Source organism: Aythya ferina, assembly GCF_964211825.1.
Source record: "Aythya ferina genome assembly, chromosome: 2".
Lineage (NCBI taxonomy): Eukaryota > Metazoa > Chordata > Aves > Anseriformes > Anatidae > Aythya > Aythya ferina.
In genome coordinates this window covers 3,495,996-3,554,283 of record NC_140297.1, presented here as the reverse complement: position 1 = coordinate 3,554,283, position 58,288 = coordinate 3,495,996, and the positions used below count along the sequence as shown (strand labels likewise).

Here is a 58,288-nt window from a genome sequence, read left to right as displayed (position 1 = left end):
GGCTCAAAGTGAGCAGGGGATTTATGGACTTAGCAAGGAGGCTGGCACCTCTAACCTGAACAACTTGACAGTTCAGTAGTTAGTAAAGAGCTTTGTTTCCAGGTCCTGGGATGGTCTAAGATCGCAAATTTAACATATATATCGGTCTTGCAGATAACTAAAAGTAGGATAAGAGGGAATGGCCTCAAGTTGCACCAGGGGAGGTTCAGATTGGAAACAAGGTGACGTTTCTGCTCAGAAAGAGCAGTCAGGCGTTGGGATGGGTTGCCCAGGGAGGTGGTGGCGTCCCCATCCCTGGGGGTGTTCAAGGAGAGGTTGGATGTGGTGCTTGGGGACATGGCTTAGTGGTGACATTGGTGGTAGGAGATGTGGGACCTGATGATCTTGGAGGGCTTTTCCAGCCCAAAAGGGTATTTCTCTATATGACACCAACAATACCTATAGGTATTTCTCTATATGAGACCAACACCAAACGGCAGAACCACAGCGCGGGGCTTAAACCCAACGAAACACCCCTTAAAAATTAAAAAAAAAAATAAAAAAAAAAAATCCCCCCCTCAGCCCGGGGCACGCAACATGGCCGCGCCCCGCGGGGGGCTCCATCCCCTCAGGGAGCGGCGCGAAACCGCTGAGGGGGGGGGGTTGTGGAAAGGAGGAGGAGGGGGGCGGAGCGCGCATGCGCGCGGCGGGGGCTGAGGCGGGGCCGTGCCGAGCCGAGCCGGGCCAAGGGGCGGGGCCGGGCCAAAGGGGGGGGGGGGGGCAGGGGCTGGGAGGGGGCGGGGCCTGCGCGCGGCCGGTTGATGGCGCCCGGGCCGGGGGGGGGAGGGCTGAGGGGGCGCGGAGCGGGGACAAAGCGCAGGGGCCGCCAGGTAAAAAAAAGGGGAGGGGGGCGCCCCGTTTTATCCCTTTTTTTCCCGTTTTTTTCTCCTCCCCCTTTCCTCAAGGTGTTAAGGGGAGAGGGTGCTGCTCGCTGGGGCCGGGCCCGGCTGGTTTCGGCTCGGCTCGGCTCAGCCCCCGGCTTTTTTCTCTCTCCGTGTGGGCAGGTGGTGAGGGGGCAGCCATGGGGGTGCAGGACCGGCCCCAGTGCTTCTTCGACATCGAGATCAACCGGGACCCAGGTACGGGGGTTTATTGGGAGCAGGGGGGATTTAGGGGGCTGAGGGGGCAGGGATTTGGGCGTGTGGGGCTGTGGGAAGGGGTCTGGAGGCTGTTGGGAGCGTGCTAATTACCCCTAATTAACAAGGGGCTGCTCCCCTCCTGCACCAGGGTGGGGATAAGGGGCCGGTAGCTCTAAAACAACAAAAAGAAACGGCTCACAACTCCTCTTTTCCACACAGAAAGCGTGGCCGGTGTGGCTAGCTGGCTGCTGGCCCTGCCTGTGGGGGTCTGAGCCCTGCTGCTCTCTCCGAGCAGCCTCTCGTAGCCTCCTTCTGCTTTTGCTTTCATTTTCCGCCTCTGTCTTTCCCCCCCCCAAGGACTTAGAAAATGGAGATTTAAAAACTCCGGTTGCGGGAGAGTTTGCGAATTTCCGTCTCTGGCTGGGATTTTCCATGGGGCTCCTCAGCTGGGGAGCCTCTCCTTGCTGTCTGCATGCTCGCAGCCCCTCTCCCTCTTGGTTCTCCCTCCTCTTTGCTACCTTCTTGTCCCTCCTCAGCCTCCTGAACCCTGAAGGCAGCAAGTTGCCCCGTTTTCCCTCATATCTGCTAGGATTTGGTGGCTGGTGCCGGCGAGGAATCACGCTGTTATGTTCCTGGTGGTGCAGAGCTTAAGTTACCTGCTGTAGGCACGGGGCTCGGCTCTGTTGCTGCCAGTATTTATTTTCCCTTTAAAGCAGGCTGAACATCAAATGCAGAGCCCTGCTGGTTTTATTGCACCCGATTAATCGCTCGTATTTTTGCAGGGAAGCATGTCAACGAATAAAACACCAGTGCAGGACTCGTGTGTGAGGTGCCTGTGCTACTGTATGCGAGCGTCTCTTTATTAATTTCCTATGCAACTCTATCTCAGGATGTGAAGTTGCATTTGAGAAACTTAAACATCACTCTTTGGCTGTGAGGTGACCTTCAGAAGCCGAATGAAGTGTGAATGATAGAGCAGTGCTTCCAGATGACACCAAGCGTTAACTCTGCGAGATGGAGTGTCCCGCCGGTCCTAGCGTGGTACTAATTTTAACTTCCAAACTGCCAGCAGTTTGCCAAATTAACATTTTGCTTGTCTGGCCTTAATACGATCGGCTGAGCTGCTCGTTTATTTTTATTGAGTGTAGGGAGAAAGACCTGGAGGAAAGAACAGCGCTGCATTTTCTTGTTAGCCAGGAAGTGAAGCATTGCCCCTTGCCCTGTATGCTCTAAGAAATCGAAGTAACATCTTCCCAGAAAACACAGAGAACCAGGACGTGCCTCTCTCTACAGGAGACATCTCGCCTGCAGGACAAGGAAACTGTGTCATTTTTAAGTGTTGATTGCTTGGAGACCAGCAGCGTTCCCCCAACTCTCAGCTTTGCCTTCCCCGATTATATTTACCCCGTGGCTGTGCAGATACCCACAGCAATTAAAAATAGGAGCTCAGTGCACAGATCAGGTTAGGAGGAGCCGCAAAAGGCGGTGTGTGTGTGCGTATGTGAGAGGGAAGAGGAGTGCAGAGTGTGAATTAGTTCTGCTGTTTAACTGGATCTCTTACAAAACAGGGAGGTGAATGGTGTGGCTTTGGTCGTGCTTTCAGAAGCCGTGTTCCAGCTGTTGTGCCTCCGTGTCTGTTTGCTAACTTCAGCTGCAGAATCTCGAGATGAAACTTGTGTGCCTGCCGGTGTGGGCTTCTTGCTCGGGGCAAACTTTGTAGGCTTGGTTTCGGTGTATTCAGTATAACTCGAAATTCAGATGACTTAAAAATTAAGAGGTAATTTATTTCATGAATGCCCATTGTGATATCTTTCTAAAAAGCAAAAGGAGATGAAAGCAGGAATAAGGATGTGTTGTGGTAGTTGCACAGGCAGCACTTGTCCCTCATTTTGGGTCCCTCCCAGCTCAGACACCCGGAGCGTGCCCAAGTAAACTCCTTGCAGCAAGCCAAGAATCTGGGGATGGCAGCAGATGCCTCTCTAAATAATATTGGCTTTGCTCTGTGGTGCAAAACCTGTGTGGATCCGCTGTTCTAACCACGATACCCGAGCCTGGTGCCTGGCTAGGGTGTCATGTATGGAGCCTGCTGCTGTAGCAGCTCGTGTGGCCCTGCCAATTTTTTTTCTTCCCCATTCGTGCTGCTGGCTGGCTTTGTCCATCAGACAACACGTTACACTCAGGTTTGCTTTGTTTCATTGCCATTCACAGTAGACTTTTCCTTATTCTCATCACTTTTTTCTCGTGCCTTCTATTATTGCTTGACCCCTTGTTCATTTTTCCTTTCACTTTAGTTTCTTTTCGTCCCATCAGTCCCTTTGTCGGGACTTTGTTCCTTCGTTATTTCTCTCCTTCTAGTTTCCAGTCTGAATTTACATTAAATAAGCTCCACTGCAAAAGTCATCGTAGTCCTGTCTGCAATAGCATGTCCAGGAAGTCCTCATGGGGTCTTCCTGAGGAAATGAATTGTTCCCAGCTGGCTTCCCTTTAACATCCAGCACTTGGAAGGCAGAAAGGTGCCAATGGGCAGGAAATAGATTTGTGAACAGTTTGGCAATCCACTTGAGTGCTGTATGTGAATCAAAAGGACGTACAGTTTGGGGAACCCTAATTGCAGAGCGTGAGGGCTGTAAGGTATGGCTGGAGTCTGCGGGGAGCTGCTTTAACAAATCTGAAATCCATTTTTTATGTAGAAGTGTTGTTCCCAGTACAGGATGGAATCCCCCAAAGAATTTTCTGGAGGTCTAGGACAAGTTCGGTCAGTGAACGGGAGACCAAAGGGATCAGCTCATGCCTCTAGGGGAACCCAGAATGTATTTTCTCCTTTAGGTTTTGCTGCAAAACCGAAGCCAGTAAGTTGGTGTGAGCCAGCTCGGGTGGGGAGGCACTACCGATGTTGATGTGTCAAGACCTCTGCAGATTTGGGCTCAGAGGATGTGCACCAGTTGTTTTAGCTGGTGTTTTGAATGAAATCCGCTCTTTTCCTACAGGCAGCTCTCATTTTCTATCAAATCTGGAGCCACGCTCCCTCTTTAAAGCAATCTTTTAGGGTGTATATAACTTAGAATTCCCAAATTCAGAGAGAAATAAACTCAGAAGATTCAAACGAGTTCCTTTTAGTGGGGTGCTGTTGAAATTGTTAGGCAAACATAACCCGAGCCCTTTGGCCTGGGGTAAACTTCCTGCTCCCAGCCTGCAGGGGCTGTAACCTCATTTTCTCCTCCAGCAGGGCCTTCCCCCCATATCCAGGGGAAATGCTGCAGCGTCTCCTTACCTGGCGTGCTCTGAGAAACTGGGAAAAGACAAGCATATTTAAATGTACTTTAAATAACTAAGTTTATTCCGGGAGTGTCTGAGATTGACACCTCCGTGGCCTGAACCTAACAGGGGCGAGGGAAACAGCTTGTGTTCCCTGGGAAATGCGCTCGGCAATATGTGGCTGTCTCCAGAGCCTGCTTCCAAAAAGAAGCAAAGCGTCGAAACGAGGGGAAATGGCTGGATAACCACTTGAAATCAGTGATGGTTTTAACAAACCGTGCTACCAGGAGTGCTTATTACGGTGTGGCAGGGATATTCCTAACCTGGATGCTTACGGCTTCATTTGAATCCAGAGCGAGCGTTTCCACGGCTGAAGGATTGATGAGGGGTTCAAAAACAAAAAAGTTTTCATCTTTCAATCTGAAAACAAAGCTTTGAAATAGGCTTATTTCTGGTCATTACGCTGTCTGGTCTCTCTAATTGGCGGAGCTCATTAGCTCCAGATAACGCTTTATGAAGTCAGACTTCAAACCAGCCTAGAATTTATCTCTGCATCACTCGCTGTAGTTAATTACAGTAACTTAAACACTGCTTTTACCACTTCCTCTAATGTCTACCCCAAAATATCTTTAAGGCAAAAGCCTCCAGCAAATTAGAGCACTTATCAAAGTACAGGTTTGTGATTAAGCAGCAGATGTTGAGTTACAACTGGCTAAACCTCTGTGGTGTGGCTAGCACGAAAAGCAAAGCGCTGTCAGAGCTGATGCACGTCTTTGGAGCCGTGAGCTGGTGAGAATCGTTTTATTGAGAGCACGGTTCAGATAAAAATGACAAATATCCTGCCTGCTTATCCCGTCTTACTCTAAAATGAGATTTTAATAGTTTTTGGAACTTCCTTGCGGTGCTGGAAGTCTTGTGGCTGAAGCTAGGTGAGTTTCATCATCAGAAAACACAATTAATGCCAGTGTTTTTGCTTTGGTCTAGGAGCAAGCGACTTCTGTGGGCTCCTTGCTTGGCTACAGCCAACAGCGCTGGTGTAGGTTTGTGAGCAGACGTCCCCAGTGGGGCAGCTCTCACCAGCAGGTTTTTTATTTCATTTAATTTTCAGACGAACAGTTGTTCCAGACGTACAGTTGGTCGCAGTGACCTCATTCCCCGTTCAGCTACTTCAGCCTGGCACCAGGGACATAAAGCTGAAGGAACCACTGGAAATCCTCTGTACACAGTGACAGCAAGTACTTCAGAGCAGAGGTGTCTAAATTAGAGTCAATTAGCAACACAGATGTTTTTTTTACCCATGTTATGCCAGCAAGAGCCTCGGCTCCAGGTTTAAAACCAGCTGTTTCCTTTTTCCAGGGCACAAGCTGAAGATGTCTGTAGGTTCGAAGCAGCCTTAGAACAGATTTTTGTGTGTTAACAGTGGTAGCTCACGAGGTATCCGTCTGATCAAGGTGTCAAAACGTGTTGGATCTCTTTGGCACATTTTATTAACTGTTTACCCAGGGAAAATGCAGCCTTTCTGTGGCGGTGCTGTTGGTGCAGCTCAGGTAAGGGACGGGCAGCAGCCCACCAGATGGGCGCACAGCGTGGGGCTGCTGTGGGTGTGAGCACACCGCACCGTTTCCTACAGTGGGAAATAAGAGGGTGAGAGCACTGCAGGTGATGGGGAGAAGAGATTTCCTTAATTTTCAAACGGCTTCTTTATTTTTTAAAGTTTTTTTTAGGCTTTTGGTGCTGTGCAGTGTAGTTTGTAGGAGATGAAGGTCATGATGCAGTGCAGATGCCAAAGCACTAGAAGTCCTGAAGTCTTGGTAACTTCATTATGGACATCTCTAGTTCTTGAAGATGTCAAGGAAGAACTTTACAACAAGTTCTTCCACCAGAAGAGAGAGGGGGTGAGCTGCTTAGGGTGCTTGTTGCGGTGCCCTCGTGTGTAGGATGGAGCCTGCTTCACACGGTGGATGCAGGAGGGGGACACGTGCGTGGCTCTCGGAAGCAATCTCACCACTCAGTTCAGTGCTTCTGCAAACAGGAATGGGGTTTCTGTTGCCCTGAATTGCTGGGCTCACAATGAAAATGGAAAACTTTTGGTACTTAACTGCCTTCTCTTTGTGTTCTTTTGTGGATCTTCAATGCACATCGCTTACAATGCATCCTTCACGTCCAAATAGCTGTCCTTTCACGGTGGCAGTTACAGCTACCGCTGTTTAATCTGGAGTCATTGAATATTTGCTATTTCTTCCTGCTTTGAATACTGTCCCTACCCATTTCCTTCAGTCTCTCCTTGCTGTAGCAACTCCTCGGAGAATATTCCTGCTGCAGCTAATGAAACGCAGGCATTTCAACAGCTGAAGGCATCTTGAATTTTTATCGAAGCGTTCAAAATAAAGGTGATCTCTGTGGGATTTCTCACTTATCCCCTAGCTTTTTGAACCAAAAATTCTCCTCGTTGTCAATCGTATATATTTGGACAAGGCTTTAAAATTAAATGCAGTGTCTTAGGACATTCCTCTCAGAATGGATCTTGGTGCAGAAGTGTTGAATAACATAAGCCTGAATTTTTATTTTTCTTTAAGGGAGGGCAAAGAGAAATAATTCTTGGAGCAGTTATATTTTAAATAAGTATGTTGAAGTCTTACCAGTGTGTGCCACTAGAGGGTAGTGCTCATTTAGAAATTATTCCTGGTTGTCTTGTAATGCTGGCCAGCAATGTGGTATTGATGGCTGATTTCACAGCCTATAGGGAGAACAATAACTTTGCTAATTACACATTTCTATAAGATTTTCTGTCTGGGAGTAGTTAGGGTTTTTCTTTAGAGATGTAAGTCCCAGTATCTTGGAAAATAATATAGAAAATGAGAAACAGTTCTATTAAAACACTACAGAGTAGAGGGAAAACTCATTTAGATTTCTGAGGTGCCTAGCGTAAGTACTACCAGTAGTGTGGGAGTAGCTGTACTGAGAGTGGGAATCCCTCTGCTCACTTGGTGTAGAGAGGAAAGAGTGTCTGTATTTGGCAACTGGAGCATTTGTTAGTCCTGAACCAGCTAGTGCTCTTCCACCTGTATTTGTTTTCTCTTTTCCTGCTCAATTCTTCTATCGCACTGTTTTAACCAAAGGGTTTGAGGCCATGGGTTTGATGTATTTAAAGTCCTTAACGTAATGTGGGAGTAAGTTGGGCTTTTAAAGTAATGATCACATGGAAAACTGCAGAGGCATAATCATTATACCTTTATATATTCACATAAACTTAGTGAACTTAAAAAAGAGGACCTCTGAGAGCCTGTACTGGAAAATTAGTGAACTGACACAATAGAGTTTTAGCAAGTTGGTTTGGCTTCCAGGGCTCAAATCAAAATGAAATCATTGGGATTTTTGATATTGCTTAATCTTCATTTCTAGCAGTTGTTATCTCCTGCCACATGGTTAAATGTTTACATATTTGAGGTGTCTTCATATTCTGTGTGATAAAATAACTTTTTCCCAGGAAACTAATGTCAAAATATGCTGACTTGTTTATATGCAGTTTTTTATATCATCGTAAAGCATTATAAAACTTTTAATTTTTTTTTAATCTTCTAGTTGGTCGAATTATGTTTCAGCTCTTCTCAGACATATGTCCAAAGACTTGCAAAAACTTCCTTTGCTTGTGCTCGGGTAAGTAGCATGCTTATATTTGAGAATTTTAATGTTTCTTACGATTATTGTTTGTCTTAACAAGCATAAACCATAGCTTAATAACAGTGCAAATGTTTTATGTTGTCTTTTTTTCCTGGTAAGAGCAAAGCTGGGACTTGTTAGTGCAGAGGATGACTTGAAGAACACTGATACTCTGTTACTGAGTTAGAGTAGTGGAGATGCTGCCTAATTCCAGAGTGCAAAGTTGAGTTTGTGGAGCAAAAAGGTATTTCCTGACCCTAATGTGGGGCTTCTTTGGGTATAAGTGATTGGTAAGTGTGAGACTGTGCTGGGATTGTTGATCACTCAAGCTGCACATGTGCAAAAGATGACCAGGACTTGACAATTCCTCAGGACAGACACTAAATGTTAGTGTCACTACACTGGTGACACATGACTTGATACCATGTAAAATTTTGCTTACTTTTATACAAAGAAAGTGTATTGTAGGTTCAGAGAGGTGCTATGCAGGGATCAGAAGAAAGGAGCATCTATTAAATGTGAAGAGAATGATGAAACGTGATGATCCCTTACAAATCCTGGGGTTGTTTGAGAGAAAAGAAAGAATAGATCTGGGAAATCAAAGGACAGCATTAGTGAAATAACGACTGCGTCTAATCTTTGACCCATCTTTTTAAGAAGGAATTAACTTTTTTGAAAGGCTTCTAACGATTGGAAGAGTTAAGGGTAGGAAGGGCTTGGTGGTTTTTTGATCCGCGCTGCTCCCTGGTGAATTTGCAACCAGAAGTTAAAGATCAGCCCTGATGAGGTTATTACAGGAACTGCCGTGTGGTATTTATGTGAAGGATGCATTATGTGGGTTGTTGGTCTCATGTACAGGAATGCTCAAGTGCTTGTAATATACCTTAAATCAACTGCACCACTGAAGCCTCTTGTGTGTAACTCATCTCCAGGTGATTCAGACTTTCCTGCGAGACCTTCCAGACAGCATTTTAGTGCCTGGCTTTAGTGACCAGCTTTCAGCTAACTGGTTATAGGGGAACATTTATTTACTGATATCCTTGTGCATTAACTTCTTGAAGCCTGTCCTGTCAGGGCTCAAATCCCAGAATGTGATGCATTCTAGATAACATCTGACAAGATTTCAGGGTCTATGAACTTGTGGAGGGGACAGTAGATAACTTTTTTTTGGGGGTTATGTGTAGTGATGTCTCATCTTTTTTGGTCATTGAAGAGACAGCTGGGGATAGACTGAGAAGTGGGAAGAAAGTTAAGACTACAGTAGAAAACTGGGCAGCTCTCTTGTAGTTTTTCTTAATCAGAATAGGTAACAGAAGGTGAGAAATAAGATGTAATAGCAGACTGAGTAGCATAGTATCTGCGCCTCAAGTATGTCATCTTGTTTTTGTTCAAACCCTTACAGCAGTTTTGCTAGAGAAAGTTAGATGGAAATAAAAGACAACGGAAGGAAAGGAAAAGGTGTTGGAGATCACAAGCAATGAAACAAACGAGTACTTAGCAGAATAATTAAAGTTTCACAGCTTTATGTTGTATCCCCGTTTGTACAGCCAGCTGTAGAACAACTTGGGTTTCATTGAAGTCTTCAGCTAGAACCTGTTTTAGTTGGCAAAACATTTCAAAGATAGCCCAAAGTCCTGAGATCTAATGTAGGGATCAGACTCAGACTTAAAAGCTACCTGAAACACTGGTTTCATTCCTGCAGATGTTTGCTGTTGTGTGCTCACAGGGTGGAGTTATATTTGCTAGGTGTCTTTAAGAACTTGGTAATGCATTTTTTTCCCCCTCATAATTTTAGTTATGTACGTAGAGAAGCCTGGAGTAATATTTTTTTAACTTTTGGTGTAATTAACAGTGAAGAGAATTAAATTGCATTCATTGCTTTTGCCGGTAGAAGCCACCTCTCTGCTGCCATGCTACTTCTTGAGTTTGAACTTGTGATTTTTGGGTTCAGAGCAGCAGATCAGTGGTGGGAAATGAAGGTGAGATCACACAGACCTCTCTGGCAACTAGAGCTGAAGTGAGGGCTGCTTTAACTTCTTGGGCTTTTAAGCTGCTGTGCCATCCTCAGAGATGAAGTAAGTCACTTGCTTCCAGGAGTTGGCCTTCCCTGACTCCTTTCACTTTTCACACCTGGATCTGTACAGTCATTATGAGAGCTTGGGCTCCTGTCAGGTGTATCTTTTATTCTTTTCTTTGGTCTCTCCAAGAAAACTTTGAACTATTGGAGTTTTACCAATACAGGGTCATTTCCTGGTGCTGACATCCTGCTGCAGTCATACACAAGAAGTGCTTATTTAAGGAAGTAGATAATAGAGAGGGGGTAATATTCTATTATTCTGGGCCATATAATCAAGGTAATAGAGAATCCTAGAAGCAGACTGAGCATTGCGTGTTTGCATAATACTTAAATGCTTCATGCTGGGTGGATCTAGCATGTTTTTTTTGCTTCAAGACACCTGCACTGTAGCTGATGAAGGCATCATAGCTGCTTGGTGCCATGTATCTTTGTCTTCCCTGCTGGGGACCTCACAGACACTTAGTTGGGACTGTTCACAATGAGGCAATAAAAGTGCAGAGAGCAATGTGGGGTGTCCCAAGAGAGACTGGAGGTGATTGTTTCAAAAGCTGTGCCTATCACCATGCCCCTGCTGCACCCTATGTAATTTGTGAAGCAAACCAGGAGGTCAGAAACAGGTGGTGGAGGAGGACAGGGTGATTCTGGCTGCCTTCCTGCAGCCTGATGTTGTCACAAGGCTTGGCTCCTGAGAAATAATTCTGTCTGCCTTGGTAGTAAAACTCTCCTTGCATTTAAATTAAACATCTGGACTTGCAAACTGGCATTTGCAGGTCTTTCAGTCCCCTCCCGGATAAACAAAAATCTGCTTTTTGGAGCTTTGTTAGGAGCTTGCCTTCATATAATCTGCACAAGAGAGTGCTATTGGGCACCTGGAGCGGAATATCTGGGATTAGGTTGGCAGTGCAGGGTGTTGAGAGGGCCTGAAACTGGAGTTTACCTGCCAGAGGTAGAAGGGAACTTTTGGTGAAGGTCCTTGTGTTGTATTCTCATCAGATGATGCATTATCGCTTACAGTCTCGGTGTAACGATTTCTCATCCATCCCATGTCCAAGTGATTTGCAGCACGTGGCAAGAACTCCTTCGGCAGGGAAGGAGCAGGTAGATAGGGCTGTAGGAGCTCTTAGTGGACCAAAAAACAAAGACTGGTGTTAACGCAGGTTGAGGTGCTGGGATGCCTTTCTCAAAAGTCAGTAGGCTTGAATTACAGCTGCTCCATGTATGTGTCCACTGAGTTCCCCTTCATAGGAAATTTCATGCTCAAATTTTATTGAAGAAGTCTAGTTTTTGCTTGTGCCTGCTCAAGTCACCTTGTAAAGACTACGCTGTTAATGGGAGGTGAAGAGGCAACAGGTAGGGCTGCTTTATCTTTTACAGCTGTGCTTTTTTATGGCTCTTTTATATTCATTAGCATTAGAGGGGTAAAATCCTTGAATTTGTTCGGTGACAATCTGTGGATTCTCTTTGTTTAAACTTCTTGCAGGTGAGAAAGGAATTGGCAAAACAACTGGCAAGAAGCTGTGTTACAAAGGCACTACGTTCCATCGCGTGGTTAAAAACTTCATGATTCAGGGTGGGGACTTCAGCGAAGGTAAAATACACCTTTAAAACTGAGATGTTGTAAATGGAAATGAGATAATGTATGTGGTTATAACATAACTTTAGAATAAATCATGGAAGTATTAAAAATGCCATGAAAATACTTCATTTGCTGAGAAGTACAGCACAGATCCCCAGTTTCTTTGATAATATCTGAAGTTCTAAAATGTTTCACCCGAAGTGAATTGCAGTAGCAATGCTTGTTACTGCTTTATTGATGTAAGGACCTACCTGAATAAGTTAAAAAGTGGGGAAAAAAGGAGTAAATGAGCTAGAAATGCTTAATGGATAAATCTTCTTTTAAAAGCAGGTTTTCCAAGATTTTTTTTTCTTTCCCCACAGTACGTGCACAGTGTAATGTTTCAACTGGTTGTCCTTCTGTGAAGTACCTGTCAAAGTGCCTGTTATCCTCTGTCTCAAAGTCCTTTAATGGATAAAAATGGGTGGTGGGAGAATATATTGTGTTGAGAGTAAAGTAGAAGTGAAGATGCCTTTAAAGAAAACCCTTTTCTCATCTGTTCTAGTGGTCTCAGCTGCTCTGGGCAGGAAAAGATCGTTGGTCATGCCCACTGCTGTCTTTTTTTGGTTGTCATTGTATTTTCTGTTGCTGCTGCTCTAGCAAATGGCAGTGGAGCCTCACTTCAGGTTTTCTAGTGTTCAGAGGCACAAAAGCAGTCTTCGTTTTCAGTATTCTGAGTGTCAGCAGGACAATGAACTGCATAATGAGGAGCCTTGCCTTTTAATTAAGGGGCATATGCTTATGTATTAGTAACTGGTTAGCGTGTCTGGTGTCTTATAACTTGGTGGAATGTTACATACAGCATTTTTTATAAACCGAACAAAAGGTTTAATCCATGCTTTTTAATGCACAGGTAATGGAAAAGGAGGTGAATCTATTTATGGTGGCTATTTTAAAGGTAAGAGCCAGTATATTTTTCCATATTCTCAGCTCAGTTGTGAGATAAGCCTCGATTCCCAAGATACTTAATGAGAAGAGTTCTACTTATACATCACCTTTTGCATGAAACTAATGTTGCATGAGAATTATTTTTATATGCATGACTTTCAGAGTTTTTTTTTTTTTTGGTAATATTTAACTTTAACTGACAATTAATTAAGGCTAACATTATTGATTAAACATGACTTTCAGCATGGAGGTTAGGCAACTTTATTCATGAATAAACTCCTATCTTCCTGCCTAAAACTGTCAACATATTCTTTTGTTTATAGAGAATGTGGTCTTTTGCAAAATGAAAAGGTAAGAGACAAAAGCTCAGTAACACAAATTCAAACTCTTTTTTTTTTCCCCTGTACCTTCCCTAGTAAATATATAGACAACTGATACGTCCCTTTGTAGATGGATATCTGTGTTGCTTGGAGAAACGAAGAGTTCTGTGTCTAACCTTTGTGAGGGTTAATGACTTATTCTGGGAAAGAATTACTGGCATAATTTTCAGTTCTAAACAATTATTTCTTCTTTTAACGTCCCTTTTCTCCCCTTCCCTATTCAAGGTTTGTATGCCTAGTGCTCATTTCCAAGTGTTTGGCTTTGTTTATATGCTACATGAGTTATTTTACTAGTAATTTTTAATGTGCATTTACTTCTTTTAAATCTGTTGGAAAGAAAATGGTGATTTTCTTATAAAGCATTCATTTAAGGACAAAATTCTTTCTTGCAGGAAAAAAAACAGGTAGTTACTATGGTATTGAAGCCTTAATAAAGGCACGATGTGTATATAACAGCCCACTGGTTCTGAGTGTTTTGCAAGCAGGTCTGCGTGGCTAAGTGCATGCAGTTAAGTTTGAAAGACAGATGAGTATTAAGAGTATTGCAGTCTCTAGTCAAAAGAAGCTCTTGAATAAAACAATTTGCTAAGATGTTATTAGCCTTAGCTTCTGAAGAGTGTACTAAAGGTGGTAAGTGCTGAGCATGCAGTATCGTGTTTTGGTATGTAAAATAACAGCTGTGTATGCTCAAACTATTTTTAGCTTTGAAAACAAATTTTCAAAAATTACCTGCTTTTATATTATGCTGTAAAAACAGAAGTCCCCTTTAATTCACTGGAATATGAAATACATGTTTAGTTTTAATTGGATTTACGTTTAGGCTGAAGGAAGAATGTATTATTTGGTCTCTATTTCAGATATCTAGGGCTTTGGGGTATTTTTTTTTTTTTTTTCCTTGTGTTCTGATGCATCCAGCTTGGGATTGATAGGTGGCTGTCTTTTACCTCGCCATTCCAGGGATATGGCTATTTCAGTAGATCATTCTACCTGAGGTGCCTGCTGTGTAAATGACAGTATCATTTATGTTTTGAGAAAATGCTGGATTTAAATTTAAGTCTGAGGATCTCGTGCTTACTGAAAACACTAATAACGAGTTGAATTTTTTCCATTAGAGAAGTTCTCGCTATTTCTGAGACTTTCTTAAAGAAATAATGTTTTCTGTATTGAATTTTTCTACTGTAACTGTTGAGAGTCTTCATTAGATTTACGTTTTTTCCACCCTGTTCAAGTTTCTTTAGCAGCGGAAGAATTTCTCCTTGTAGCACCCATAAGTTGCTAAGAAAAATTAGCCTTGTATCCCTTGTCAGGGAAAATCTGACAAACATATTTTTTCTTCAAACAGATGAAAACTTTATTCTCAAACATGACAGAGCGTTCCTTTTGTCAATGGCAAACCGAGGGAAACATACCAATGGTTCCCAATTTTTCATGTGAGTAGATGTAATGTGATAGTTGAGCTTTTGTTAAACAGAGGAGCGCTGTTCATGAGAAAGATGGTATTGCTAAATTATCTATAATGATGTTATCCACCTTATTTTGAGTAGGGTTGAGTGGGTGCCTCCCGTGTGATCTATAATAGGAAACATCAGTTATCACAACTTGCTTGTGGCATTCATTTAGGGTAGAAGCAGGTGCTACGTGATTGCTCTTTGTTCATTGCTCTTTTACCCTGAAAGTATGGCTATGCTATTGTGTGCTCTTAGTGTCCAGAAAATAATAGATTCTTTGGTTTTGTCTGTACCAACCACATTTTAATAGATTATCTGCAATTACAATGCTGAGCATTGTGTGCAGAAGGGAGTGAGATCTGTGATAGAGATGGTTTGTATGGTTTTGCGTGTGCCCTTCAAAATCCTATGATTTATTTTGGAGGGGGAGGAGGGAGGAAGGGGAATGTCACTTTATTTGGAGTGAGCACTTTATTTTTTTCCTTTGGAGTATTTGTTCCAGACATGATTTTCTTCTGCATTGCTGAATAGTGCTGTTCATACACATACACTATTTACTTTGGTCCCATCACTACGGAAAATAATGTGTTAAAAATTAAGTTCTCCTGTGTATCTTAAGAAAAAAAAATCAATCCATTCCAGTATATAGCCACATTCTGTTACTTTGCAGAAAATGCATGACTCTGTAATGAATAAATGGTCAAGTCTGATGTAAATTGGAGTCTGTTGATTAAAGTAGTTATATTCTAGGTCCAACAGTGGTATTTAGGGTTGCTGATGTTTGTCAATATTCATCCTGTTAACTCCCTTCTAAAAATGTTGCCCAGTCTGATGTAAATTGGAGTCTTTTTGATTAAAGTAGGTTGTATTCTAGGTCCAATATTAGTATTTAAGGCTGCTAATGTTTATGTCAATATTCATTCTGTTAATTCCCTTCTAAAAATGGCCTTCTGTTAATGTTTAACAATTTCTGTTTGGAAAGATGTAGTTTATAACTTTGGGCTTGTGCTGAGAACTTTCATTGTGAAATAACCATGGTGTTTTCAAAATTAAACTTCACTGTAGTTGCTTAGCTCTAAAAACTTTTTCTTTGCCATCTTTCTTGGGGGATAAGAGTGAATGGCGCTTCACTGTCCTCAGTAAAAGAGTAAATTCTCCTGAAGAATATTCCTTTTTTTCCTTTGCCTGAAAAAGAGCTTCAGTATGACACAGTGAAGTTCAGATAAGAGACATTTTTAGGTCTCTTCCTAAAGAATGCCCTAAAAATGGAAAATTAATGAGAAGCCTAAGAATGATTTTTTTTTCACAGTTACTACTGTTCTGACTTTCTGTAGAGAGATAACTGTGTCAAAAGCTTATTTTCTGTTGACCTTTAAACCAACTTCTAAGTGATGTGCTTTTAGATTTATCCATTCAGATTTACTGTATATACTACTACGAAAATCTCTAGACAAAAAAAAAAGTCATTTTAAAAGCTCTCTACAAAGACACAGGTTTGCTATTTATTACTTGGTGATATCTGATTCTACTGTCACAATTTTCCATTTTTAAGCTTATCTGAACAATACACATCAACACTTAATGATGCTACATCAATCAAGAAGCTATCATTTGAGGGCTCTAAAGTTTCTTTTCATTCCTGTATTTAATCCAGATGTCTTCCTCTTTCAGTTATGATAGTCTCAACTTACTTGTTCAATTTTAATGGAGTTAAATGCTCTGCCTCTCACAGTGCAGAGGAACAACCTAAGCTTGTGTCAGATGCTAAATTATAATTTATGTACGGAGACAAAATTAATAGTGTTTGAGAGTACTTTTACCAAATACGGAAGTATTTTAAAAGATGTTAATGTTTCTCAAAGAACTCCTTTTCTTAATCATTGTAGTGAGAAAGCTGTATGGCTTGGGAATTCAGGCAGAGGAAGGCATAATCATCTCCCCTAGACTGACCTCAGCTGCCTGTAGTAATCTAAAGCCATTTTTAGTGTCCTCGGTGTCTTACCAGGGCTTCAGCTGCTGGGCAAGAAGGCTGTGGATGTTCTGAATGTCATATCTTGCCTTCCCGCCCCATGTATTTTTCTTGGATATCCTGTAGTGTATTTAAATGGCACCAGCTTACCTTGGGGTCAGGCAGGTGAATCAGCCTTGGGAGTAAGCTCCTGAGCTCATGATGAGGTTTAGGTGGGCTGCTGTGGAAGTCTTTAAAGTATGGTGTAATGCGTTAGACCCTTTTGACCAGGACTTTTTCTTTTTACAACATGCAGACATCAATGTTGTTTGAGATACCACTGGGTACCCTGCGAAATAGGGTGTGCCATCCACAAGACACCCAGTACTCCTGGAGTAGCAGCTGGAAGCCAGACAGGATCCCACAGGGCACTCACAATGTCTGTATTGGCCATTGTTTTCCCTACATCTGACCAGCAGCTGAGGTGCCTGGTGTGCTTGCTGTGGTGGCTTCACCCTGCTTGGCAGCTGAATTCCACCACAACTGCTCTTACTCCTCCTCAAGAGAACTGAGGAGGAAAATACAACAAAAATGGCTCATGGGTTGAGATAAGGTCAGGGAGTTCCTTCACCACTTACTGTCATGAGCAAAACACTCAGCATAAGGGAATTAATGTATTTTATTGCCTATTGCCAACAGACCAGAGCAATGAGAACTAAAGGCAAACCAAAAACACCTTCCCCCATCCACCCTCTTCTACCTCCTCCCCTTGAGCAGTGCAAGGGAAGGAAGAAGGGTGGCTGGGGTCGATCTATGGCAGCTTGTCTCTGTTATTCCTTCACTGTCACTCTCTTAGAATCACAGAATATCTCGAGTTGGAAGGGACCCACAAGGATTGTTGTGTCCAACTCTTGGCTTCACACAAGACCACCCAAGAACCAGTCCCGATGTCTGAGAGCATTGGGCCATGCCCCCTGCCCTGGGCAGCCTGTCTCAGCACCTGACCACCTCCTGGTGCAGAACCTTTCCCTAAGCCCCAGCCTGACCCTCCCCTGTCCCAGCTCCATGCCATCCCCTCAGGTCCTGTCACAGTCCCCAGAGAGCAGAGCTCAGCGCCTGCCCCTCCGCTCCCCTCATGAGGGAGCTGCAGGCCACCATGAGGCCTCCCCTCAGCCTGCTCTGCTCTGGGCTGAGCAAACCAAGGGTCCTCAGCCATTCCTCATGTCTTGCCCTCTAGACCCTTCACTATCTTTCTGGCCTTCCTTTAGATGCTATTACTTTTTACACTCTTTTTGTTTTAGTGCCCAAAACTGCACACAGTGCTTGAGCTGATGTCAAAAGCCCTCTTGGCTGCCAGGGCACTCTGACTGCTCACATTCACCTGGCCACTGAGCAGAACCCCCAGATCCCTTTCAGTGGGACTGTTCTCCAGTCTCCTGCCCCTCAATCTGTCCATACAGCCAGGGCTTACCCTGTCCTGTGTGCAGAATCCCACACTTGTTAAACTTCATATTGTTGGTGACTGCCCAGCCTTTGAGTCTGCCAAGATCTCTGCAAGGCCTCTCCACACCCAAGGGAGCGAGCAGCTCTTTCTCATTTAGTGTTGTCTGCAGACTTAGTATGCATTCAAGTGCAGTGTCCAAGTCATTTATGAAAACTTTAAAGAGAACTGGCCCTAAAATGGAGCCCTGGGGAACCCCACTAGTGACTGGCTGCCAGCCTGCTGTAATCCCATTTACTCTTAACACTTTGAGCCCCAGCCCATCAGCAAACTGTTCACACATATTATGTATTGTGCTCTGCCCCTGCTCCACGTGGGGTCCCTCCCATGGGATGCTATCCTTCTCCAACTGATCCTGTGTGGGTTTTCCATGAAATTCAAGCACTGCTCCCACGTGTCTCTGTCCCACGGGGTCCATCCCCCAGGAGCAAACTCTTCCAGCATGGGTCCCCCACAGGCAGCAGCTCCCCCCAGACCCTCTGCTCCTGTGTGGGCTCCTCTCCACGGGCTGCAGTGTGGAGATCTGCTCCATGTGGGACCCATGGGCTGCAGGGGGACAGCCTGCTCCACCAGGGGCCTCTCCACAGGCCGCAGGGGAGCTGCTGCTGCGTGCCTGGAGCACCTCCTGCCCTCCTGCTGCACTCACTTTGGGGTCTGCAGGGCTGCTTCTCTCCCATTTCTCACTCCTCTCTCCCAGCTACTGTAGCACAGCAGGTTTTTCCCCTTAATTCTGCTCTCCCAGAGGCCCAACCAGCATCACTCATGACCTGGCTGTGGAGCTGTTTCTGCTCTGCCATGGGGCAGCTACAGGGCTGTACTCTCAGAGGTCACCCTGCAGCCCCTCTGCCACCACAACCCAGCTGTTAAGCTGAATAAACTCGCAGATGCCTTTTTTAAAGTATTCAAGTTTTGGCATTTAAGCTGAATCCCTTACTTGGTCTCCAGTGCTGCAGCTCATCATGGGAATAGGTGCAATTACAGAATCCATAGGAAGCCTCTGAGGCTGCTCATAAAGGCAGATGTGCTTGTATACGGTCAATTTGAAGTCAGATTTGTGTCCAGGAACTTGATTTACAAATAGGCAAGGATGGATGGTGAAACACTAAGTCAGCAATCTCTAGTTTTTTTCAAAGTGAAACTTGGCTCCTCCTTCATAATAGAGTTTGAATTTGCAGTTTCAAAGTAGAAAACAGCTAAAGATTACAGCTAGACAGTTTCTGACTTTTAACTTTAAAATGCATTATTTTTAAGCAATAAGTCTTGTTTGACATTTGTATGAGTACTTTAGGGAATATACATTGCATCTGTACAGCTTTTCTTTTACTTCCTTTAGTGATGTGCTTTAAGTTGAAATTAAATTGTCCTTCTACTCAAAGAAGTAGCTCAATTATTCATTAGTTTATCATTAGGAAAAATATTCTTCAAACGCATAACCTGAGAATTGTGTGAAAGGCAGTCTTAAGTGGAAAGCTTCAGTCCTTAGATTTTTAAATCTGAATATGTTTAATTTACTGATTCTATTTATAGAAAAGGAAATAGCTCATCTCAGTCAAGCTTTTTTAAACGTTTACATTTTTTATAGTGCATAAATAACTTCAGGGATTAGAATTCTGAATTTCTCTATCATACCATTTCCCAAAGTAGCAAATAAGTTATTTTTTATGTAAGGATTTGTTTGGTTGGGGCTAAAATAACAGTAAGAATCCTGAATGTAATATTTCTATTTGCTCATCAAAAGTACTTTCCCCATGTGCAACGGGGGAGCATCATTTGGAATAACTAGTCTTTATAGTAAGAAATCAGGCAGCAACTGTCTCTTTGACAGACTGCACTAGCAAACTGGTCACAAGTCATTAAAAGTTGAGCTACAGTGGTCAGTTTACTCGAAATGAAAGCTCCAGACTAGTCAACTGAAGCATCTGACCAATTCTAAACTATCACCAGTTTTCTTTGATTCATCAGGAATTCCTCTGGTGTGCATGAATGTGTCGAAACGTTCATAAGCAACAGCTGAGAACTGGAAAAAAAAATGGTGTAAGTGAAGTTGGGAAACTTCAGTGATGCCAATTGAAGAATGGATGTAAAGCGTTGGTAGAAATCAGTAAGATGCAAAACTAGAATCCAGAGTAGGTGTATGTCAGAAGTGTTATGTTTAATGCTTATTGACTTTTTTTCTCCTACTTGAATATGGGGTAGCAGTTGGGTTGAAAGGAGAATATTTGGCTACAGCAGGATTAAGGTTTTCATGTGTATGCACTTTACATATACCAAGGCATTCACACGTGTATCTTAACCTAGTCAGATGAGAAGCATCTCACTGAAATCCAGCAGAAAGGAGACAGGCTGTCTGGCTTTGTGAAATGCTGGAATTTCAACTTTCTGTACCCAGAGAGGTTTGTTACAGCATTTTATTGCAGATTTGTATTAAAGACAGTTGTAAGACACTAGTTTATAAATTAGCTATTAATATTTTCAGATAGCTCCACTATTAATTTCCTTCTTTTCTGTGAATAAATTCTTTAATTTTTTTTTAAAGCCAGTTAACAAGTGTTCTAAGCACAACCCGAGTGTGTTCATTTTTTTTTTTAATTGTCCTGTTTCCATGTTTATATTAAGATCCAGAATTTCTTGGAGATGGGGTGGAGGTTGACAGGAACCACTCTAGAAACATTTTCCTTTTTCTGTATACTCCAGCACCTGTTTTGGACTATTGTTGAATATTGTTGAAAGATGGATTTTAAGTTATATGCTTTTAATACTGGGAGTAAAGGAATGCATCTAGAGTATTACAGAAATGCAGTTAAGGTCTTTAGGTCACAGATTGAGAGCCGGAGGGATATTAAGCCTGTTCTTGGATTCTCCAGCTCAGTGACTATATTACTTGCTGGGTGATGTTCTTTTGGAGCAGTGTATTCTGCTTCTCAGACGAGCTGATCTTATGAAGCTATCTTGTCTCTTTGAGCAGCTCCCTTGTGCCTGTGGCCCTGCCCAGCCTGCTAGTAAGTTGTACTACAAAATAAGTGCCACTCTTACAGAAATTAATATATAAAGCACTACAAAATTTGTGAATTTACTGATTCTACAAGTGCTAACGAGTAACTTTGCTTCTAGTAAGTCATCCAAAATCCACGGAGCTGTATTTACTACAGAAGTAGAAATGTGAATGTGCAGAATGCAGCATAAAGAGAACAACAGGAGGCAAAATTGTAACCGACTTCTTTGTTGTAATTTGGAAGCTTTGTTTAATTGACTTACCATCTTGCTATTGAGTCTTGCATTCCTCTAAACTACTGAGGCTGATACCTTCTTATTGCAACTTAGAGGAGTGCTAGGTTTTGTTCCTTATCAGCTCAAACAGTTATTAGTTCTCGCCTTTGTGTTAAAAGCTATTTAAAATTTGAGGCTGTTTTGCTATTCATTAATTTATTTTTCCCCATACTGAGGGTATTGTCAGTTAACATGGCTCTCAGACTTTTTTCTTGCTCCAAGCTAAATAGCTTTTTTGATTCAAAAATGTTTTCAATGTATGGTGTTGTCCAGTTACGAAATTTAAATAAAGTAACCTCTTGGAACTGCTAAGTGGCTAAAGGCTAAAATCAATTGTGAAGATTTTGGGGTTGAATTTTACAAGTGATTTCTGAATGTTAGTAGCTTATTAAGTGGCTCACTTCTAAGTTTTTTTTTGTTGTTGTTGTTTCTTCAGTGTCCCAAACCAGGTATTTTTCTAATCAACTTTTTTTTTTTTTTTAATTATGAATGAAATAACTTTGAGCTGATTATTGAACAGTTCACAGAAATATGAAAGATAGCTACAAAAAAATCGCATTATCCATGAGCAGGGGCGATGTACGTGCACTTGTCACACAAGCAGGTTCTGTTGGTTTGACCAGGTTTACACAGATGTACAGCCCTCGTGGAAGCATTTATAGGATGATATTTGCAGTAAGTTACAAACAGATCATTTCACTGCTTAGATATGCAGAGAGATAATTAAGAGCTAATAGTCTATATGGGAGAAAAAGCATAATTTATACTTAACTGATAGTGTATTTTGAAGTTACAGCTGCTCATGAGAATTACACCAGAGCAAACACACAGAATTAGCTGGTGCACGTGCATTGTGCTTTTGCACCTGCAGCGTTCTTGTTTTTCCCTAATTCTTAACACGAGCAATAGTAGCTACACACATGTTTTAGAGAGCATCTCTTAGTTTTAGAACAGTTTCATAATAAAGGGAGGTACAAGCAACTATGAAATGTCTGAAGCTGTGGACTTACACCCTTCATTTTGTAAACCAAACCATTTCACTGACGGGCTGCCATCCTATGAAGTATTTACCTAGGATTGGTTTCAGAAGAGCGTTTGAACACCTCTGTAACTGCAAGCATGTGAATAAACCCATTGAAAGCCGTTATTCATCTGCTTAAAGTTGTGCATGTGTTCTAACACTTGGATTGAGGCTCGGAGGGGACTGGGAGGATTCTCTTTTCTAACAGTTTTCCTGTGTAAGAGTGGGTGCAAGCAGGCTATGTCTGTAGTTTTTGTTTTTAAAGAGAACTTACCGTAGTTTTCAAAGTACCTTGTATTCTAAAGAAAATTTAGAGCCCTCTTTTAGGCATCCTTGTTCTGCATACAACTTGATTAATATTAATTTTAAACTTGTATTTAATAAAACATAGACTCAGTTTTGTCTGAAAATGTATTACAATTTATTTCTGCCATTTTTGTGTAAAATTTACAGAAACAGTGTTACATCGTGCGCTCCAAAGGTAATGTCTCATTCCTCTAAGGCTGTGTCCTTTTTTCTTTTCTCTTTCTGTTTTTAATCTTTCTTGTTTTTCTGATCATATTGTTACGTGCTTTGAGTCCTTTGTTAGGTCTGAGGTTCTTGGGGGGTGGACAAAAAAGGTGTTCTTATTGAAAAAAAGATGTTCTTCTCTTCACCAGTATCTTAAACCAATTTTCTTTAAATTGGGGGGTGAGTAAAGATATTTGTCCTTCTGCAAATAACATGGATAATAACACCTATAATAAGGCAGATGTTGAATGTTTTATAATATAAAACTTCTGCATAGAAATGTTTTAATAAAACGCTATTTCTTGGGAGGAACCCATCCTAACTAGGTTTCTGTAGTGCAGAAGTAGTAAGTAGGTTTTCTCCTGGAGAAGTTTTTGAAGTCAGTGTTCAAGAAACGAGAGGTGGAACATAGGCAAAAAGAGCTTTGGCGTGGTCTTGTAAGGTGCAGATGTTTGCAGAGTAATTGCAGTGTTCCAGCCCTAACCTCGCGAGGAGAGAGCTTTCAGAAGCACAACGAGGAGTTTGGTTTCTGCTTCCCACGGAAAGTCTTGCAAGCTGCCCGACTCCTCCTTGTGCATCTGAGAAGTTTGCTTTTGGGTAATGCTTTTTCTGTGTGCTTCCACTTCGTGATCAGGCAAATGAGAAAAATCCTGTCCACTCTATCAAATTGCCAGCGCAGTGAAAGAAACTAAATGGCTTTACTAGTTACCAGCCATCCATTTCCTTGCCTATTAAGGTCCAGAGAAAGTACTTAAATAATGTGCTTAAATAATTTGCTCAATTGGCCTCCAGGTGCTGCTGCAGCATGGCAGGAGCACGCTACTACAGCATTCATACCATGCGTGTTTGAACCTGTTGCTTTCTCGAGCTAACTCTAAATGCTAAGACTCATTGACTGTTGGTTTCACTGAAGTAACCCACTTCTATTTTTTCACTACTTTTAAATCAGCTTTATCGTTCAGCCTGCTCCAAACGTTCACCTAACAGCAGGTGGTTATCGCAGTTAACTTTTGCTTACCCAACTCCCAAAGCTCGGAGACTTTTTCTGTTCGTAGCCATGCGCTGGGTTAGCAAGGGGAAAAACAAAGATCAGCCCCTGCTGCTGAGAAACGAGATGTCTTCTTGATAGCATTTCTTTCCCTTTCGTTTTCAGTAATATTTAGGATTGCAGGAGGAGGAGGAAGTCTGGTTGGTTTTTGGAGCTTAGAAAAATCAGAGTGTAAGCACTCCTGATGGCACTTCCATCTTCTGGCACGTGTCCCAGCACTGCGGCGCTCTGTGGCCTCCTAGCTGAAAGCCAGAAGGAAGCTCCGTGCTTTATCTGCAGTATTTCGTTGTAGCAGTGAGAGCCTGACTTTGTTGTACCAAGAAAAGCAGCATCTAGGCCCTGTGGGTTTTTTTTTTACTTTTATTTTTTGAGAGTGTAGTGCAGTGGAAGGAAGCTAGAAAGTCAAAACAGTGCCTCGGGAAGAGAGGGAGAACGTTTTCAAATAATAAAACAGCTTCAAATGCAAATTATATTGACATTTATTTCACCTCCCCTCACTTCCCCCAGTATATAAGATCAATGCAAGTTCTGATGTTCCTCACTGAGTTTGTCTGTGCAGCCTGGTTCTCTGGGCAACGTTATTCCCTTAGGTATGCCTGCATTAACTCCCTTTCCCTTCTAGAAGAGGACAGAGAAAGGTACCAGGCCATAGCATTGTCACCAAAAAGGTGAAGCTTAAAATGCCGCTGCATATGCACAGCCTTGACAATCCCAATTAAAAGCCAGCTTGGGAATTTGCCATAGCTCCCACCACCACCTCTGTGCAAAATGTAATGCAGTGGCATTTCCCCTTCGGGCTGGAAATGTGGGAACCTAAAAAAAAAAAGGGAGGAAGTCCGAATTTGTCACAGAAATAGAGCATAGGGTACCTTATAATGTCTGCTTGCATTGTGCTGCTGTTGCTTTGGGGAAGCCTGTGAGCTTATGAGCTGAATTGCTGTAGTCTTGATGGTTAAAGTAGCATCGCTTTGTATGGGGAGTCCTGAGGCCAATCAAGTAGGTGGAAAATAATAAAAAAAGCAGGAAAAAAAGAAGCAAAGAATCTATCGCGTATAACAACTCTATTTCCCTGTTCCTTTTTTAAATAGAACTGACTTTAAAGTGACCTTATAATGTAAGAACCTACCAGTTTCAGAAATGTTAAATTGCATTAGTTATCCAGTACGTATTTCCAATCTTTGTGATTAAAGATGTTAGTGAGTTATATTTGAGTGTGTATGTAAAGGCACTTGAATAGTGTTTACTGCATGCATCAGATGGTATTTGGTACAACTTTCGAGTATGCACAGTTAGCTAAACTTTAAATAAATTTCATATAAAAGATAATCTTAAAACAAACAAAAAAAAAGCCTGTATGTGTTATCTGTAAGGTTTTTAATTCCGTGTATGTAACTGGATTTTTTCACTATTTTGTCTTACCTTCACCTTTTTTTCTGTGACATTCTCCTCTTACTTCATCTGAATCCTTGATTTTTTTTACCATCTCACCATCTTGCTGTTTGTCAAACAGAACAACAAAGCCTGCTCCTCATCTCGATGGGTAAGTCCTTTATAGTTTCTTCAGCAATGAATAAATTCAAAGATTATTCATGAGGCTTCGCGTGTCGTGGTGGCAGTAGTAGACAGCAATGGGGAAACACTTTTACTTCTGCGAAAGATTATACGGTAGAAAAAGATGGAAAACTAAAATTTGAATTCTATAAATATTTCAAATTGCAACTTCTTTCTGAAACTGATTTGAAAACTTGGATTTGAAAACTAGATTCATTTATTCAAATTCATTTATATAAATCTGCTTGCTGCCCTCAAATCAAGTTAAAATGTCAAGTTTAATGTGTTTTGATAGTACTTTTTTCATCTCCAGAATATATTAGTTCCTGGAAGTGCAAGTTATAGGGCAATTGGAGGAAAGAAGGAGGAATGTGGGACAGTAGAACAGAATGGGGGATTTGTTCACAACAACTGCACCTTCAATGTCAGTGGGAACTTGTAGGCTTAGGTTGTGTAGACATAAAAATGAGAAAACTGCTTCTGTGCCATCTTTATTTACAGGCTTTTGGTCTGTCTGTTGCACAAAATTTCAAAAATAGAAGGGTGGATGAGAAATTATGACCTGTTTATAGTGTCTGCTAGAAGATAGTAGAATGACATCGTGTTGAACCAGAGCAAACTTCCATTTCTTGTGACGTGAAGTCTTACTGTTGTAAATGCCAAAGTAATAAAGTTAAAAATAAGATTTTTTTAATGTCTTTTAAGAGCCAGTCGATACCAGTGAAGCTGAGTATTTTTATTTCAGAATGACTTTTAAAATCTGAAATTCATCAGAGAAAAGGCGAGATATAAACGTTGTGCTTTCCAAATGTTTTGCTTCTGCAGCGTACATGTTGTCTTTGGACTGGTTATTTCTGGTTTTGAAGTAATAGAGCAAATAGAAAATCTGAAAACCGATACTGCCAGTAGACCCTATGCAGATGTACGAGTTATTGACTGTGGGGTGCTCGTTACAAAGTCAGCAAAGGATGGTAAGCACACATATGCTGAAGTTAATTGAATGTTGACATGTTTTTCAGAGTATAAAAATTATGCCAGCATCCAGAAGTTGCTATGGTGAATCTCTAGAATCATAATTTAGTTCTAACAACCCTTTAAAACTTCAATGTTGGAGTAGGTGAGTAAGGCACAGCAAGGGAAAAGGTTTTCTGACCTAAACCTTTGTGCCTTAGAAAACGTATGCCTGCTTCCCGGTCTCCTTAATTAATGTTTGAGGTTCATGTGACATACTCAAAATAAATTACAACTTGTTTTTCTGAGTTTGAAAGACCGTAATCTAAACAGAAGCTTTTCTGGATGTAGAATTTTGTGCAGTTTCTGAAGGTTTATTATAAGATATGTCAAGTTAATACTTGCCATAAACATAGTCAACATAATTTACCTTTTTGTGAGAATTTATAGGATATAGATGGTGTTAGATACATCTTTGGACAGGTGCTGTAAAGCTTCGGATTGTTATGAGTTAGGATTTTTTAACTTTAGTTCTGACTTTCCTCAAGGATAATGCGTTTTTTATGTCCTGCGGAGAGAGTCTGAGGAAAGATAATGTAAAAGTACGGGAATGCAGAAAGGAGAGGGTGGCAAAGCTTGGCACACGTGGATGTTTAACTTCAGTTATAAACTTCAGTGTATGGCTTATCATAAAAATGCTCTGGCTTTGCAGTATCTTAGATGGCAGAAGCTGTGCATGGAGGTTCTTAACAGTTCACTGAAGGTGTTTTTTTTACAACCATTTTTGCTGGAAAATATCTGTGTAACTTTATTGGTTTACCCAGGGCATGATAAATCCATATAATTTAACAAACCTCGCTGTTAAAAAATGCTCATGGTTTACACACAGATCCTCTGGAGAAGCATGTGTGTATTTAAATACATAGCTATATATCTTGTGTTATATACACACCATGTGTTACATGCACATATAAATACTATAATATCTGTTTCTAAGCTTTGGAGAAGAAGAAGAAAGTATGTTCTGAATCAGAAGAGTCAGAATCCTCCTCCAGTGCATCAAGCTCTTCAGAAAGTTCATCTGAAAGCGAAGCTGAAAATGAAAGAAGCAGGAGAAGAAAGCGTAAAAGAAGAGCTAAAGCAAAACAATCAAGAAAACGGAGAAAGGAGGAGAGGAAAAAAGAGGATTCAAGATGCAAGCGAACCTCAAACCAAAGATGGTGACTACTTTCTCAAATTTAAGAATTTCAGAGGAATTTGATAAATTTTACTTTTTCATGAAGTACTTAAGCAATTAATGTGAAGGTGCTTTTATTCTGTAAGTTCGGATTTTTATTTTATTTTTTTTTTTTTTAAACAAATCACTAAAACCAAGCTTGCTGGGTAGACTTCTGTGTTAAAGACCTTTGTAGGTAGAATCTAGAGTAACTTTGAAATAAATGTCTAGCATGTTAAAATGTTTGGGATTTGCTATACCTGTGTTAATGTAATGTTAGGCAAATAGAGACCTTTGATTCATACTTGATTCTATTTTAAAATATTTTATGACTAGTGGCAAATTAAAGGCAAAATTATTTGCTGTAAAGTGAGAACTGAACCTTACTTCTAACACCACACCATTGGCATGAAATGAGCTGTTAATGAAACACATTCTAAGTCACCTGAAAGCTTGTTGCGTCACGTGGGCTTCTTGTGGGAACCTGAACGGTGGTGTTTGTCAGTTGATTTTTATTTATATACTTATATTTCCTCCTAGCAGCCTTTCTGACAAGAGCGATGTGACCGAAAAAGCAACTGATGTTAGCACAAAGAGGGATAAGCCTGTCGTGCGTCCTGAAGAAATTCCCCCAGTGCCTGAAAATAGATTTTTGCTAAGAAGAGATGTGCCTGTTGTCAATGCAGAACCTGAGCCGTAAGGAACATTGAGTTTTATGATTGTGTTGACCTTCTTGGTAGCAACTACGCATAAAACTTCCTCAGTAACGTTATTTTACCAGAACTTACAGCAAGGAATGGCCTTAGTGTCAGAATTTCTAAATGAGGCAATTTACCTGTCCTGTTCACTGTTTTTCTTCAGAATTTTCCTTTCAGTGTGGTTCAGGTTTTTTTCAGTGAAAACTCATAAAATAGTTTCATCGGTCCTTTAAAGGTCGTGCATATTGTGACCTTAAACACAATTAGAGGTGATGCAAAAAAAACAAGGTTCATTAATTCCAGAGGAAATTTTGCAACATAAAATACAGCAGATGCAAGGTAAACTTGAATAGGTGATGGTTTTTTCAACTTTCTTAGACTAAACTTAGACTAAAGGGTGAAACTTTAGTGCAAAATCAGTCAAAGAGAATCTTACAAGTGGTTTATTTTTTTTTTTTTAGAACGGGAGAACAATTACTTTTTTAGTAGGAAGGAAGTCATGCATTCACAAGTTGCTTTCAATTTGTGTTTTTGCATGTCTACCAAAATGCATTTTTTTTCTATCAAATTTTTTTCACTTGTGGATTTAGATGAGCTGATACAGCACAGTCCTGGGCATCTCTAAAATCCAGTCACTTTGTTTTAATTCAGTTAACGGTGTAGTCTGCTGTAAGCTTTTTCTTCTTTACTTGTGCTTTCAAAGCCTTTGTATTTGCTTCTTTCAAACTGTGTAAAAAGGAATGCTGAATTACTTCTTGCTGAGGAAAGAAAGAAGGCTTTAGAACTTGGGGACTGTTATGACCTGCCACTGTCTGCTAAGGCATTGTTGTGTAATTGCTGCGATCTTGAAACTGTTCTTTCCATGTCATCTTCACGATTTGTCCACCAAACATAAGTCAGCTGCTTTAGAAGAGCCGTGTAACGCTGTATCAGAGTACTTTGGAAGTTCATTGTTAGCCTTTCTTTATCACAAAGGCAGGTCAGATCTGCAGAGCTGGTTGAGAACTGTTACGTATCGATTTGCTTTCATTGCAGGTCTGTGCGTGGCTGGCTGGCTTCTTGGAATGCCAGTTGCTGAATTCAGTTCTGCCGTATCAAAATAGACGATTAAGATATTTTGCATGGTTAATTTAAAATTAGGTTTAAGTTAAAATTGTTATTTTTTTTTGTGTATACTCTAATTTTCTTAATTTCTTTAGGAAGCTTCTTGATGCTGCACCAGTTCTAACCGACCAGAAACCATCAGTCTCTAAATCTGGACGAAAAATTAAAGGAAGAGGCACAATAGTATGTGACTTACTCTTATTTCCTCTCACCCAAAGTATCTTGTCTGACCTTGTGCTTTGAATTCTGAATTTCCTTGAAGGCTTTGTGTGCCACTGTAAGTGTTGTTGACCTACAGTAGATTCAAGCTTAGAAGGTTGAAATCTTGTTGCCAAGTAGTTCATTTTGCAATGCTTTTTCCTTATCCTTCTTCTTAATGTCTTCTTGCCGAAGCATTGTTTGGGAAAACAAAGGCTTACCCAGCTACAAGAGTAGTTTCAGCCATAAAAAGTAGCTTCAGACATAAGAATAAAATTATTTCTTTGTAAAGACTGAAATGAAGTCAGCAAAGGTTCATCCTAGGCAAGCTGCAACATCTGAAGCAATGAGAAAAGACAAGCTTTTACTCGCTCTGCTGCTTGGATTTCCTCACTGTTTCTCCTAAGCACTAGGACTGTTGCTGCATAACAGCAAACAAGGCTGTTCTGAAGTGTCCTAAGTATGTACAGTTCTGATACGTACAGTGTCTGATCACTGTGCGTATGTTGCTGATAAACATTTTTTTCTGGCAACATTGGCAGAATCACTTGTCAAAATGTCAAAAAGCAGAACTAACAGTTTAAGTGTATCTTTTGTTTCTGTTTTTAGCTAGTTAACGTAGTTTGCCAAATTTCATCCGCTCTCCTGCCTGAGATGAAGTCCGTGTAATTTCAGATAACACAGGCAAGAAGTTACTTTTTGCCATGCTTGGACAGAAGGTTTTTTGCAACTGCACAGTCTTGGTCCATTTTTTTTCCACTTTGTGAAGGCTGTCACTGTTTCTGTAGACCTCATTTCTATTTCAGTTATCTGGTAACTTTCTCTTTTGCATTAGTGCCAATGTTCTTAAGCAAAAGTTTTCTTATCCCTTCTCTAATCCATGATACAGGGCCCAAAACTTGATTTTCAGTCAGTTGAACAGGGAGAAAGTAAGAAGATATTTCTTAAGTGAATTCTATGTAAACCAATACATTCGTCTTTCTCTTTTTATTCTGGGAGACAGTCTAGGCTTTTTTTTCCACATATCACTTATTTTATAAGTGGCTCAAAATAATTGAGTAAAACCCAGATGTTTTTCTTCTTTGTTAATTGAGTCAAGGAGCATCCAATTTCCTCGTATGACTTACCTAAGTGTGTATCCAACTGGGTAATGGAAAATAATGACTTGGCAATATTACGACCATTTTTCTGCTGCTGCAGGAAAAGCTCTTTTTACCTTTTTAAATGCTGTGCCTAAGCATCATTTTCTAGCATGAAGCTTCATTCCACTTTTTTTGAAAGACATTTTGCTTAGAAGATGTCTTAAACTGCCCATTTCTTAAGGGCTGAACAGCAGTGACTTTTGAAACGGAGCTTGTTTCTGTGATTACAGGCAGCTAAGTATCTGCTAACTGAACTGAAACATCTGTGTTTTAGTATCCTGGAGGGGAGAAGTTTGGTTATCTGCTGTAATTGTGTTACTCCAGAAAGTGTAATGTAAAGAGAACTTTCTAAATTTTATCTTTTGTGTTTTGGAAAAACAGGTTAGCTGGGCCCTCTCGGGCTTTGATAAGTGCCCTTAGAGTATGAAAAGGCAGTTAGCTATGTAATCAGGCTCACATATAGCATATATGCGTACCAAAAGTGGGTGTCTTTGGCAGGGAATTCAGAATTTGTGTTCTTCCTGACCTTTGTGTGAATAACATTGTCTGGTTTGTTATGAAGATGCATGCAAAACTTGTATGAGAGATACCAGACACAGAATATATTTTTTCTTTAAAGGAGGTTGTATAATATAAAAAGTAATTGTCTTGCTTTGGTTTTACAGCGATATCACACCCCACCTCGATCACGGTCGTGCTCTGAATCTGATGATGATGAGAGTAGTGAGACTCCTCCACACTGGAAAGAGGAAATGCAGAGATTACGAACGTATAGACCACCTAGTGGAGAAAAGTGGAGTAAAGGCGATAAGTAAGATCCTTACAGTGCATTTAAAAAGTATTTTTTTTTTTGCACAAGCAATAATAGGTTATATAGCTGTTCCATGTCATTCTTGTTTGACTGAACAAAATGTGTAAAAATATCTTTGTATTTAATATCTTCCCACTTCCAGTGTTCCGAATTTAAACAGAATCTTTATTGGAATCTTTCCTAAAACTTTTCTTCTTTGGTGTTGTAACATCAGATCAACACATGCTGACAAAGCCTAAGGTCACAGAGCAGTTGTTCTTCAACTGTCTTCAATACTTAAGAAGAAATTCACCTGTCCAATTTCCTATTGCTTTCCTCTGAGATAGTTGCGTCAGATTTCCTTTAGCCTTGAACTTGGTTAACTGTTTTTTTTTTTTTTGATAACAAGACAACCAAATCCACAAAGCTTATATTAAGTTTTAGCTTCATGTTCTTTTTGCTGTTACCAGCTCTGTGATGTAGCTGACTTTCCAGAATTTCTGATGACTTGATAATCTGAGCTTGTATCAAAATGATAGATAAACCCCAAAGGCAGAACTGAAGAACATTATAAACATTATTGAAAAATTGCAAATGTTTACCAAACCCTTTTATATACTGAGTGCATACAATTTATTACATTGAACTAGCTAAATAATGCCTAAATAAGACGATTAAAAAAGAAAAAAATTAAATGTGGTTTATAAATCCCATAGTTGCAGAGTTCGAAATGATGTGGACTAGGATAATTAAATTGCCTGGGTTTACAGCGTGCACAATTTGGTGATTTTGTCTGATTCATCTCTTACAGAGAAGTGGTAGCTTTCCTCATAGTGTTGTAATTCCATGTCTTAAAACAAGTGTAATGAGCTCATTCAAAATGTGGTTGTCTGGTAGTAAATGGAGGGATTTTTATAGTTGTTAAACCTCATTAATTGCCTTGGGACAGGGAGAGGGGAAAATACTTATGAAGTTCTTACAGAATTTCCACTTAGTGTGGGTCTTGCTTGTTTGTTTTTAAGGTTGAGTGACCCGTGTACAAGCAGATGGGATGAAAGAAGTGCATCACGGAGATCAAGATCTTGGTCACATAACGGCTATTCTGATCTGAGTACTGTGAGATACTCCAGCCACCACAAAAAGCACAGAAAAGAGAAAAAGAAAGTGAAACATAAAAAGAAGTCTAAAAAGCAGAAGCATTTCAAGAAGCACAAGCAAACTAAAAAAAAGAAAACATCAGCTTCGTCAGATGTGGAATCCTCTCATTCCTTTGTCAGGAGAAAGAAACCATCTTGTGATCGTGAGAGGAAATCTCGTTCTTCTTCATCATCTTCTAGACATTCATCCAGAAGAGACTGGTCTAAATCTGATAAGGAGGACCAGAGTTCATCAACTTTATCAAGCAGAGACACTCGGTCATACTACAGGTCCAGGTCCAGATCTAGGTCTAAATCAAGGTCTTATTCTCGAAGTTCCAGATCAAGATCAGCCTCTAAATCATCACGTTCCCGAAGTAGATCAAGATCAAGTCCTAGCCCCAGGCATCAAAAGACTGTTTCCAATTCTCCACGAAATACTTCAACGCGATTAAATGAAAACAAGCCCAACAAGACTGCTGACCCTGTAAGAGCAGTTATACTCCCGACTGATAAAGTCGTCATACCACCGGTTGTCCCAGAAAGCCTCCCTGTCATACCCTTAAGTGATAGCCCACCACCTTCACGGTGGAAACCTGGGCAGAAGCCATGGAAGCCATCCTACGAGCGAATTCAAGAGATGAAAGCTAAGACAACCCATTTAATACCCACCCAAACTAATTATAATGTAGTTGTTATTAAAGAGGCTAACACTTCTTCCTCGCTCCGTAAGCGACAAAGGAGTTCAGATAGTGACCGAAGTGCTTATTCCAAATATCGTAGCGACAGAAGCTCAGATAGTTGGCCGCGATCGAGAAGCAGGTCCTCCCGAAGCAGGTCATACTCAAGATCTTACACAAGATCTAGAAGTCTGTCTAGCTCAAGAACAAAATCTCATTCTTCAGGCAGATCACCGTCACCGAGTAAATACCGCAGTGACAGGTCGGGTTATAGTGAGTCGACATCTTATTACTCCCTTAGTGATGACGACAGGCACAGAAGCAAAAGAAAATCTGCATCAGGTGATCAGAATGCTCGGTCTCTTAAACTAAGGCAGGAAACGAGCTCTGAAAGTACTCTTCCTTATAAAGGTACAAAAGACTACGATGAGTCTTCTCAAGGACTGAAAGAGAGCGACAGTTTATCGTCTTCTGACTTCTCTACGGACAGTGAGCATTCTGGCAAAGTAAAAGGAGCCCAAGAAAAAGAAGGCCATTTTCAGTTGGAAGGAGATGCTCAGCAACAGGATAAAAGCAACTCAAGTTCGGTGAGAGGGGAGGAGAAATCCAAGTGTGAACGGGATGCTGATCGTCCTAAAAACAAGGCCATTAAAGAGAAATCATCTGAGCAGCCTAGAGGTGGTGCAAAAAGTAAACGAAAATCCTATTCAGGTAGCAAATGGGACTCTGAATCAAACTCAGAAAGGGGAGAGGCTAGGCATAGTAGGGCAGATTCCAGACCCTCCTCTGGTAAAGAGGAAGGAGAGGCCACATCAGGATCTGATACAGAACTTAGCGTTACCAAAAGGATAAAAAAGTCAAATTCCTCAGAAGGTTTTCTGGATTCTGATTGTACGTGGAAGATGAGCAAACAGCTGTCATCTTCTGAATCTGAGAGTTCTCATTCTAGCTCAGCAAATACTAGAGGAAAGTCGAAAAAAGCCAAACATGAATCAAAAAAAACTCTTAAAAAGTCACATTCCAAAAAAGCAAAAGAAAAATCCAAAGGAAAAAAGGAGAAGAAACACAAAGTTCAGAAAAGAAAAGAAACATTTCATTGGCAGCCCCCGCTGGAGTTTGGTGAAGAGGAGGATGATGATATAAATGAGAAGCCACTTATCAAAGATGATAAAAAAGAAAAGCAGCTTACCAGGGACATAAAGGATAAAAAACAGCAAGCTGCTGAAAAGGATGAAGTAGTCAAAGACAAAATGGGAAATGGTGAAAAGCCCTGTACAGATGAAAACCTTCCAGGTAAAAGCACTACTGATGCCTCACCAGATCACAGTAACCTTAATAAAGATAGCGTTGATCCAGACACTTCAGCCAGTATTTTAAACTCAGGAATAAAAGTGACTGCTTGCAAGAATGAGACTAAGCATGCTGAAGAAGGTAACCAGAATGGGCTGGAAGATGTTGTTCAGACAGATGACAACATGGAGATCTGCACTCCAGACCGTAACTCACCAGGAAAGGTGGTTGTGGACACGTCTCCTGTCATTCTCACTGCCAAACCTCAGGCTTTAAGTGCTAGTACAAACAAAGATTTACAGCCTCCTGAACCAGATGCTGTCAAATTAGGAAACAGTGTTATAGACTTTGTTAATATTAAAGAAGAAAAAGAAACAGGGAAGCAAGAAAATAACTCTGTCCCCGTGTCTAGCACAAAAGATTGTAGTTTAAAAAGTGAAATCACTGAAAATACACAAAGCAATCAAGTCGATAATAAATGGAAGCCTTTGCAAGGTGTTGGTAACTTGCAACCAGCTACAATTAGTACTGCCACAGAAGTAAAGAACATAGCTTCAGCACCAGAGCCTAAACCAGCAGGTTTAAGGATTGAAATAAAAGCTAAAAATAAAGTAAGGCCTGGATCTCTGTTTGATGAAGTTAGGAAAACAGCACGGCTAAATCGAAGGCCAAGGAACCAAGAAAGTTCCAGTGAGGAAGAGTCCCCAAGTAGAGATGACAACAGCCCATCCAGGAGTCTCAGTAGGTCACGAAGTAAATCCGAATCTAAATCCAGACACCGAACAAGATCACTGTCTTACAGCCACTCCAGAAGTCGATCCCGAAGTTCTACATATTCGTATAGGTAAGGCATTCACGTTCCTGTTCTTTTTGTTAACTTGAAAGTTCACGATATTCTCAAGGCATGTTTCTCTTTCTCAGCTTGTTTTTCTTTTAAACAGCACTGTATATTTTAGCACATACGGGATAAATACTTAGCTAAAAGGATGAAGCTTTAAAATGCTTTTGCTTCCCGTGTTCTTGTGCTCTTCACTTGAGTTATTCTGTTTTGTGCTTTTCAAAAACTGTTTCTGGATTGTAGGTCAAGAAGCTATACAAGAAGCCGAAGCAGAGGCTGGTATAGTAGAGATCGGTCAAGAAGTCGAAGTAGTTCCTACCACAGTTACAAGAGTCGTAGGTAAGTTTCTCTAATTGTTAATTTTGAGGTGTGTTACCAAACCAGTAAATGGTGCCCAGAACTCTGATGCTTCAGTCTCTGAGCAAATTGGAAATGGGCTTAGCTGTGCATGCTGCTGCCTGAAGCATCTGCTTGAAACATGCAAGTTAAAACAATCAGATTTTGAAATATCCTGTTACTGAAAAAGGAATTGTATTTCATGTTTTACAGTGTGAGTAAGGAATTCTGAGAAAATCATGTTCCCATCCTCTTTCCCCCTCTTCCCTGTTCAGCACTTGTTCTTGATTAACTTAACACAAAGCGTTTTGTTTTTGTTTGTCAGTCGAACCTATAGTAGAAGCAGATCGAGAAGTAGTTCCTATGGTCATCACAGCCGATCCAGGTATGGATTGTAGTTCTGTACCAACTCTGCAATAAATGTACTTGCTATAAAAATATCTTAGTGTAAAAAGTACCCCTGCATCTGTGCTCTTCAGAAATGTACTGTCGTGTTAGCAGCTTTGAGAGCAAACAAAGCAAGAATAACATAAATGAGATGCTTGGAAAATTACCAAGTCATACTGGTGTTACAGTGATAGGTGATGGTATGGTGAACACGTTTCCCTTTCTTGCTAAATGGAATATAAAAATGAAATATAAATTGGAATAATTTTGTTGTTTGTTAATACCTCTGAAAACAAGTTTTTATTTCATTTTATTTCATATTTCATTTGTAGTGAAAACTCAAAACTTTTTAAATGCTTAGTCTCTTGTATATTAATAAATTTAATGTTGTTTTGATGATGCTGAATTCTGGTATTTAAACATCTACAAAAACTTAGAATTATCCTGTTTTCCACATCCTTTGAGAGTAAATTCTTTATAGTGATTCATCTCTTTGTATTTAAGTGTTGTGCATTTGAAATAAATGACATTTTAGATGCGGAACTGTAAATCTACAAAGACTTTATTTTCCCTTTAAAGTAGGTCATACACGTATGATAGTTACTATAGCAGAAGCCGAAGTAGAAGTAAAAGGAGTGACAGCTATCGGAGATCTAGAAGTTACGATAGGCGATCCAGGTATGTTACTTGCTTGCGTGTCTCTCATACCATATTAATGCAAAAGAATTTGCAAAGTACGTACTTAAGTTCATGAAGGCTACGGTCTTTTTCCCCAACCATAAAAATATATTGCATATATAAATCCCTATATGTTCAAAGTAAGCACATAATTTTTTAATAACACTGCCTTTAAGTGGTTTTTAAACTCCTGCAGTGAACTAGCTCTCAAGATTTAAATCAGGTGCCCTGTTACAAATTAAAAGCTACCTGGTATGCAAAGAATTCCATTGGATGGTGAATACTTTTTTTTTAAACCACTTTTGCAGTCTAGCCAAAAAGCATCTGCAGAGGAAGTGAAAAATTACAGCGCTATCCAGAATTAATTTTTAACTTCCTAGAACATGTTTTGAAAGAATATCTTACCAGCAAATCTGGTGTGCTTTTGATGTCACTGTTAGCTTAAAATTTATATAATAGTGCAAAATTATCCTACTCAGTCAAGGGGAATTACCAGAGGTGCAAGCGAGCACACTTCAGCAGAGATCAGAAGTGGAATGTGATCTTTATATAGTGCATAAACTTCAGTGGTAAGTCAGACAGATAGCTGGCTGCCGTAAATTTTCACCCTCTGCTGTTCTCATACTCGTTTTTTCATGACATAGTATCACCTCTTAATGGACTCTGGTGTCACCAGTTTCCTCATCAGACTGTGACAGTAAGACAGCTTCTTCATGTGTATGAAGGGCAATTAATTAGATTAATGAAAAGTGTGGAAGTCATTACAAAATCCTTGTTTTGGGATGTCAGGAAGCATCAGAGAAACAATGCTTGATTAGGATATGCCTATCCCTTCAGAAAGCTTTCCTTACAGGCACGAGGCTAGAAAATTTCTAATTAAAGTTCATTCTGTATAATTTGAATATGTTTTGTGGCTTATCTGAAACAATCTGTACCATTTCTTTATGCTTGGCCAGGTGCTCAGCTTGGAATTCTTTTGGTTTGGATAAGCCAGAACATTTGAATGTATTATTTCCCTTCTGCACACACTCCCGTTGTTGTTATGGAGCCTAATTACTCAGATCCTTCTTCGAACTTCAAATTGCAATATGTAAAGGCATGGAGTTGCAAAATCATTTTGGTTGAGAAGTAAAACTCCTTTTGTTAGAATATAATTCTTAGTCAGCTGTCAGCATTAACAAAAACTTAGTTGTTTTTTGAATGAATTCTTAGCTTTTTTGATGAAAGGAAGAAATCTTATAGTTACAATCACAGTTTGACTTGAGCTGCACAGGATTTTCAGCACGTAAAATTAATGACTAGTTTAATTTTGAGTGTCCATTAACATATGTTTCAGTTGTTATATACATGACTGTTTTCTTCTCGTCTCGTGCATCTGTCTCAATTTTTGACGTGATGCAATTTTGAATTTAAAGCTCGAAATAAAATGTTGAGGAATTTAATTTTTTCTTTGTAGATCGTATGGCTCTGACAGTGAGAGTGATCGCAGTTACTCCAACAACCGAAGTCCCAGTGAAAGCAGTGGGTATAGCTGAAAATCTTTCTGTGACGATTGAAACCGTATTTAATAAGTTTGTCAGTGTTATGTTTAAAACCAGAACTGTTCTGAGGATGACACAAGTGAAGTTGAAGGATGTTTACCGAGCTAGCTGAAACTACCATTTATCGGTGAACTCACTTGACTGACTGTATACTTAAGGAGAGAAGTACTGAAGCTCAACTCAACTGTTTTTTATGTCAAATGCTACTTTTACAAAATATAACAAAAAAAAAAAAAAGGTTTTATTTCCTCAAATCGGATTTTCCAAGCCATGAATGACACTTAGGTGAGTTTGCTGATGCCGCTTTTCTCGGTGCAGCAACCAGTACTGTCTTCAAGTATGTTTATAAACACCTTAAGGCTTTCTGCCTGTTACTGTTAAATACGTTAGCAACTATAAAACTGTGAAGAACTTCTTACAAAGGCTGGCATTTCTAGTTTATTAAAATGTTTTTTTTTAGAGCTGGAAGGTGGGTTCCATGCTGTCTTGTTTGACTGTTGCGTTATATAGAGTATATACACAGCAGCTAGTTGATGAAAACAAAGACTGCCACGATGTCTTAATCCTTCCTGTGCTGTGGTGTTAGAGAAGTCTGCTCAGAAGGGTGAGCTTGCACACAACAGGAGTTGTCAAACTGACAAGCAGCGAGCGAAAGTGTGATGAATTAGTTTTGATCTCAAAATCCAACCTGTCTAAACTTTTGCATTTAAAAGCCAAGTGTCTGTTCAATTGCAACGTTCTTTAGAGGGTAAAGAAGTGTTTCTGAGCGGTCCCATTTAAATTCCTACGGCAGCGCTTGGCGTACCTCAACACGTTTTGAAGCTGAATGTTGTAAACTTGAGGATATCATGAGTTTGTTCAGAATGCTTCTTAAAAACCTAAGTGATAATTTTTGAGAAAATAAACCATAATGGTTCCTATATAAAATGTCTGCAGATGTATCCCATTTGCCAGAGGGAATATCAGTGTGCAGGTCCCAAATTGTATCTTATTGAAGTGAAATGACTACGAAAATACTGGTATGCCTGATAAAGTGTGGAAAGTACTTTCCAAGTGAAGTTTAATACCAAAAATGACTACATGTTACAGGTAAATGGCTTGCAAAAAACATAGACTTAAAGCTGGAGAGCATAATTTTTTTGCAATATTCTGATTGAGTCAATTTAAAATCATTTATAAAGTTTTTCAGTGTTTAGAAAGTTGTATACTAAGAGACCGTTTTTTAATGGCATAACGTCGTACCCTGAAAAGCAGGGTCTGTAGTAAAAACAAAAACATACTAACGTAGCTTTATTAGAGCTAATGAGTACTGTTGTATTATAACTACTTTCATTACTGACTTTCTGTAATGCCTTGAGATGCTTTAGTTTTCTTGACTGTTTTCAAACCTTGAAAACGATTTTTTTAATCTCATCAGGACCCAACAGCTTTGAAAATGAAAAGTAGTAATTTCTTGCTTAGACATCAATTCATACTGTTTTTTTTATTGAATTAAGCTGCTCCAAATTAGCTTTTGGTACACTTCTGAAACATGAAAAGAAAGCTCAAAGTGAAATTTGAAGACTGTAATGATGCCCTGCACGTCTGTACATGGCAGGCTGAATAAGACATTTCTACACAGGTTCCTAAAACTGAATCTGTCATACGGTTTTCCCCCTTTTTAGGAGAACCCAAAGTCCCGAACTTAAACTCCTGCTCCTGTAATTCAGTGAGAAATTGCTTGCACGTAGTCCTTTCAGATCAGTATTTTGTAAGGTTCTTATAAATGTACTGAATGTTCAAATGCATTACTCAAATCAGTATGTTTGCAGATTTCTTTTTGAACGGTAGCAGCCATTTCAGAGTCTCAAATAAATATTTCTTTGCTAACTCAAGGTAATGTTTGTCGCAGTTCCGTAGTTTTAAGTAATTTGTTTTTCCCCCTACAGAGAAAATAGCACTACTGGGCTAATGGCGTAACAAAAGTTACAAATGTAAGCGTTGTCACTCAACGTTTCCTCAAACTAAATTGCTCCAAAACCTGATTTTGTCATGTTTCAGATCTAAGTTGATTTTTTTTAAGGCCAGGAAAAGGTAGTGAAATAGATATATTGTCAATCAGTTGTAGTTGTCCAGAATCGCTGCAATGTTACCAATGTCTATTTCATATCTTGAATTAAAGCTTTATAAAGAAGTTCCATCTGGTCGATGGCTGGGGAGGGATGCGAGGGAAAGGGGGGGGGAATATTTTTACTTGGTGAGTTCTGTTAAATTGTGCTTCAAATAGAAAACGCACCACGGAGCTGGTTTTCTAATGTCGGTCTGTTTTTGCAATTTTGTTATTCAAAAGTAGTTGCTGTTTGTAAAATAAACTTTTGTACATATCTGCAAAGGCTCTTTTCTCTAAATCTGGAAAAACCCATTGCTCCTCGAGGGAAACGGACAGGAAAATGAGAGATGCGCTTCAATTTCTGTAGCTGCTTGTCCCTTGCAAGACTACAAGTTGGCTTTCCTTCTCCTGACCTAGATAGAGAACAATTCCTCTGCAAGGCTCTGCACTAGGTTTACGTAATCGTCATCGTCGGAACAAATATTTTGAAATTTCCAAGTGATTTGAGGTCTCGCCGTTTCCTCAAGGTACGTGGAAGTTTCTTACCCTTTGTGAACAGTTACACTTAACGGAGCCGGGCGGAAATCTCTGAAGGTGCTGAATTTAACTGCCTTGCTAAATATTCTTCCCCAAATTTACATTCCCACGTCGTTTCCGTAGCACGTGGGAGATGTGGTGTCGGTTGAAGTCAGCAGATGTAATGGCTCAGCACGCTAATCCATTAGTCTTGCAGACCTTCTGTTCCAGGGAAACTGGATTTCATTGGATATGCCAGCTCTGTCCTAATGGGAAGATGAATTGCCTTGATCTGAGGTTTAAAAAATGGATTTCCTGATGGGTGAGGACAAGCGGAGATGTTTCCTTGTTTAATTTAGTCCTCAGCATGATCCGGCTGACCTGGCATTTCCCAGACGTGGGAGCACGGCTTTGGGGAGGCAGCATGAGAAATTCCACACGGGAGAGAGCAGGAACGCCGGGGTGATGTGAGCTATGGCAATAAAAGATGTAAAAATGGGAACTCAAGGTAGGGAAAGTCTGAGGGGCCACCTTGCAATCAGGCAGCTCGTTTATTCTTTTCTTATTCTCGACAAGTTAGAAACACCCTGCTGCTTCTTCCCTGTTAGGGACATTTTCCTGTTAAAAAGAACAAAAAAAAAAAATCTTAATCCCTGCAGTGCGTTACACTTAGCTCTTGATTATAATAAGGGTTTTTTGGAGGGGAAACGTGGGGCAAGTGTTTTAAATGTGGCCAGGAAGGTCAGGTCTGTGGTCCTGGTTGTTTTGGCAATAGGCTGGCCGCTGCTCAGCACACGGAGTGTTGTTGTGGGGTAGCTCCACGGGGCAGGCACGAGGAATCCTCCTAACTTGTTGAGAATAAGAAAAGACTTAAACGAGCTGCCTGGCTGCAGGGGTGTCGATCAGATGAGGAATGGGTTTGCACAAAGCCCGCATTTACAGAGCCCCGGCCGAAATGCAGCTTTCCGACCGTATCTCCACGCAGAGAGCCTTCACTCCGGCTCCCCTGTCGCTTTTAAACAAGGGTTATTTGTGGCGTTGCACTCGAGGGGAAGAAGCATTTAAAGTGCTCTTTCTGAAGCTCACCAAGTATCTGGCGCTGTATTAAATTTCTCCTGATGGCTTTGGTGGTTCGTGATGATCACGCTTACAGTTGGGAGCTGAGCTCAGTGTTTAGATGACCTTGAGCTGCACTCTGCAATCCATCTGGTGTAATTTCCAAACCCAACGCTGCCTGGGATTTAAAGCACGAGGAGATAAAGCTCTGCAGGCTCCACCCCTACTTAACATCCATATAAATACATATTTTTTTTTTCCTTTCATATGGTTGTGAAACAGCCGTGGTTTTCCCTGGTTTTGAAATGCTTCAGCAGCCCGACTGCGGGAAGGCAAAACTGTTAAAAATCCTAAACCATTAAAGGGACCCGACCACGGATTTAATAAGGTCTGCCTGGCCCTCCGCGCTGGGACTGCACGCACGAAACCAGCCTGGGATTTATTTTTTGGTTTGCTTTTAATGGAAGCAATATTTCACAACTGCAGCAGAGGCACGAAGGTTTGGGGGAGGGGGGGGGCGTCGTTAATTTGGCATTAATTGCTGCTTGCTGTGATGCGAGTGTGCCCTTGAAAGAGCACGGCGCTGCTCAAGAAAACAAGTGGAAGTGGAGAGGGATCACTCCCCATGGATGCTCCCCAGAGCATGGTGGAGGCCAGCAGGGAGCTGAAGGACAATTTGGAAGGTCCTTGGGAAGGGGAGAAGGTAAGGGGCTGCTTCCAGGAGAAATACCCTGCCCTTTTGGGAAGGGACCAGCAGAAATACCTGCCCTACCTGGCAGAATAAAAGCTTTTTTAATCAGTGCTCCACACCAGCTGAGATCAGTTTCACCTCCTCCCCGGCTGTGGCCTGAAAGAGCCGAGGGTCCGGATGTGTCTGGTGATAACGGAGCTGCAGGTGCACCAGGAGAAGAAAAGAAAAAAAAAAAAAAAACAGGAAAAAAATGGATCCTTTTGGTAAACTCACCTTTTGCAAAAGCTGCACGTGTGCTTTGGGGCACCGGTATGACAACAGCACGTGTGCGTTCCCTGTCCCTTTTGTCCCCTTGTGCTTTGAGGTCTGCAGCATCCCCTGATGCTGGTGTCCACCGTCTAAAGAAATAACAGGGCAGGGGGAAAAATTCATTCAAAATTCCTTCTCCCTGCTGTAACACACGCTTTGGTAACGTCAGGAGCGTGCTCAGCTGGTTTGGGGAGAAGTAGCAAGCAGTTGCTTAAACTAAGGGAGAAACAAAGCCAAGAAGTAGAAATAAATAAATAAAAACTCCAGAACCAGCTTGAGCTACACCAAGCATGCCTCCTGATGATGAAATCCAGCTTGTTTTGATCCGCCTGAGTGACAGGGTTCCTCTACACCTCCTGCAGCAAGCTGCATGCATCCCACTTGTGTTTTCTGTCCCCAGCCATAGCGTTGAACAAACACCCTGCTGGGGGGCTCATCCTGCTGAGCCCCCAGCCCCAGGGCCCTCTCCTGCCATGGGATGTCTCCTCCTGCCCTGGGCAGTATCCCCTTTTTGGGGTAAATCACGCAAGTTCCCATCCAGCCCCTCTGTAAAATGGGCCGGGGCTGAGATTCGGCAGCTGCAGTACCAAAACCAGCACTGCCTCAAACTGCTGTTTAAAAAAATAAATAAATAAATGTATTTTCTGATGGCTGAAGTTCTTTAGCTGCTGCTGCAGCCCATCATTGCCACTTCCCGAGGTCGGAGAGGAAGAGAAAATGACCTTTTGGGAAGTGTTGCGCCAGCCCTGCCCCGCGCTGCTCCCGCAGATTTGTGCCCCGGCCTTACACAAGCACCAACTTTTTCCTTTGTTTCCACTGAATTGCAGCCTTTTTTTTTAATTATTTTTTTCTTTCTTTTTCTTTTTATTCCCAAGCCATTTTTCTAATGTGTCAAAGCTTGTTTTGAAGCCCCAGCCCATCCTCCCAAGTACTGGAAGTCCCTCCCGGCTCGCTATCGTTTGCAGCTGTAATAAGCGAATTCGCTATTCATGCAAGTAATTATTAAAAAAATATTTTGAGCAGTACCAGGCCTGGGACGGCTCCCCGGGGACTCCGGGGCTGTGTATCTCTCCGGTTTCATGGCGAAGCGTAAATAACTCCTCCAGCGTTTCCCTCCAGCTCCACGTCACCGGGTCCCTGCCACCCCTCCGGTGGCAGCAGCGCGGCCTGGCGAGCGGCGCTCCCCTCGGTTTTAACTCCCCCGTGCCAAATCCGGGCAGGGTTTTTGATAAGTTGCTCTGGGGCTTAATTCTGCTTCATAACAACGAGCTGAAACTCGGCTCTGGCTTGAGCTTGTCCGACCTTAGCCAGAGCTGCTGGAGCTTGCAAAACGTCGCCCTGAGGTGCCCGGTGCCTGCTGGTTGCGTTTGGACGCTGCCTCTTGGTTCCCCCTGCACCTTCAGCTTTGAAAACCTGAGAGTCTGTGTGCAGCCTGACAGCTCTTGCTGCTTCTTTTAGCATTAATATGAAACTATTCGTGTACTTCACGTTCCTCTTCTTCACCCCAGAAGTGTTTATCGGGGAGACTCTCTCCCACAGCCACCGGTGTCAGCGAGGGAGGGACGCTCGCTGGTTTTCCCTGTTCGTGCCCGGTTTCTCTCTGTGTGTATTTACTGAACGAGGTGGTTTCTGGCTGCCGAGCTTGTCTTTCCCATTCCCAATTTGTAGCCCTAATGCGATGGAAAAATTCCCCGTGGATTCCATTCCATTTGAGCCACAGGGGACCGAAACTACTTAAAAATGAACACACCTTGCATGTACCTGCTTTGCTGCTCTGCCAAGCATCAGCATTTCCCCAGCAGTCCTGAAAAGTGCTCTCTAACCAAGGTCCCATAACCTTGGGGTGCTTTGGGTGGGAAGGGAACCCAAATTCCCCCCAGCCCCAACCCCAAAACCTTCCAGCCCTGACCCCAGCCATGCACAAGGCCCCCTGCCACCAGCCCAGGAGCCCGCAGCCCCATCCTGCCTGGCCTTGGGCACCACGTGGGGTGTCCCGAGAGCAGAAATATCCACCTAAGGGAAAAATAAGGATCTGTTCTTAAGAAATAGGTAAAAATTAGTGTGCGCTCGGAGACCAGTGTGCTCGGAAGGGGCCAGCAGGCAGCCCAGCCGTGGCAGGGCTCATTTTTGGCACGCAGCATCCTGCAGCCCTTCGCTTCCCCAGCACAGGCTCCAACCCGAGGCGAAGCTTCCCCAGCTCCCCGGAGGTGCTCTTGACTTATAAATGCAGCTCTGGGTATTTCCTGTAGCTCTTAATCTTGCTAATTATCTCAATCAAGGTGTCGCTTTCTAACTTCCTGCCTAATGAAATGCCGCCTCTCGTCCTTCGCGGTGTGAAGATGCCTTTGAGCCGCCCGCGCGGCTCTCACACCTGGCTCCTTGACAAGCAACCCCGGTGCTGGAGGTGACTTTCCTCGCCAGGTTTCTGGGTGATGGATGGATGGGAAGTCACATTCACGGCACATCTCCGAGCTTTGTGGACATTCAGTCCTTGAGTCTGCTCCACGCAGTGCCGGAGCCGCTTCGTGTACATTTTGGTAGGGGGTGGGATGAGGGCTCAGGCTCATCGGTAGGACTTGACGGGGTCCAGGTGGGGTAAGAAGTCATCCACCTGCATCTGGCTGGACGTGGTGATCTTGATCTTTTCCAGCCAGGATGATTTGGTGGGTTGGGAGAGCCTCATAGTTTTCTTCTCCATCCAGACATGCCCTTCTGGTTTGGGCTGTCATTTTATCCATCCAAATAGTCTGCTTCCAACAGCAACAGGAGGAGACGATGCCTTTTTTCCTCCGGATGCTTTACCGTATGCATTCCTGTACCAAAATTCATCTGAATTTTTTGCATCTGCTTTTTCATTTATTGAGGTCCTTGTGGGGTTGATCACCATCCATGTGGCATCTGGGGACACCGGGAGGGCTGCCCTGCGAGCGTGAGCTGTGGCTGTGCTCCTCGCCCACTGGGTTGCTGATGAGGATGGTGAAGAGCCCCAGACTTGGTGCTGGCCAAGCCTTCTCCATCCTGAAAAGTGGCCACCGAGCCCTGCCTTCTGCTTGCCAACTTTTAATCAGCTGCTGAGCAATAAAGGGGCCTTCGATCTTGTCCTACAGCAACTTGTTTTCTTTCAAAGTCTTCTCAAGGGTATTAAAAACAATAAATATTTATAAAATCCTGTGGTTCTCCCTCCTAGAGCATAGAATCCACATACATTTCCATGAAAAAAAAAGGCAAAGTTTTACTGAATTCACATTTGGCCGGCGCCCTGAATGCAGCAGGAGTTGTTCGTGCAGGGAAGTAGTAGCCAAAACTGGCTGGAGATAGGTCTGGTGGGAGAAAACAAATATTTCTTCCCCCAAAACGTCAAAACTGCCAAGTTGAGTTGTTAACGGAGACAGAGCCTCCAACACACCAGCAGTGAGGACAGCTCGGCTCGGCTCGATGCACTCAGAGCAGAGGCTTCGATCTGTAAACCTGCAGCTGAGCAATGCTCAAAAAGAGCCTTTTTCCTCAAAATACCAGACCGGCGATGCTCTGTCCCTCTGCTATAACACCCCAGGGACAAGCAGGAGCAGCTCAAGAAGCAGAGGGATGCCCGCTGGGTCCCATTTTTGCCCCTTGTGGCACTTTTGCATCACCCACCTGGAAAAAAAAACCCGTACCCGGGCCTGGGGCTGCCCCAGAGCTGCGGAGAGAGCGGAGGAAAAGGAGTAAGGTGGGAAACCCTCTGTGTTCAGCAGCACCTTGAATCAGCACAAAAAACAAATCGGTGACTCCACAATTACTTTTCCAGGGGTAAAACAAGCTAAATGTTTTTCAGGAAATCTGAAAGCTGGAGGGGGGAGGGGGGGGGTTCCTCCCCCTTCCTCCTCTGAGCAATTTCTCCTTGAATATTTCGGTCTTCTCATCCTTCAAGGGTTTTAAGTAAACTTCCTCATGCTGGCATCGTGGCAGTATAAAAAGCAAACTCAATTATTACAGAATTTGTAGAAAACAGGGCCTGCAATCCAATAAGAGCTCCTCTGGGAGCCGAGCCCTGGCTGTGGCTGGCTGCAGCAGCTCCCTGCGGGGGGAAGCGATGGGGTGCGGGAGGGTGCCTGCAGACCCCTTCCCATCCCCACTAACCCAGGAGAAAAGGCCTTTGGGGTGGGATCCTCACCCCCAGAAAGGAAAATAAAGTGTGAGGATTGGGCTGAGGCGGAATGCACTCAGCAGGGTGAACCCTACAGCTTTTTGGGGCCAACCCCACAGCGTTTTGGGGCTGGGTGCCGACCTCCTCCCCGCCTTGGACCACAGCCCCGGGTGGCCTTGGAGAACCTGATCCAGTGCCGTTCCGTCACCTGCAACCACTTAAATAATTTTATTATTATTATTTTTTTACCCAGTTTGGAGTCAGGAACAAAAAAAAAAGGGAAAGAATTGGGGTCAACGCGAAGCGGCCGTATTTCAGCCGTCCTCTGAGAGTTCGTCTGCGCGCTGTGGGTGTTCTCCTTGCGAGCGCCGAAGCGGGCGACGTTTTCCCTTAGTAGGGCAGGATCCGCGCCGCGGTCCTCCATAAAAGGGCCATAAAAGGGCCATAAAGGGGCCATAAAAGGGCAGCGCTTGCGGCGCGACCCCCGGGGCCTCCCGGCCCCTCCGGCCGCGTCCTGCTGCAGCGCTTCGAGCCCCGCCATCCTCACCCGAGCGCCTCCTCGGCTCCTTCTCCTCTCGTGCCTTTTGTTTCGTCTCTCTCCTCCTCCTCCTCCTCCTCCTCTCCGGAGGCTACAGGGAGAGAGGCCAGAGAGCCTCCAGGAATGTTCTTGCTTTCCTTATTATTATTATTTTTTTTCTTCTTCTTCTCTCTCTCTTGGCCTGATTTGATCCCTTCTTTTCCATAATCTGCGTGGTGCCTGCCCAGAAAATCAGCTGCTGAGTGGAACCCGGCTGCTGAGCCAGCAATTCACCCCCGGCCTCCATCCCGCATCCCCCCCACCCCGGCCTCCATCCCGCACCCTGTTGCTGTGCCCGGGCCTTTATTTAAGATTCATGACAACCTTATGGGGTCCCTTGCTTGCCATCTCATGGCCCAGTGAGAAAAATGAAGAGCAGGAGCCGTGGGAGATGTCCCCTCACGGGCACCGCCTGGAGGTGGGCCGGGACCCAAGGCTGCTGTGGTCTCTCCAGCACCCTCCTGCCTCTGCTCCTCGCCCATCAACACCTCCAGGGCTTTCCTTCTGCTGCTGCACCCATGTCCCAGCGGCAGCTGAAGTGACCCCGGGGTGCCTCTGTTGTGTGCTGGGCCCTGTTACCCTTCTGTTGGTCAGTGAGGGTCCCATGAGGCCCTGATGGCTCCACACCTGCACCACAAGCATGGAGCTACCCCTTCAGAGACCCCAGCAGATGACCATGAGGGAAAAAAGCCCCCAGGAGAGAGACCAAGCACGGTGCAGGGCCCCCTGTCTAGCTAAATCCACCATGAGGTGTCCCCTGCCTTAAGGACGAGGAGCAGAAGTGCTATGAGCAGGTTCAGAGGATACCTACACACCATGAGGACAAACACAGCCTTCCCCTCACGGTCCCTGTCCTATATTGCCCCCAGACCCGATGGAGTCAGCTCTGCCATGCCATAAAACCACCCCACTGGGCTCTGTGGGCAGAGCTGGGAAGTCGCTCCACCAAACCCCACGTAGGGCGGTGCTGACCAACAGAACCAGGCCTGCTCCATCTTTTAGGACCGTTGCTCTCATACGACAGTTTTTCACCCCAAAGTGTCGCTGGTGGTGTCTGGAGGACCAACCCCTCGCGTTGGTGGCCATGGCCACCATGGGCACAGCTTCTCCCACACCATGGAGGAAAACCCACGGCTGGCGAAGGCGAGGAGATTAGGTGAGGGGTGGGCTCGGCATCCCCCAAAAGGGCAGGGACCCCGTAAGGAGCCCACCAGCACCACGCCAAGGCTTTGTATGGCCACCACGTGTCCCTCAGCAGCTGGTGGAGCTTTTGGAGACGCGGCCAGGTTAGGGGACATGCCATCCAGGCCACGCTTTCATCCCAGCAAAACCTTTCTGACAGGGGGAAAACACTCTGCTTGCCTCTGCTGGGATTTTTTATCCCATAGAGCCGAAAACAAGACGGGGGGAATTAAAACAAACAAAAAAAAATGAACTAAATCAACCCAGGAAGCCGAGCACAGGCGGGACGTGGCCGTGGCGGCGACGTTGTGCGCGGAGCCGAACACATCTGGAACAAGTTACGGCGCACGGCAACCCGAGAGGAGCCCAGACAAGTGCAAGACGTTACGGCATTGCCGCCTGCGGGGTGGGACGGGGAAAGGGGCCCGGGGACGTGGGATGGAGGCACGGCAGCTCAGGAGGTTTGGGGTCACCCCGAGGAGGCTCATATGGGGGCGATCAGGGGTCCTCTGCTGCCCCCGTGGAGGTGTTGTGGGGTGGGGGGATCAGGATGGGGGTACAGGGGGGCCCAGGCAGGTCTAGGGGCAAAAGAGCAAAACCCTGCTTTGGCCACATGGGGGGCATGGCACTCTCCACCCATGACACCCCACTCCTAAAAAGCACCTTAAAAACCCAAAAGCACCTTAAAACTCCCCAGACCCCTCTCTGCACCCGGAGGATCCCAGTTGCATTTCCACGCTGGCTCTCCACACCCCCATTTCCCCCTATTTTTTATTTTTTTTTTTAAATAAAACCGAGCTTGCTGACCCCCCCCCCCCCCCCCCCACCTCCCCAACTCACCCTTTTGCAACCCCAAACCCTCTTTTTTATATATATATTTAAAAATCCTTTAAGCCCGGACCCCTCCACGGTGCCTCAGTTTCCCCCTCCGCGATGCTCGCGGTGCTCGATGGGGTCCCCCCGCGGGGGGTAGGGGGGGAAAAAAGGGGGTCAGGGGAGGATCTTAGGGGGTCGAAGGGGGTGATAGGAATAGGGGGGGGTCCCGAGGGGGGTGAGTAGAGGCCGGGGCCTGTCCCTTTAAGGGGGGGCAGCGGCGGCCCCAGCTGATGCTGCGGCTCCAATCAGCGGCCCAAGGGCTCTTGGCAGCCGGAGCCGCCGCCGCTCCGCATTCCTCCGTTCTTCCCAAAAGGGGCTAACATGGCGATGGGCAGGATGAGGTGAAGGAGCGAGGGAGGAGAGGAAGAGGAGAGGAAAAGGGGGGAGAGTAAAAAGAGCGAGAAAAAAAAAAGGCGGAGGGGAGAAAAAAAAAAAGCCGAAAAAAAAAGGGGATAAGGGGAAGGGGGATGCGAGCAGGGCTGGCAGCGCGGTGATTCCCTCCTCCCTCCGGAAAGGGGAAGAAGCGAAAAAATAATAATAATAATAATAATAAAAAAAAAAGGAAGCAAAAAAAAGAAAAAGGAAAAAAAAAAAAAGAAAAAGGAAAAAAAAAGAAAAAGGAAAAAAAAAAGAAAAAGGAAAAAAAAGCAGGGGAAAAAAGGCAGAGAGAAAAAAAAGAGGAAAAAAAGGAAAAGAAAAAAAAAAGCGTAGGAAAAAAGCGAAGGAGAAAAAGGCAAAAAAAAAAAAAAAAAAAAAGCGAAGAAAAAAAAAAGAGAGAGAAAAAAAAGGCAAAGAAGAAAAGGCAAAGGGAAAAAAAAAGGCAAAAGGGGAGAAAAAAAAAAAAAAGCCACCAAGCCAGCAACCCACCCAACCCACCAGCTCCTTTTTTTTCATGGAGAGCACAAACCCCAGGCAAGCGGAGGAGGACCGGGACTCCTTTGCGCGGAGACCTTTGCATCAAAATGGTAGAGCCTGCGCCCCCCCTTTCCTTCCCCCCTCCCTTTATTTTATTATTTTTATTTTTTTTTCCAGCCCCCCCTTTTCTTTCTCCCCCCCCCCCCGGTTACTTCGCAGGGGCCCTCCCGCAACTTGCCCCGCTGGAGGCTTTTGGGGAGGGGGGGACCCTGGGGTGGGGGGGGCTCCAAGGGCGAGCTGGGGGCTGCTGCATCCCCCTTTTTGGGAGGGTTATGGGGTGAGGGGGGGGCTGCGAGCATCTCACCCCCATTGCACCCTTCCAAAATGAGCCGGGGGAGCTGCTTTTTGGGGGGTTTTAATTTTTATTTGGGGGGGGGGGGGGAGGCTGCTGCATGGAGGCCCCCCCCCCCCCTCCGTGGAGCGCAGCGCGGAAGCGGTCTGCGTTTGGCTTTAATTGCGGGGTAATTAATGATAATAATTAATGAGGGCCACCCCCACATCGCACCCCGTTTGTATGGGGGTGCCCTGGGAGGTTTGGGGGGGGCAAGGAGGCAGGGAGGCTGCACCCCCCCCCCCCCCCGGGGTGAGGCCCAGCACCCATGGGCCGGGGGGAGGCCGCTCGCCCTGCTTGGGGAGGGTGTGTGTGTGGGGGGGAGCTGGGATTGGGGGGCTGTGGGGGGGGTACTGGGCAAAATGGGGGGGAACTGGGAAAGTTTGGGAGCCCTCTGAGGCCGGAGGATCCTGCGCGGCGCTGGGAGGCCCGGGGCTCCCTTCGGCCCTTTGGGTTCCCGGATGACTCCTTCATGTTGCCGAGCCCCCGCTGCGGGTGGGGGGCACCCAGCGGTGTGTCCCCCACCCGCCACCCCCCCAAACCCAAACCTCACCCCATGGGGAGCTGCTGCAGGGCTGCCCACCCCCCCCCTCCTCACTGCAACACCCTGGCAAAACCCCCGTTTCCCTGCACGCCGTTTTTTTAAAAAAATAATAATAAATAAATAAAGTCATGAATAGCGATGATAATAGGAACGCGGCGCGGAGGTGCGTGGCGGTGACCTATTTTCGCCTGGCGGTGGTTTTCTTTTTGGGGAGGGGGCGGCGAGCAGGCCTTGAGGTGGAGGAAAGGGGGGTGGAAATCCCTCGGGATGTGCCCGGCGGCCTCGGTGTCCCCAAAAGCCAGCGGCTGTGGGGTTGCCCCCGTGCCCTGGCTCCGTGCCCGTCCTAACAGCCGGGGTCACCCGGGCGGCTTTTGGGACGCGGCGAGGGAAGCGCTGGCTTTGGATGTGCCGGGGGGGATGCTGGAGCCGGCCTCAGGCTCGTGAAATTCCTGCTGGCCTTAAATCTGGCCCTAAAACCGTGCCTGTGTCCCTTAGGATGGGTTTGGGAGGTTTCGGTGGTCCCCGGCGGTGCAGGTGGGGATGGAGACGCCGGAGCCCGGCGGGGTGGGGAGGGGGAAAAGTTGGGGACCTGAAATGTTTGTGCTCGGCGGAGGAAAAATCCTTCTTGTTGGAAGGAGGCTGCTTGGTTGGTCGGATTTTGGTTCCCGACCCGAGGTGCTGCCTTAGGGTTTGGGCTCGAATTGCCGGGGAGATCAGCGGTGAGAGCTGGGGGGGAGACCCCAAAGCCCCCATCCCACATAGACAGGGTGCTGCGGGAGTCTCAATTGAGGCAGGAGGCTGGGGTAGAGGCTGGCGAGGTGGGGGCAGCCCACTGAGAGCACCAATGAATTCGGGGACAAAAAGGATGGGCTCAGCATCGACCCGGTGCAGGATCCAGGCCCCGTTGGTGAGACTGGGGCGCGTCCCCCACCCCGTTCCCTTCCATCCTCCAGCTGGGGACAGGTGGGGGCCTCGTCCCCGTGTCCCCACCGCACCAACCACCTCATCCCGAGTTTGGACACGGGGAAGAACCGGGGGGGGGCCTCGCATCATCGCTGGCCTCCCCGGCCGGGCAGGGAGGACGGAGGGAGTGGAGGAGGCCCGGTTGTTGAGGCCAGGTTTGGGGCCGAGCTCTGGGAAGGGCTGCGCTCAACCTTTAACCACGGCGGCAATTTTGTGGTCTGGAGTCGGGCTTGGGGAGCGCCGCAGTTTTTTTCGCCGCAGGAGAGCCAAATCCCAGAACCGCCGGGGCCGATCGGGGTGCGAGGCCAACCTCGGAGGCGTCGAGGGGTGTGGGGGCACCTGCGGGCCTCAGCTCCCACCTTCGAGGGTCGGGGAACCTCGGTGGCACCCCCCAGCTTGTGGCACGGGGCAGGGTGACATTGCTACCCGCTGCCCTTCATTCCACGGGGCCTCATGGTGCTTGATTTTAGGGGAGACTTCATCCTCTTCTCCTCCAATTCTGGGGCTGGGATGCGTGGGGACATCTGTGGGGTCCCGTAGGGGGGATGCTCGCTTGCTCCTCATCCCCGTGACCCCGGTGCAGGGCTCTGCGTGCCGCGGCCCTGCTCGTGCCAGCACCTCGCGCCGGGGCTGGGCAGCGGCTGGATCCGGCCCCTGGCGCAGTCGCTTGGCCGGCAGCCCGGCCAGGGAGGTTAGTGCTGGGGTTTGTCCTCGTTTCCTCCCTTCATCTTCCCTCCGCTTGTTTTTCTCGGGCTGGGGAGGGAGGCAGGAGGCAGCTTGGAGTGTCCGTGTGTCCCCCACACCCTCCTCTTCCTCTTTGGGGTCCCCTAATCCCCCCCCAACCCCTCTGTGCTTGGTGGCACGGAGCGTGTCCCTGCCGTGGGGTCCCCTCCGCAGCACCGAGTTGATTTCAGCTCTGATTTGCAAGCAGCGGGTGCCGGGGGGACCCCACATCTCTGCCCATTTTTGGGGTCCCCCCGGCATCACCCCCATGATTGGGTTTCACCGTTTTTTTGGGGCCGATGGTCTGTCTGTCCCAAAGCATCGCTGTGGCTTTGCAGCTCCGTGCGCGAAAGAAAAGCAGAAGGACGCCCGGAGGGTTGAAAAAAATATATAATTATTTTATTTTTTTAATAAAAATGTGCGAATGCAACCAGCCCTTAACCAGCAGCTCCGGCTCCCCTGCTCTAGGGCCCCTCAACCAGGCCTCTGCGCGAGGCCCAGCCCCGGGGCTGGGGGAAGGATCCGTCCCCAATCCCTTGCTCCAGGACCCATCCCTGCTGCCCTCCAGGCTGCTCTCTGGAAATCGTCTTCGAACCAAAGCCATGAGGGGGAAAAACAACCAAAGGGAGGGGAAAATCAGTCCCCAAAAGCATCCGGCTGTCCCCAAAGAGAGCTAACGCGTTTCTCTGTTGGCTCCTTGGGGGCATGGAGGTGTTTTTTGGGGTGCCTGACACCCCAGGGTGGGACAGGCGCTGAGAACATCGCTCCACCACGGGTCTGGATGTGCTGAGCATCCTCGCCCAGCCAAAAATCATCCTGTACCCAAACCCAGGATGATGTAGGCGAGCCCAGCGACCCCTACAACCACCTCTGCCTCTACTCGGGGTGGCCTCGAGCATCTCCAAAGTTCCCAGCATCCTTCAAATCTCAGGGAAAACACAACCTAGGGAAGGGGACGGCGACGTGAAGCCCATCGGTGGTTTGGGGCCGTGCCCACCTCCCGGCCCTGCAGCACCCCGCAGGCGGGATGCCGGCCGCTGGGGCTCTGCCCGCCGGCAGCACGGCCGAGCTATTGTTTTCCCTTCCTGCTTGTTTTTCCGGACATCCTCGCGAAATCCTAAACCCCCCCTCGCAGCGGCTCCCGGCGAGGTCCCGCTCTGGGAGGGCACGCAGCGGGAGCGACGCTCCGGCAGCTTTTTGCCCCTTTTTATCCCCAAAAAATTGGGCAGGAGCGGCACCGGGAGGAGCTGGAGCCGTGCTGGAGGTAGGGGACAGGCGAGGGAGCGGCGCGGTGGGGAGAGCCTGTCCCATCGCCGGGCTTCCGTGCGTGGCCACGGTCCAAAATCTGGTGGCTTCTTGGGTATTTTGGGGATGTTTTGTGGCTTTTGGGGGTGTTTCTTGAGTTTTTGGTGGTATTTCTTGTTATTTTTCGGCTGTTTGTCCTCAAAATTGTTGTCAGGATTGTCTCATCGTGTTTGACATTACCTGGCCTCAAACCTACAAGGAGAGGCTGCAGGTCCCATCCGAGGGTGCTGGAGTTTGAGGGCAAATTTCATGGATCAAACCCCAAAGCATTGGCACTGGGGTCAGCATCCTTTTAGCGCTGTGCCTTTGCGTCGTTTAATTCTGAAAAAAAAATCTGGTTTTAATGCTTTTTTCCTTCCTCGAGCAGAAGTCTGAGCGTGCCGTTACGTAGGGATCCAGCAAAGCGCCTTCGTCCCCAAAATGCAGCGTTGTCCAAACTGAAAATAGGACGGGCCTTTAGATATAGATTTATTTTTTGATGAGCAAGGATAAACGGCGTCCCGAGCTCCTTATCAAAGCACTTTCCCTTCGTGCAATTTTAGTACTTAAGGCCAACGTTAAACGCTTCGGCGGGCGGAAATGATACCCGAAAGCCGGCTGCGGGTTTTCACGGGAGAGCTGAGTTTGGGGGATTTTCAGGGGGCTGAAAAACCTGAAGGAAATTCCCGGATTAGGGTCTCGCAGCCGCCTCTTGTGCTGCGGTGCGTGGGTGCAAGGGGGGGGTGTTTAAGTAATAAGGACCTCTCTGGTCCTTGCTTCCTCGTGGTGGCCAAATTTGGGCTCCCCGCGGTCCATCCAGCGAGCATCAGCATCTGCGGTTCCCACCTCGCCCTTATCTCCTGCTCGCATCCTGGCTCCCATGTCCAGCCAAGGGGCAGCAGCGAGATTGCTTTGAAGGGGAAGGAAGGAAACGGGGGCTTGTGCGCATAGAAAAAAAATATAAAAATCATAAAAATAATAAAAAAAATCCATTTCCATCACAAAACCTGCACGCGGAGGGCCCCCCGCTCGCCCCCAGCATCCTCCCCATGGGCTGTTTCAGCCGGGGCTTTGGCAAGGATGGTTGGAAATGCTCTTAAAATAGAGCCGGAGGGAAGCATCCGCGCGGGGGGGCCGGCTGCAGGCGCCGGCTGGCCCGGCGGGGTGGGGATTTCGTGGCCACGCCGCTTTCGAATAATCCTGACGGGGTTTTGGGGCTCGGTGGCAGCGCCGGGTGGTTTGGTGTTAGCCCCGGTTGGGTTTGGGAAGAGGGTGCGAGCGTCCTAAGGGATGGGGGGGGCGCCCAAAATTGGGATGTGGGGTTGGGGACGCAACGTGGGGCTCGCTCCCACCACGTGGCACCACGTTGGGCCTCTTGCGAGGCTGAGCCCTATAGCCACCATCGAGCCAAGGCAGCGATGGCAAAAGCGGGGTTTTTCATGGAAATATCCACGTGTTTTTGCGGTTAACCCATGGGAAGGGGCTGTAGGATCGCCCCCTTTGTGCCGACGCGGCCCCCGGGGGGGGACTTTTGGGGACGAGGCGGGGATGTGACCCCCGCGGGCGCCTCGACGCCGCGGCTCGGGGCTTGGCTGGGGCGCCGGCTCCGGGCGAGAGCACGAAAGCATCTGAGAGCAATAAAGAGCAAAAACCCTCCCGCTGACAGGCCCGGGCTGAAGTCACCGGCGGGCCGCGGCCAAGACACGCATTGTCCTCGCTGCTGCTGGGACTGATTAGAGCCGCCTGGCAGGACCCGGCGCTGGGTGAGGGGTCAGCCCCTTTTTGCCAAAAACGCCTCGATCCGGAGCGAAAAGCCAGCTTTTTGTTTTCCAAGCTGGGCTGCGACGCCGTCCAGGGGACCTAATTTCCCCTGAATTGCCCCCGTTTCTCCGCCCGCGCACCTCTTGCCGGCCTCGCGGCATCCAGCGGCGGGAACCGGGCAAGGTGCACCCCGGCGTGGTGGATGCTGGAGGAAAAAACCTGAATTTAGGGGTTTTTGGAGCAAGATCAGGGAGGGAGAGTCCCTGGCAAGCAGCGAGGAAGCTCGGTTGAGGGCTTGCTGTTTCTTCGACGTTCGTGGTGATTTTTGTTATATCATCTTTTGGCTATCCAGATTCCTCCCGTCGGCGCGTCATTGGGGTTGGAAAACGGGGACGGACGGGTGGATGGGGGGACAGATGGGTGGCTGTTCCAGCTGGGATGCAGCATTTTGTCCCAAATACACCCACAAATCCTCTTTTTTCCACCTCCTTGCCCCGCTCCAGGCTGTGGAGCTGCCTTTTTCCTCCTTTTCCCCAGGGCGCAAGCGCTTGCTGGGGCTGCCCTGTGCCGGGACCGGGGAGCCGCTGGGTGGTTGCGGAGCAGAAATTCCGAGAAAATGAAAAAATTTAGCAGGGAGGAGGAGGGATGTTGTTTGTTTGTTGAGAAAACAAAGAAAACACCCATTTTTTATTATTCGAGCAGTTTTTTTTCATGCGCTTTTGCCTTTGGCTTGCAAAAAAAAAAAAAAGACAAACAAAGTGCGTCTTGCTGGAATCCGTCTGTTGATCAAGAGCTGCCGTTTGTCCCAGAAGAAAAGTGTCAGCTGAGGAAGTCCCATGGAGCTGGAGGTGCAGGATGAAGCTGCCCCTCTGCCTCCATCACGGCACCGCATCCCTGCGGTGGGACCGGGCGCGTCCACGTGGCCGCATCCAGATCCCATCCGTGGAGGTCTCTTGGGTGCCCGGCATGGAAAGCAAGAAGGGAGCAAGGGGGAAGAAAATCTGGGGTCCCCGTGGGATGGGGGATGAGGATCCTGGAGGGTCTGTGCTGTGGAAAATGTTTGTGGGTTGAAATAAATACCAGGCAGCACCAGCAGTGGTGTTTGCAGCATCTCCCGGCTCGGGGCTGCAGCTCCCAGACTTGAGTTTTACCAGGTGCTGCCTTTCCCCGGGTAATTAAAAGGAACAAACGGGCAAAAAAAGGGATAGAAAAAAAAATGTGTAGGTCATCCTGGTGAGTCCTGCTAAATTAACTGCCGATGTGAGCTAGAGGATGTAGTGGAATTCAGTAATTTCTTTCAAGGGGGGCTTGCTCGACCAGGATTTTGCTCGGGATGGAGTAGGGCGAGGTGGTGGAAGAGCCGCCGGGTTCGTCTGTGTCTGCCCCAACCTCATGGGAGAAACAAGAGGAGGAGGAGGTACAGCCCAGAGGCTGCTTTCTGGGCAGAAAAGCCACATTTGGGGGATTTCATGCAATTATGCTGTGGAAGTGGAGAGGTTTCAAGTCCTAATTTCTTCCTAGCTAGGGGGGATAGATCTCAGCCAGTGCCTAAAGTTGGTGAACATCCACCCCGGGGAACCCCATCTGATTCAGGAGGTTGAGGACGTATGGAAGTGTCCCCTCTCCTGTGCTGCATCTTCTCTCCATGGACATGGAGGGCTGAGGGGCTTTGGCCACCACCACATGGTGGTGGGGTGGTTGGGGTGCCTCCTGCCCACGTTGAAGGGCTTTTGGCAAGGGCTTGTGTAGTTTCAGCCCGCCCTTGCAGTGGGTTTTCTCCTCCTTGGTTGAGTCTGATGGACTCCGATGGGTGGTGGAGTGGTGTGGTTGGGCCTGGTGGTGGGACTTCTTGTGTGGTAACTCCCAGAGTTTTTGGTTGGCGTCTTCAAGCTGGGCCTGGTGGTGGAGCTTCTTGGTTGGTGACCCCAAAAGCAGTCTGGTAGGGGAGGGCTTGGGTTGGCATCTTCAAGCTGGGCCTGGTGGTGGAGCTTCATGGTTCGTGAATGCAAGTTTAGTCTGGTGGTGAAGCTTCTCAGTTGGCCTCTCTGACCTGGGACGTGTGGACAGGGATGG

The 58,288-nt window shown here is 45.0% G+C and overlaps 2 protein-coding genes across 7 annotated transcripts in view; both read left to right on the top strand.

Annotated features, from left to right (window-relative positions):
• Positions 1–990: 990 nt before the first annotated feature.
• NKTR (natural killer cell triggering receptor) lies at positions 991–40,643 on the top strand. 6 transcript variants are annotated; one of them, XM_084511434.1, is made up of 16 exons: positions 991–1,118; positions 7,956–8,030; positions 11,591–11,698; positions 12,579–12,623; positions 14,336–14,423; positions 25,247–25,276; positions 26,113–26,258; positions 27,236–27,458; positions 27,995–28,150; positions 29,352–29,439; positions 31,262–31,407; positions 32,409–35,336; positions 35,574–35,669; positions 35,992–36,051; positions 36,636–36,731; positions 38,188–40,643. In XM_084511434.1, exons 1-16 carry the CDS (start codon positions 1,061–1,063, stop codon positions 38,264–38,266), a joined length of 4,422 nt encoding a protein of 1,473 aa, XP_084367560.1. In that variant the 5' UTR covers positions 991–1,060; the 3' UTR covers positions 38,267–40,643. The 6 variants fall into 6 exon arrangements, with proteins under 6 accessions (XP_084367560.1, XP_084367563.1, XP_084367559.1 ...); XM_084511437.1 differs by having other exon boundaries at positions 992–1,118; positions 27,998–28,150; XM_084511433.1 differs by having other exon boundaries at positions 992–1,118; positions 27,998–28,150; positions 36,633–36,731.
• A 9,310-nt stretch (positions 40,644–49,953) lies between these two features.
• Positions 49,954–58,288, top strand: part of ZBTB47 (zinc finger and BTB domain containing 47) — a 19,075-nt gene continuing 10,740 nt past the window's right edge. Inside the window, exon 1 of the mRNA XM_084508321.1 lies at positions 49,954–50,659. Coding sequence (XP_084364447.1) covers positions 50,657–50,659 — 3 coding nt within the window. The 5' untranslated portion in view covers positions 49,954–50,656. The remainder of the gene's footprint in view (positions 50,660–58,288) is intronic.

Bases quoted from the DNA above. Each gene is read 5' to 3' on its own strand.
- NKTR (XM_084511432.1), top strand. From the start codon at position 1,061: ATGGGGGTGCAGGACCGGCCCCAGTGCTTCTTCGACATCGAGATCAAC. The intron at 1,119-7,955 runs GTACGGGGGTTT...TTAATCTTCTAG, and splicing joins CGAGATCAACCGGGACCCAG to TTGGTCGAATTATGTTTCAG. The intron at 25,277-26,112 runs GTAAGTCCTTTA...TTGCTTCTGCAG, and splicing joins CCTGCTCCTCATCTCGATGG to CGTACATGTTGTCTTTGGAC.